Raw genomic sequence first — 72089 nt, forward strand, 5'->3', positions numbered from 1 at the left:
GTCATGTATCTGTGCAGTGTGTGAAAGTGACACTAAATCTAGGCCGCAAAAGCTAAGTGTGTGGGAAAGATATTATTTGTTAAAAGAGTCAAATGGTGGTGACTCTTAGGCTAGGTAAGCTAATGATATAAGGATTAAGCCCCAAGTCTAGCTCTAAGTAAAAAGGGATGAGCATAGGAGATCCCTTGATATGATCATGGTGTAAGTGTGTGAATGTGAATATGAATGCATGTTTATTACGGCCGCACCTCGATGTGAGGTTGCCTACGTATCCGTTAGGAATCAGGCCGCACGTAGCTCTAGCCGAACCTCGCACAAGTGTGTGTATACCTCAAAAAGGTCTTTTAAGGGTTGTAACGCGGTTAGGCTAAAGGTTATAGAAGAAAGGGATAAAGGCTCAAGACCCTAGATAAGCCCCCAAGGTGTGAAACCTCGCTTTTGAATCTTTGTATTTTCATGCTTGAGGTTTTCTACTCTTTTTTAGCTCTCTTTTATCTTTTGCTTTAGCATCTGTTTCATTTTTATAAGTGTGGGCAATTCCGATCATGCGGTTTATCACTCACTTGGCATTCATGTTTCTCAGGCACGGTACCGAGCACTCGATAAGAGACGCAAACTGAGACGTGTTCTTATCGAAGATATTTTCATATCAAAGACATTGGAACACTTACCCTTTTGTACACTCGTTTTCATTTTTTATTTTTGCTTATTTTTTACTATTGCGTTCTTTTGAATTTGCTCAAGATTTCTTTATAATTTCATAAGTTGCACACTGTCCCATCCCAAGATTAGATAGATGTAGGTTGAAAAAATAAAGGTCTATCGTTAGACGAGGCTCAAAGTGGTTTATGAAGAAAGGATTGCATACTTGAAAGGTGAAAGGAGATATGACGTGGCTACATGGGGTGCCTCAAATCATTGGTATACCTTGTGCTTAATTCGACATGGATTTTTATTTATTTTTTTTTTTTTTATATTTAATACAATATAATGAAATGATCATAGATAAGGAAATAAATGCTCATTTTATTAAAAAAGGGAAAAAGAAAAAAAACCACAAAATTGATCTAAAGGAGAAGAAAAGGTGCCTATGCTAGACTTATTGAAAAAAGGAAAAAATGAAAAGGAAATAGAAAAATAGGTCATGAAATCTTGTCGTTGAAGCTTGCCTCTGCCTTGTGTTGTTTGCTCCGACATCATCCAGTCTTCTCGCTAGCTAGAGGCAATGGGATCTTATTTGCCCCTATGAGATCTTGAATGAGGTTTTGAAACCTGTAGCATTCATCAGTAGTATGACCGCGCCCTCGATGGTACTTGCAATAGGAATCTGATTCCATCTCGAAGATCGATTTTCTGGTGTTGGATCCTTGGTAGGGCCAATAGGTTTGATTAATCCTCGATCATAGAGACGATCGAAAGCAGCATCGTAGGTCATTCCAATGGGTGTGAACTCTCGCCTGGATTTCCTTTTAGATCCTTGATTGTCCATGGCTAAGACACCATTATGGTCAAAGGTACTAACATTATTACTAGAGTGGGCGTTTTCGGAAGAAGAAGGATTGTCGATCTTCCTTCCTTTCCAGCCACCATGGTTACTATTGTTAGTAGCTTTTTGCTTTGCGAGGTCGTCTTCGATTTCAATTCTGATGTCATAAACGGCCTTGAAAGTATTCAAGTTATGTTGATATTTTAAGTGCTTTGAATACTTTTCTTGGAGATTCTTGATAAACATCCTCACAGACTCCTTTTCGGTGGGGACCTCAATCATTTTGGCGGAAATTTCCCTCCATTTATTAAAGAAAGAAGTAAAGCCTTCATTCTCTTTTTGTCTTAGCATCTCAAGTTGTCTATGGTCGGTTTCAACTTGGATATTGCACTTGTACCTATCAACAAAAGCGTTCACTATCGATTCCCATGTAGAGATTTTCTCCTTGTCAAGGGAGAAGAACCATTGTTGGCAAACGGTTTCAAGAGATAGTGGGAACAGAGAGGGGAAAACCTTCTTATCAATACCGACCCTTAATGTTCATTATAGTTTCGAAAGCTCTTAGGTGAAAATAAGGGTTATTAGTTGCCTTGAATTTAGGGATGTCAGTGGCGTTGAACTTATGCGGAAGAAGTTCCTTGTCCAGCGAGACCCCTTGTGAACTCATGCCCTGAAATTTGTAGTCACTAGATAGCTTGCTCAAGCTTTCTTGCATGAGGTTCATTTGTTGTTGCTTCACGGGATCATCAACCTTGAGGGTGAGTAGCTTCAGTGTTTCAGTCATGGTAACCAATTGGTTCCTAAGCTCATTGACTTCCTCTTGAGTTGCCATTATCTTCTTAGCCTTCCTCTTTTGACGAATCTGTTTATCAAAAAGTAAGACTTGAACAAAGAGATTGTCCTTGATTAATCGCCCTTCTCTCCTCGACCAAATACTGTGGAAAAGGAAATTGGGGATATTTATTGTTAATTATTTGACTCAAACTCTATTCAACATGCAATGGATGTAGGAAGTTAAGAAAGATGGAATAGAATGTGAAGAAAAATGATGTAGATGGAGGGATATGAAGAACTAGGAGTAAAATGTACCCCCCAACACAAATGACGGAAAAGACCGACTCATGCATGAACCTAAGACATGGTCATGGTGTGAAAAGATTATGTACAAAGTGTGTGCTAAGACTAGTAAGTGTAGGTGACATGTTAAGACTCGTGTCATGACCATGTGGCTAGACTATGTGACTAGACTCAAGCAAAGACTAAGTTAAGACCTCACGCATATGCATTAAACTGGATAGGCTGTGGTATTTTAGTCATTACTTTTGATCTGTGACTCTTATTTAGATGAAACCAACGCCAAATTAAAGATAAAACTCGGGGCTACAGATCCATAGGTTGTATGACTCGTAGTTATTTCTAGAACTCCAGCTATGACCAAAACAAGTTGACGCTTGTACAGTATACGGGAATAAAAATCCGGGTTGACTTAAAGGAACTATGACTCGATTTTAGGTATATTTATTAGCTCTGATTAATTAATTAATTAATAAAATAAAGTCCTTTAGTCATTAATTAGTTTATTTAGGCTTAATCACAAGTCAAACAAATAGTTAGGAAAAACACATAGAGTGTGCACAACAAATAATGGACAATTAGTCAAGTAGGCACAATATGATGCAATGAGTTTGCAACCTAACCATGGCTCTAGTTCTCTAAAGTTTGGGATATGGTTTAGTCAAAGAGGGTCCATGGTTAATTTTCCGGATGCACCGCGCGGAAGCCTAACCTTGAAGGGTTGGCGCGAGTGGATAGGACACCGCGAGTTTTAGAAAAAAAAACTCGCTTCCATGGTTTGGTGAATTTAACATTCTCGGATGTACCCTTTGTTGCACGGAGCGTTCAATCAGGTAGATGGAGCATGAATTCCCAGAGGGTTATGTCCATATGTAGAACACATATGGGTTTCAGAAAAGTGAGAAAAAATTCAATCAGGAAGTAGGATCGAGCAAACAATACGAAAAACCAGTCGAAATTAGAACGCATATTTCTGGCTCGGTATTGGGGGAGGTTGGCGCCAACAAATAGAGACTGGCGCCAGCTTTTAGCTGTAGCGCCTGACGCCAATGCTGGCGTCTGGCGCTACGGTTAAAATGCTGGCGCCAATGCTCTGGCCCCTGGCGCTACTTCCCACATGCCTCAGCAGCTTTCTGTGCTCGATAAAATTTTCCAGTTTCGCGCGGTGTTATTTCGGTCCTAGTTGTGAAAGATATTTCTCAAATTTCCTACGTGTAAAATCCTATGTTTTTAACTCATTACGGATGGTCTTTCCAATGAGATCTTTTTTATGCATATGACAATAATGTTAATCAAAATTACGCACATGAAATACTTAGAACTTTTCGAGTCTCATCCACTCATTCTAAATAATTGCCGAAACAAATTCAGGAATTAAAATAGAAATCCTCCCCAGTGGATTCGCCAAAAACTGTAGGGAATAAATTTCAAGCGTTAATCCCTAGCTTGAACCCCACTGTGATCATACACTAAAGTACGGTGGCGTCCAAAAGGGAAGAAGATAGAGCAAAAAGAGTCGCCAACAAGTTTTAGGAACTTGTAAACCATTCACGAGGTGAAGGTTACACCCCTTAACGATCCAAGAGATCGTCAACTCCATAAGGTCTAGAACCAAATAAGGGTTCGGGGATGAAGGTACAAATCCAACCTAAAAGAGATTGAACCTGCCCTAATAATAAGCCTCTACTTTATTCAGATTGTATTCATGTGCGCTTTCTGACTAACATGCAATCAATAGGATTAACCTAAACCTGTTTAATCTATGTTGGTTGAATATTAATGCACAAACAAAACTATTATTGGCGATCACTTGAATTATAATCATATTAACCCTATACAAGATTATTAATTATCTTATTAAGCGTGATTACAAGTACCAATTCCCTTTAAACATGCATAAAAGGTGTGATCAAGCAATAACAAAATAAGTATCAAGCAACATGATAATAATAATAATAATAATAATAATAATAATAATAATAATAATAATAATAATAATAATAATAATAATATCATCATAAATAAAATAATCATCATCAAAATAATAATAATAATAATAATAATATTCATAATCATCATAAATTATAACAATTATAATCATAATCATGTTCATGTTAATATTAAAGCGTAATAATAATAGCAAGATCCTAGGCATGATACTAACAAGATTAATAACAAACCCTAGCATGTCACTAAACAATTAAAATCAAATCTTTAAGCCTAACATGATACTAACAATCATAAGTATTAGGAAGAGAATAGGAAGCATCGCAAGAATCATAATAAGCATATTTGATATTATAACATTTTCCCTAAACATGATACTAGGAATATCATAATAACAATATAAACATGATTTCTACATCATAATATCAATTAAAACCATAAAAGCACTTACTTTGATGCTTCGTACCTCTTTCTAATAACAAAATACACACGTTAGTAACTTCAAGGAAAATAATAAACAATTAAATTAAATAATTGAAAGAGAGATTTGGGACCAAACCCTCAGAAATTAAACCTTTCACGTCTAGGGCGAAGGCAACTTCGAATATGGCTAGGTGTTTCTAGATCTAATGAATGCGGAATTTTGTATGTAAAAAGCAATTTTTAGAAAAAGAGAGAGAGATGAAATAATCAAGAAAACTTGATGAGAATTAGCGAATGATTAAAGAGAATGAGAGAGAATTGGAAACTGATTGTAGGTGAATATAATTGAAAAGCTGGTTATTGATGATTGAAAACGGAGTTTTTACGACGTTATTTATAGAGAAAATCAGCCAAAAAGATAAAATAAACAAAGCAGAGTCTGGCGCACGCAAAACGAGATTGGTGCCAGCCATTGGCCATTGGCGCCAGGCGCCAACGTCAGCGCCAGGCGCCAATGCCTGGCGTGTGACGCCAATCCTGTTTTTGACGTGTTTTCCAAAATCAGATAAATTTTGCCGTACAGGAGGATAAAATCGTATCTTTTCCTCAAAAATGCTCTTTGGTTCTAATTAAAACTCTGAAAAGTCAATTTATCAATGCTAATTGAATTAGGAATGAAAAGAACCTTCTAGACGAATCTAGAAAACTAACATCATTCCTAATTGCATTAGGAATGATAAATCATATTAGGCCCTCCCCTAGATCATTGGGCCGCATACTAGGCTCAAACCGGGCCCAGTTTAGTAAATTAGCCATAATTTCCTCAATATTCATCGGAATTGGGCTTATAATATATCGTTGGAAAGCTCTTGTCAAGCCCCATCCAACTACACTACTATTGGATCCATATCATGGACCAACCAAACTGGATTGGCTATTTTCTTTAAAATAAGTTTTCAAAAACAGAGAGAAGAGAAAAGAAATTAAAACTATCCGCAACACTAGACTTTTCACACTTTCACTTCATTCGATTATGATTCGATGTGAAAGGTACTCATCACCGGGTTTGGTTTTGGGGAGACACAAATGGGTGTCTACATTAACTAAAATATACTTTGTATTAATTTGCACTTTATACATATATATATTTTTGAAAAAAAAAAAAAAATTGGTTTAGATAGTATTTTCTTTTTCAAAAATAAAATAAAAATTACTCCTTTTTTATGACTCATGAGAGTTATGGCGCAAGCTTAAATATCTTATATTTAAAAATATATATATATATTAACAATATCATTTATTATTGAGCAAGTGTTACTTCAATTGTGATTTTGACTTGCCAAATTTTTGTTTCTAAATATATTCAAAATAACATATAAATGTGATTATTATTATGTACATATGTTAATGGATTAGTCAATGAATATGTTCATAATAATTGCTTCAAAAAAATTGTTCATAATAATAATTTCTATGTTATTTACTTATAAATTTAACATATATTAATGGTCAGAACTGTGTATTGGCATGTATTGGCATATGTGGCTGTTCAAAGTGATATGATATTATGATGCACTTAAAGAATGAAGAGAGTTGTGTTGTTATATGTTATATGTTATTTTAACTAATTAAAAAAATTATGCATGGCACGGGACCTAAACTAGTAGTCTCATAAATAGCAACCGCTTTATGTTGAATAATAAAGACCTTGAATTAAATTACTTATATACCTATTACATGAAAACACAAACTATATACACCACATGTCCTCCTTTCCTTCACCATTTGAATTTATTTTATTATAATTTTTTCATGAGAGAGCTTTTATAATTTATTTTGCCTTTACACCCTATCGTTCCTATTACTCTAATATTTGGATCCCTTTAACATTCTTCATCAACTGTATTATTTATTTCTCTACTCAATATGCAAAAATTGCAACATTATTTAAAAATATTCATTGATTTTCCAATGGACAAAAATTAAATTTGCTACGACTTTTCTTTTTTAAGTTTCCTATACATAACCCGTGCATGGCATGGGCCAAACGACTAGTCTACAATTATGGTTGAGTTAAGTAAAAATGGCGATTTTCTTCAACAAAAAAAAAAAAAAAAAAAAAAAAAAAAAAAAAAAAAAGGTAAAAATGGCAATAATAGTCATTTTAGGCAAATTATAATTTAGACATAATAAAATATTGAAGTTGACTTATTTAAAAAAAAAAAAAAACTCTTTGTCTAGAAAAAAAAATCTCATTTCTCTCAAAAACTTTGTCTCACAATAAAATATTTATTTCATCTGTAGTAATTACTTTATTTATTTTTAATCTATTAAACTCTACTATTTTACCATTCACATATTTTGAATCAACAAAATTCACTATTTTTTTTTAAACAAAATTTACTACTCCCTCCGTCCCCGATTGATAGTCACTTTTGCCATTTTTGGTGACTCAAAATGTTAGTCACATTTGCTTTTTTCAAGTACTATTAATATTATTTTTTTTACCAAAATTCTCTAACATTTGCAAAAATATTTGTGCAAATTTAAATTTTTCATGTAAATTTTACTTTCCCATGTACTTTAATTACTTTCTCTCTCTACTTTTTTGCATATCTAATGTTAATTTACTTTTTCAATGTACTTTCTTTAATTCTCCTTAATTCCCGTGATTTTTCTTCAAAAGTGACTATCAATCAGGGATGGAGGGAGTATGTTTCTTACGAGTATTATATATTACTCCCTCTGTTTCATAATGTTAGTCTCATATGGAATCAATCATATAAAATAAGAAAAAAATATATATATTTGGAATCTAACATTAAAATACAACAAAATTCATAATTACTTTACCTTATTTAACTTTTTTAATTTTTTATTAGAAAAGTACAAGTCATAATTGCATAATTTAAGGTAAATATTTTCTTACTTAGAGTCATATCATTAATACACAACCAATAAATTAGAAAAAAAAAAAAATTCAAGCTATAAATGAAATATATTCAATATGGATAAATCTTTTTAAAACGCCTAAAATAGTATATGAGACTAATATTATAAAACGGTGGAAGTAACATTTTATCAATCAAACTCTACTATCTTACTTTATACATCTAGCTAGTTGCAAAATGTGTGTAAAAGATAGAGGATTCAGGATTGTAATCAATTAAATATATACAGTATAGTTCATTATGTTGTATGATGTAAGCCATGTAACTTCTGGTTCATATATTTTTTGACAGAATCAAATTACAACCAGAAAGGTGATTAAACAAGTGAACAAATTTTCCTACTAAAAAAAAACAACTGAACAAATGAATTAAAAAATCCCATAAAATATGGAAAAAGGGTAACTTGGGATCTTTCCGCGCTGCAAAACGGCCTCCTACTTGCTTTCATATTTTGACTTCAATTGAAAAGGTTTTGAATTATGCATGTCTATTTTTTTGCCCCTTTTTTTCAGGGATTCTGTACAAGTCTGTTTCAAAGCATTACCAAATAATTTGGGTGTTTCCTAAATTAATGATTTTTGTTGTTACAATTGAATGAATTGTATATAAGAATTTTAGCTTGAACTAAACAAGTTCTAAGTGTGAAACGGGCGTGGGTTGTCCACACGTCCGTTCCAACCAGCTTCCTCGTACAATACTTGTGCATAATGCACGCGTCACTAATCTCAAATGCACCATAAAATGGTAGAGATGTCATGGACTCGCTTGTTTTTCTGTTGGCCTTTTGTTGTTTTTTTATGTTTCTGTTGGGGTTGGTAGTGTTACATTCCAGCTATATTTTGTACTAAAGCTAACAATTGCACCTCAAAATCTGGAAACAAGAAAGTAGAAGACAAATTGTAATCCACTTAGGTATAAACTAACATCAACTTTTTCTTCTTTATACAGAAAATATGGCATGGCCAGGAAATAAACAAGATTAAGAAAAATTAATAAATAAAAATTATTAACCCACTAAATGAGACATGTAATTAAGCTAAGTAGCTAACCAACAAATGCAATGACCAAGTTCTAGTCGAAAATGTCGAATGTATATCCCTTTTTTTACTTAACTCAAGTTGCTCAACCTAGGACTAGAGGATGAGTAAAGCAATGAGGATGCAGAAAAGCTTGTGTTACTGCTTTCTGGGTAGAAGTTTTCTACATCAGTTAACCTTGATGTTGATGTTCCGACTCTTAATTCGCTAGTTCGAGGGCTCTTATTTCCTTGATCATTTCTTGTTGTAGGTGATCCCTTAAGCAACATATCAACTTTAGCATATTCTTCCTTTTCATCCTTTATCTCCTTGAGCATTGCAGCCACGTCTTTCATTGTCGGTCTCTCATCTGGTGAGGAGTTTACACATAGTAACGCGATACCTAATGCTTGCACCATCTCTTCAATCTCGGTTTCAGGTCTAGACAATAAGCTCGGATCAAGGACTTCAATCCCTCCCCTCTTCTGCCTCACCCAATCTACAACGTGCATCCCTCCGGGGATTGTGGGATCCACGGGCTGCTTTCCTGTTAGAACTTCCAACATTACTACTCCGTAGCTATACACATCACTCTTCTCCGTTATTTTCATCATGAAACCATATTCTGCAACAAAAAAAATTAGCATTTAGAATTCATCAACCTTTAAATAGAACAAATTGTAGGATATGAAAATGTCATAATTATACTAACCAGGAGCTATATATCCGTAAGAGCCAGCAACTGTGTTGGAGGAACGATTGAAATCGCCATCATCAACAAGTTTTGCTAAGCCAAAATCTGCAATATAAGGCTCAAACTCAAGGCCAATGAGGATATTGTTTGCCTTGATGTCTCGATGAAATATCGGTGGAGTACAATCATGATGTAAATACGCAAGACCTTGAGCACCACCAAGTAGGATTCGGTACCTAAGGCCCCATTCCAAGGCATTTCCTGAACTCTCGTGCAAGAGACTCCCCAAGCTCCCATTCGGCATGTAATCATACATAAGCAACCTTGTATTTCGGTTCCAACAGCACCCTAGGAATCGGACAATGTTCTTGTGGCGAATTGACCCAAGGGTCTTAACCTCAGCAGAGAACGAGTCTCGTACACCACCCTTTTCCTCCTCACCCTTTGATGCAGGGCTTGCAGTTGGCCAAAGCTTTTTTACAGCAATGACCTCGCCATTAGCCATATCAGCTCGATAAACCATTCCTGAACAACCTTTACCAATGATATTTGAATCCACGAGACATTTAAGCACTTGATCAACTGAGAAATTAAGCTTCTGGAAAGGAGTGAAATGCCAAGGCCATGAATCACCCAACTCTGAATCCTGCTCATCTTTCACAGTTTTTCGTGCTCGAAGCATAGCAACAACCCCCATTATAACCATTGCAATTGTCAGGATAATAAGGAAAGCAATGGATATTTTGAGGATCCTAGCTTTTTTTACATCATCCTTGGAACCTGATGCATTGAGGTGGCTCGAGAAGCACGAGTCTTTTCCAACAGAACACAGCTCTTCATTTCCCTCCAAAGATTCTGAAGGAAGCTGCCGGAAGAGCTTGTTATCAGGGAGGAAACCACTGAAGTTGTTGTACGAAATATTAAGGGAAACAAGGTTATCGAGCCCAACAAGTGGACTTAAAACTCCACTGAGCTTGTTATGTGAAAGGTCTAATATTGAGAGCTTGTTTAATGATGATAGCTGAGATGGGATTGGACCAGAAAGCATGTTTTTACTCAGATTGAGAGCGATTCCAAGAGACTCAATATCGCACAATTCACTTGGAATCTCTCCATAAAGCTTATTGCTGCCAAGATCAAGCAACTGAAGACTCGAACATAGGCCTAAAGATGATGGAATTAATCCAGTGATCATATTTTTGTTCAAAACCAGCTTATTCAGTGACACAAGACGGCCAAAACTAGCTGGGATTTCACCCGTAAATCCATTGGATGAAACATCCAATACTTGGAGAGAAGAGAGGGATGACAATGTAGAAGGTAGCGAACCCCTCAAGTTGTTACCGCTAAGGTCTAGCATTTGCAACTCACTACAACTCCCAATCTCAACAGGAACAACTCCAGAAAAGTGGTTACTAGAGAAATCAAGGAAGTTTAACATTGTAAGACCCCCAATTTCTCGAGGGATTTCCCCAGCTATCCGGTTATGTCCAAGTCGAAGCCTAATTAATGAGGTGCAATTACCAATCTCCGGAGGGAGGGTACCAGATATCTCATTAGAAAGAAGCAGAAGTTTAGTGAGATTTTTTATCTGAAACAACCCTGGAGGAATGCTACCAGTGAGAGAGTTATGAGACAGATCAAGAGATTCGAGGTTACTACAACTAGCCAAACTCGAAGGAATGCTACCTTCAAGCTGGTTAGCCCAAGCAAAGAACACAGTCAGCTTCGAAAGTGAGCCGAGTTGTGGTGGGATCAGACCAGACATCTGATTAGTATCCAACTGTAACTGAACCAAATTACTACAGTTTGATAAAACAGCAGGAATTGAACCAGTCACATTGTTATTACTAAGCATTAATTCCTCAAGATTAGACAAACCCCCAATTGACAATGGAATCAAACCCGAAATCGAGTTCAAAGAAACATCAATACTCCTCAAACTAGTACAATTCCCAATCTCACTTGGGATAGAACCCACAAGAGAATTCTGCCAAAGTAGCAATTTCTCAAGCTTTTTCAACTTCCCAATTTCAGGTGGGATTGACCCAGATAAACTATTCTCATACAAATAAATATTAACAAGCTCAGAACAATTACCCAAATCAGCAGGAATTACACCAGAAATAGAAGTTGTATAAATAGAAAGTGTTTCAAGCTTTGAAAGCTTACCCAAATTAGAAGGTAATGACCCAGAAATTCCAGTATCAGCAAGACCAAGAACAGTAAGATTACTCAAATCACCAAAATTTTCAGGAATTTTACCTTCAATGTCTTTATTACCCCCAATTCTCATCACCTCAAGACTGCTAATTTCCCCTAATTCAGAGGGTAAAATACCTCCAATCTGATTATCAAACAACAACAAATTCTTCAAACTCGAGCAATTACCAAGTTGAGGTGGGATTGACCCAGTAAGTTGATTTGAGTTCAAGATTAAATCTTGCAGATTTTCAAGCATTCCAACAGAATCTGGGATTGACCCAGATAATGAATTTGAACTAACATCAATGGAGATTAAAGAAGAAATTTTTCCAACCTCATTTGGAATAGACCCAGTTAAATTACACCCAGAAATAGTAAGTTTTTGCAAAGATTTAAAAGAGGAGAAATTAGAAGGAAAAGGAAGTTGAAGAGGAAGTGACTGAATATTAATTTGAGTAACAAAGTTTTGTGATGAACATTTTATTGAACTCCATTTGCATGGAGTGGGGTCCACTAAATTCCAATGAGAAAGCTCCACCGGCGGCGGTTGGTCACCACCGTGGAGCCATGAATATAATACGGCGGCTTCATTAGAAGCCGCCGCGGCGGTGGCAATAGAAGGAGATATACAGAAAAGATGTAAATGAAACAGGAAAAGGAGAAAATGAAATGAGAATGAAAAATGGAGGTGTTTTTGGCTTGAATTAAACATTATAGTTAAAAACATTTGCCTCAAATTCCAAACTTTTTCTTCATTGGGTTGTGTTTAGCTTAAAAAAATTTAATCTTTGGGTTTCTAATTTTCTTTCCTCTGTTTCTGTGTTTTGTGTGTCTTGCTTGGTATGAACTCAAAAACCTCAAAAACCCAACCAAAAACAGAGTAGAAATAAATTTTTTTAAGAAAGAATTGAAATTAAAATAAAAATTAACAAAAGGAAATAAAAAAGAAAAAGAAAAACAAGTGGGTGAAGGAAGGAATACCTAGAAATTAGCAAGGTTTGCACATTGAATGCCTCTGTGGCTCTGTTTCTGTGAAATGGGAGTGGGGAAGTGTATATTTTAAAGCAGAGGAAGTGAAGAGTGAAGGCAGGGAAGAAGACAACTACATTTGTTTTTTCAGTTTTTTTAATTTTAAATTATTACAGTAATATTTTTTTATTTAATTTTGAATTTAATTAAATAATTATATTAGGACATAGAGATGACCTTAAAGGCTTAAAGTCATTAATAAATTTTATTAGTAGTAGTGTAGTTGGACTTTGGCTCGTTATTCAATTCTATGGTTTTTTTTACGTCATCTTTCTTAAATTTTGAATTTTACACAAAATTTATATTTACAAAATTCTACAGTACGTAAATTCTGTCACAAAATTATATTTCTTGTTTTCCTTTTTTCATACTACCTGTTATAACAACTTGTCAGCTTAGCAAGAGAGCTTCCCAAAAAAAAAAAAAAAAACCTAGCAAGAGAGCTTCCAAAAAGAGGAAAAAAAAAAACCTTGCAAGAGAGCTTAAATGACTTTTTGATTTTTTTTTTTTTTTTTTTTTTTTTTTTTTTTTTTTTTTTTTTAAGCGAGCAAGCCTACTGCGTAATTGTGTAAATGTACGGAATATCAAATTATTGGTGTAAGTTCTTTTTCTTCTTAACCATTTGTTGATGTTATGTACTTATGTTTTAAGTTTGAGTGATAGAATTTGTCAATTTGAGGATTATAGTTTAGTATGATTTGATAGGGTCTTGAAGAAAATTTTGTGACCCAAATTTGAAAATTTTAGTACGGATTACATTTGTTTGATTAAATGATATTACGTGGAATTTAATGTAAAATAAAACTTCAACTATAAAAACTGTTAATTTTACTCCGTAATAATGATTTTTTGCTGAATTTATTTATACATCATTTGAATGGTATTGTTTAAGAAATTTGGTTATGAATGACTATTTTTTAAAATTTTGTAATTTTCCAACATATGTTGCACTTGTATATATCTTGCTAACCCAATCCAATCAACTTGACCTAATCACTTAGGAATAACTTCGTCTAAACAATTAAGTAAAAATTAAACAATTATTTTCTCATGATAAGATATAATGGGTTTGTGAATTTATTATTATAATTTACCATCATATAATTAAATTCTCATCAGGTCCGCCCCCAAGGGGTAGGCCTCGAGTGCGACCGCCAGGGCCGACGTCATAAAGGGGCCCAAAATAAATAAATAAAAACAAAATCAATTTGCATAGTTGTAGAATTTTACTCTATAGTTTTTACTCATTGAAAAAAGCTACTTTTTAAAAAGATAATTATTGCATTTAGTTAGCAATTAACATTAAATTACTTAGATGTCAATTAGGTGGAGATAAAAATGCAATCTAACCTCTTCACTTCTTCTAATCTTCCGGTTTTTATGAGCACCTGTTTCAAAATATTAATCTTTTCAATTACACCGTTTCATATTTATTCAATTAACGAAATATTATGCAAAGTTATTACTCCAGTATTGTATATGGAGACTTATTATTCAAATAATATAAGCTATTTTCATTGTTTTATACTCCGTATTTAAAACTATTTTCATTGTCTTATATTTAAGGAAATTGCTATACATAGCCTTTAGGGCTACATATAAGCATTAAAATACTCTTGAAAATTGTTTAAATTTAGAAAATCATGACAAATTCATACTAATTACACTGATATACGCGTGTTTTTTTTTTCATGAATTCCTAATTTTATACAATTTCCAAAAGTGTTTTTAATGTTTATATATAGCCCTAAGGGCTATGTATAGCATTACCCTTATTTAAAACTATTGTGTGTAAAAAATTTTGTTTACGTAAGAGGCCCTTTTCTTACATTATGTCTAGGGCCCATTAATTTCCAGGAACGGGGCTGATTCTCATAGTTGGTTTTGGAGCTTAGGTTTCCTTTCTTCCTTCCCTCCCCTCCCCTCGCCATTGAGTATATGGGAGACTAGGATGATATCAAGCCACCATCAAAGTTATAACATTTGATTTTGAGTTGATCAATCTTTTTGAGCTCAAATATTATTATTTGATTTATTATTCACTACACAAAAATAAATTTCACTCACAATTTAGTAAGTTACGGCCTTAGTAAATTTGGACTTATGCAATTTAAATTTTTTTTAACAAAGCAAATAGGTTTAGATATAAAATTTACTTGTTTTATAGTATACATCTCAAAATTAAAACCGCCGCTTTATATCTGAGACCTGAAAGAGTTGTAAACCCTTATTATGGTACAACTAATGTAATACATACATACCGTACTTGTTATTAAACCATTGTAATACTCCATACCTCTATTAATGCTTATACGCAACTTTGAAAATTTTTATATCTCATAAATAATACCCCAAAATTGCAGATAACCATTAACGGAGGTATTACAATGGTTTAATAACAAGCATGGTATGTATTACATTGGTTGTATTCAGAGGATAATATTATCATAGTTATAATATCTATCAATACTGATGTACTTGTATTATCGACTTATCAGGTAAAAAAATAATAAATAAAAAAAAATATAGGTAAACACTACTAATGATTGTGCATGTTGCATGTGTATGGCTTTCAAACTATACCAAAATTTTCTGTTCTTCAGACTACATTGAAGACTGAAGAAGATAATCTTTATAAGGCTACAAAAAAAATGATGAAGGATTGAAAAAGCCGCTAACTTGTGTTAATCACAAAATACTTCATGCCTCCAACAAGCGTGATATATAAGTATATAAACATACATAAACGTACATTAACTATTACTCCCTCCGTCCTTGATTGATAGTCACTTTTGAAGAAAAATCACGGGAACTAACGAGAATTAAAGAAAGTACATTGAAAAAGTAAATTAACATTGGGTATGCAAAAAAAGTAGAGAGAGAAAGTAATTAAAGTACATGGGAAAGTAAAATTTACATGAAAAATTTAAATTTGCACAAATATTTTTGCAAATGTTAGAGAATTTTGGTAAAAAAAAAATAATATTAATAGTACTTGAAAAAAGCAAATGTGACTAACATTTTGAGTCACAAAAAATGACAAAAGTGACTATCAATCGGGGACGGAGGGAGTAGTAAATATAGTAATGCTACATTATGTATTAATCGCGTGATATTCGATGCATAACTAAGGTTAATAGAGCATACATTATGTCCTAAAATGTTTTTCAACTGACAGAGCACAAGAGCATCCATTGAAGTTAGCAAATTTGTACGAGATCCAATGTTATTTCTGCATATACTTTTTCTTAACTCTAACTATTCTACTGCTACTGCTACAACATTATTATTATAAATAAGTATTAATATAAGGTTTAAGTTAACTACTAGTTATGCTACACACCTACTTAAGAAAAAAAGGAAAAGAGAAAAGAAATAGAGTTGTAATGAGTTAGTCACACTACTTCTGAATACTTTGAAAAGGAATCAAAATGAGCTGCAAATTTCGTATTGTTTTTCATTTTCTATGCATAATACACCTTTTGTTCCTACCTAACCTCGTCTTAGTGTAATAGTCTATCGTGGCAAATATATATATTATGGTACAAAACCCTAAGTTGAGTTGAGTTTAAAAATAATTAAAACCAAAAAGAGAAAAATAAAAAGTAAAGTTTTTTTAATTAATATTTATCTCCATTTTTCTATTTTATCACATTAGTGAATTGTCAATATTGCCGTATATGTTCACATAGCACTATACTCTGTGTTTGTGTTTATAGAGAACGTAATAGAGTAGCAGACTATGTTGCTTCTCTAGGCTATTTTATGCAAGCTCGCCAAGATAATATTTAAGTTATTTTATTTATTCTGATAAGTTAGGGTATAGTATTGATAGGAGACTATCCTAACTTCTTGTTTCCTTAAAAAAAAAAAAAAAAAAAAAAAATCTTGTTTTCCTTTCCTTATAATAAAAATAAAATTAAAAATTTAAAAAAGGCTCTACTCTCTCCATTTTGTACCGATCATAACACATCACATTATAGGGTGAGGACCAAACAAAATTTTATAACATAAAGTACATAGTTAGACTCAGTTCTTTTGAGCTTCTGGGCAATCAGCGCATATTTCAGCAGATTAGTGCAAGTGTTAGCAGAGCAAAGCAGATTGAATCAGCAGATTTCAGAAGAGTAAAGTAGAGCAGAACATAGCAAAGCAGAGCTGGACCTATTTGAGGAATGAGGAATGAGGAATGAGGATGCATAATAATAATAATAATAATAATAATAATAATAATAATAATAATAATAATAATAATAATAATAATAATAGGTTGCTAAGCTCGATGATCCCCAGTGTGAGCTGTTGTTGCTTATGGCAGTATCGGAGTTTCTAAACTCTACTTTGCTTTGCGTACTTGTCCTCCTAGTACTTTTGAGGTAGCTCAGCGCACTTTCGACGAGGCTCTTCGTTCTTCCTTCGAGCGTATCGTTACTGCTTCGGGGCCTGGGTTTGGCGATTGGTAGTGGCAGCTTGCCACCTTACCATTTGCGTTTGACGGACTTGGTATTTATTCTGCAGGTGATGTTCGTCATTATGCTTTTCTTGCCTCTCGATTACATTCTGCTGGTGTAGACACCCATTTGTGTCTTCCCAAAACCAAACTCAGTGATGAATACCTTTCGCGTCGAATCATAATCGAATGAAGTGAAATTGTGAAAAGTCTAATGTTGCGTTTAGTTTTTATTAAAAATCTTTCTTTTTGTTTTCAAAAACCTGCTCTATTTTATGAAAATAGCCAATCCAGTTTAGTTTGGTCCATGACAAGGGTCCAATAATGGTGTAGTTGGATAGGTCTCAAAAAGTGTTTTCCAACGATATATTATAAGCCCAATTCCGATGAATTATGAGGAAGTTATGGCCAAAATACTAAACTAGGCCCGATTTGGTTCTTACATACGACCCAATGATCTAGAGGAGGGCCTATTATGAATTATCATACCTAAAGCTACTAGGATTGATTATTGTCTTCTAGAATACTCTAGAAGGTTCTCTTAAATCCTAATGGAGTTAGGATTGATAATTATGTTTCAAAGAGTTTGAAATTGAACAAAACTACTCCTTTTGAGAATCCTTGTTTTGTACGCAATGGAATATATTTAGATATTATTTTCGTTCCTCATAATATTTATCCAAATTTTATATGGTTGGATAGTTCAAGAAATTATCTTTCAAATGATATATTATAATATTAAATCTAACTTATAACGAAAAAGATATGAATGAGATATGAAACTCTATCCAAAACTGATACCGTCTTACTATTTCGGCTATATCTTTTTATCTACAAAATATTTTAATATGATTTTAATTGGGTTGGAAAGTAGACTTCAAGAAATTTCCAACGGCATATTTTATGCCTTATTTGGACTTCTGGATCAAAAGATATGATAAAAACAAAATCCAAAAAAACTGCTGTCCATCGAGTTTTATTTCGATTCGAATTCGGATTCTTTTCTTTATTTTTCGACTCTCTTTTTTCCTATAAATAGAGGTCATATCTCCCCTTTTTCAATCACCAACTCTCATCAGGAAATTCTTAATTCCCTCTTTTTTTTTAAGCCAACCCTTTTACAAACACAATTCCTCATACATTAGCACTAGACACACCTAGCATAATTCGAAGTTGCCTTCGCCCTAGACGTGAAAGATTTAATATTTCTGAGGGTTTGGTCCCAAATCTATATTTCAATTATTTAATTTAATTGTTTGTTTTATATTTTCCTTGAAGTTACTAACGTGTGTATTTTGTTATTAGAAAGAGGTACGAGGCATCCAAGTAAGTGCTTTAATTGATTTTATTGATATTATGATATAGAAATCATGTCTAGGTTGTTATTATGTTTCCTAGTGTCATGTTAGGGCGTTTTGATCTTCCTAGTATCATGTTTAGGGTAACAACTATAATTTCTAATATCAAATATCCTTATTATGATTCCTGCGATGCTTCCTATATTCTTTCCTAATAGCATGTTAGTATCATGTTAGGGCTAAAGCTTTAATCTTTATTGTTTTGTGACATGCTAGGGTTTGTTATTAATCTTGTTAGTATCATGCCTAGGATCTTGCTATTATTATTTTAATCATGGTTATTATGATTTATTATTATGTTGCTTGATTTATTGTTATTGCTTGATCACGCCTTTTATGCATGTTTAAAGGGAATTGGTACTTGTAATCACGCTTAATAAGATAATTAATAATCTTGTTTAGGGTTAATATGATTATAATTCAAGTTATCGCCAATAATAGTTTTATTTGTGCATTAAATTCAACCAACATAGATAAACAGGTTTAGGGTAAACCTATTGATTGCATGTTAGTCAGAAAGCGCACATGAATACGATCAGAATAAAGAAGAGGCCTATTATTAGGGCATGTTCAATCTCTTTTAGGTTGGATTTGTACCTTCATCCCCGAACTACCAGTCATGGTTCCAGATCTATTAGAGTTGACGAACTCCTGGGTCGTTAAGGGGTGTAACCTTCACCTCGTGAACGGTTTACAAGTTCCTAAAACTTGTTGACGACTCTTTTGCTCTATCTTCTTTCCCTTTAGACGTCGCCGTACTTTAGTGTATGATCACAGTGGGGTTCAAGCTAGGGATAATGCTTGAAATATTCCCTACAGTTTTTGGCGGCTCCACTGGGGAGGATTTCTATTTTAATTCCTGAAATTTATTTCGGCAATGATTTAGAATGAGTGGTTGAGACTCGAAAAGTTCTAAGTATTTCATGTGCGTAATTTTGATTAACATTATTGTCATATGCATAAACAAGATCTCATTGGAAAGACCATCCGTAATGAGTTGGAACATAGGATTTTTACACGTAGGAAATTTGAGGAATATCTTTCACAACTAGGATCGAAATAATGCTGCGCGAAACTGGAAAATTTTATCGAGCACAGAAAGCTACTGAGGCATGTAGGAACTAGCGTCAGCGAACAAAGACTAGCGCCAACCTTTTGACGTTAGCGCCAGGCGACAGATTCTGTCGCCAGGCGCTAAAGTCAAAAGGTGGCGCTGGACTCTGTTTGCTGGCACCAAGTTCTTCCAATACCGAGCCAGAAATATGCATTCTAATTTTGACCAGTTTTTAGCACTGTTTGCTCGATCCTACTTCCTTATTGAGTTTTCTCACTTTTCTGAAACCCATATGTGTTCTACATATGGACATAACCCTCTGGGAATTCATGCTCCATCTACCTAATTGAACGCTCTGAGCAACAAATGGTACATCCGAGAATGTTGAATTCACCAAACCATGGAAGCGAGTTTTTCTTAACTCACGGTGTCCCATCCACTCGCGCCAACCCTTCACGGTTAGGCTTCCGCGCGGTGCATCCGAAAAATTAACCATGGACCTTCTATTGACTAACCCATATCCCGAACTTTAGAGAACTAGAGTCATGGTTAGGTTGCAAACTCATTGCATCATGATTGTGCCTACTTGACTAATTGTGCATTATTGGTTGTGCATACTCTATGTGTTTTTTCCTAACCATTTGTTTGACTTGTGTTAAGATTAAATAAACTGATTTATGACTAAAGGAATTTGCTTAATTAATTAATTAATTGGAGCTAATAAATATGTCTAAAATCGAGTCATAGTCCCTTTAAGTCAACCCGGATTTTTATTCCCGTATACTGCACAAACGTCAACTTGTTTTTATTATAGCCGGAGTTCTAGGAAGAACTACGAGTCTTACAACCTATGGATCTGTAGCCCCGAGTTTTATCTTTAATTTGGAGTTGGTTTCATCCCAATAAAAGTCACAGATAAAAAGTTATGACTAAAATACCACAGCCTGTCCAGTTTAATGCATATACTTGAGGTCTTAACTTAGTCTTTGTTCGAGTCTAATCACATAGTCTGGCCACATAGTCATGACACGAGTCTTAATATGTCACTTTCACTCACAATAAAGCACCCACTAATATGTATATACACCATGACCATGTCTTAGGTTCATGCATGAGTCGGTTTTTTCCGTCATTTGAGTTGGGGGTACATTCTATTCCTAATTCTTTATATCTCTCCATCTACATGCTGTCTCCATATCACAACCTTCATTATTCCTACCTTCTTCCATCTTTAAATGTTGAATAGAGTTTAAGTCAAATAATTAATAACGAATATCCCTAATTTCCCTTTCTATAGTACTTGGTCAAGGAGAGAAGGGCGATTAATCAAGGACAACACCTTTATTCAAGTTCAACTTTTTGATAAACCGATTTGTCAAAAGAGGAAAGCTAAGAAGATAATGGCAACTCAAGAAGAATTCAATAAACTTAGGAATCAATTGACTGATGTGACTGAGGCATTGAAGATTTTAACCCTCAAAATCAATGACCCTATGAAGCAACAACAGATGGACCTCATGCAAGAGAGCTTGAGCAAGCTATCTAGTGACTACAAATTTCAAGGCATTAGTTTACAAGGGGTCTCGGTGGACAAGGAGCTTCTTCCGCAAAAGTTCAATGCCAACGACATCCCGAAATTCAAGGCGACTGACAACCCTTATTTTCATCTAAGAGCTTTTGAAACAATAATGAGTATTAAGGGTATTGATAAGAAAGTGTTTCCCTCTATATTTTCTCTATCTCTTGAAACCGTTTACCAACAATGGTTCTTCTCCCTTGACAAAGAGAGAACCTCTACTTGGGAGTCAATAGTGAACGCTTTCATTGATAGGTACAAGTGCAATATTCAAGTTGAAACCGATTATAGACAACTTGAGATGCTAAGACAAAAAGAGAATGAAGGCTTTACTTCTTTCTTTAATAAATGGAGGGAAACTTCCGCTAAGATGATTGAGGTGCCCTCCAAAAAAGAATATGTGAGGATGTTTATCAAGAATCTCCAAGAGAAGTATTCGAAGCATTTAAAATACCAACATAATTTGAATACTTTCAAAGCCGTTTATGACATCGGAATTGAAATCAAAGATGACCTCGCAAAGCAAAAAGCTACTAACTATAGTAACCACGGTGGCTGGAAAGGAAAGAAGAACGACAATCCTTCTTCTTCTGAAAACACCCACTCTAGTAATAATGTTAGTACCTTTGACCATAACGGTGTCTTAGCCATGGAAAATCAAGGATATAAAAAGAAACCTAGGAGAGAACTCACACCCATTGGAATGACCTACGATGCTGCTTTCGACCGTCTCTAGGATCGAGGATTAATCAAACCTATTGGCCCTACCGAGGATCCAACGCCATAAAATCGATCTTCGAGATGGAATCCCAACTCCTATTGCAAGTACCATCGAGAAAACGGTCATACCACTGATGAATGCTACAGGTTTCAAAATCTTATTCAAGATCTCATAGAAGCAAACAAGATCCCATCGCCTCTAGCTAGCGAGAAGACTGGGTGATGATGAAGCAAACAACACAAGACAAGAGGCGAGCTTCAACGACAAGATTTCATGACCTCTTTTTCCTTTCCTTTTTCTTTTTCTTTTTTTTCCCTCCCCAATAAGTCTAGCATAGGCACCTTTCTTTTCCCTTGAATTTAATTTTGTAGATTTTTTTCTTTTTCCCCTTTTAATAAAATGAGCATTTATTTCCTTGCATATGATCATTACATTGCATTGCATTAAAAAAAAAAACATTGTCAAACTAAGCACAAAGTATACCAATGATTTGAGGCACCCCTTGTAGCCACATCATATCACCTTTCACCCTTCAAATATGCAATCCTTTGTTGGCAAACCACTTTGAGCCTCGTCTAACGATAGATCTTTCAATTTTCAACCTACATCTACCTAACTTTGGGATGGGATGGTGTGCAACTTATGCAATTTTCAATTTCATAAAAAGCTTGAGTGACTTCAAAAGATTAAAATAGCAAAAATAGAAAAATAAATAAATAAAAGTGTACAAAAGGGTAAGTGTTCCAATGTCTTTGATATGAAAATGTCTTTGATACGAACACGTCTCAGATTGCGTCTCTTATCGAGTGCTCGGTACCGTGCCTGAGAAACATGAATGCCAAGTGAGTGATAGACCGCATGATCGGGATTGCCCACACTTATAAAAAAATGCAAAAACAAAAAAAAGAGCTAAAAAAGAGTAGAAAGCCTCAAGCATAAAAATATAAAGATTCAAAAGCAAGGTTGAACACCTTGGGGGCTTATCTAGGGTCTTGAGCCTTTAATCCCCTTCTTCTTCAACCTTTAGCCTAACCACGTTACAACCCTTAAAAAGACCTTTTTGAGGTATACACACACTTGTGCGAGGTTCGACTAGAGCTACGTTCGGCCTGATTCCTAACGGATACGTAGGCAACCTCACATCGAGGTGCAGCCGTAATAAACATGCATTCATATTCACACACTCACACCATGATCATATCAAGGGATCTCCAATGCTCATTCCTATCTACTTAGAGCTAGACTTGGGGGCTTGATCCTTACATCATTAGCTTACCTAGCCTAAAGAGTCACCATCATTTGACTCTTCTTGAAATAATATTTTCCCACACACTTAGCCCTTGCAGCCTAAATTTAGTATCACTTTCACACACTGCACAGATACATGACCAAATATGCTTTCCCTTAGGGACCCTTTGTCATGAAATCTTAACATAACACTGAAGCATGCCTTGTCATGTCAAAATCGCTCATCACTCATCATTGCATCACAAAGTACGAAGTGCTTAGCCTCCGTGCCTAAGTTACCCAAATACTTTCATCATGGAGTCAACAATTGAGATAGCCTAGGATGATTTAATCCTTGCACAACATTTGACTAAGCTCATTCAACATACACCTTCAAAAACTTTGCTTCTTTCTTTTTCTCGTCTTTCTTTTTCGGGAGAAAGTTGGTACCCTCCACAAAAATGGCGGAAAATTTTTGCTTTTTTTCATTTTCGAGTCGCAGGATCACAATACAATGCACACACGGGTCATGAGTCACACGTGTCATTTCACTTTGAGTAGAGTCAACCTCGAATCAATCAATCACAGCAAGTCAAGTTTATACCTTGAGTCGTGTCAAGTCAATGAGTCAAGCGACATTAAACTTAGGTCAAACCTAAAATAATTAAAGAGATAAGCAAAGTCCTATAGTCAAAGATATAAATGCAGGTGCATCCCAGGAAGCGAGGACATTCCCGGGTTTTTTTTCCGAAAAAAACCACGAATATGACACAGGAGATTCCTCCAAGATAAGAGGAGTTACATAGATCAGTAAATTAGAGATGAAGAGATTTAATTTACAAAAGATTTGAGCGGATTTGGTTGAAAGGAAACGACCAAGCTCAAAGTTCGGAGCAAAACCAAGTAACAGCGGCAGCAAGAGCAGAATAGGGAAGACCCGACTCCAACACCAGACGACAAGGCTGTCGTCTGGCAACAACATCTGGCGTCTGGCAACTGATGAGTGTCATTTATGGCACTCATAGGGTAGCCTTTTAGGATGATTTCATCTTCATTTTTATGCTTTCTTATCTTATTTTTGGTCCTTTTTCTTTTAATCCCTTTCTTTCTTTCTTTCCTTGTGTTTTTCGTGTTTTCCTCGTGTTTCCCTTTTTATTTGGTTCTTTTTCCCTTTTATTCCTTTTCGTTGTTTGTTTTTGTAGGTACATAGGATTTGTCTCTGTAAGGAAATCAAGATGGGCTATATTGACTAAGCAAGGAGGAAATAATCAGCTCGGAGAGGGGTTAGAGAGGGCATCAAGCCCTGCCAGTCTGCCACGGGCGCGGGTATGAAGGCCACGAGCGCGGGCTCTTTTGCACCAAATTGGCAGATTTCGACCAGGAACTCTCCGCGGTCAGGCCGCAAGCTTGCCGCGGGCGCGGGTAGTTTGGAGAGCCCGCTCGTACCAGAGAGACCGCGACCCTGTGATCACCCTTTGGGAGCAGGTGATTCGCCGCGCTTTTGCCGCGGGCGCGGGTGTTGCCCAGAAAGCCCGCGAAGTTTTTAATGGGTTCCATACCCATTTTTCCGCGGGCGCGGGGTTTATTGGAGAGGGCGCGGGAATCCCTTTTTTCTTCTTTGCCTATAAATAGACTTGTAATTCCTTTTTGAAGAGAACTTTTAGATAATTTTTCATTAGCTTAATTTTAGAGAGAGAAGTTAGAGAGAAGTTCTTGGTATTGGATTTGTATTTCAACATTAGATCAATTGTGCTTGGATTTCTTCATTTTCAATCATTAATGTTAGTAAGATTTTCTTCTTCTAGTTCATCTCTTACTTGATTGATTTAGTTTCATCTTTGATTGTTTGTATTACTTGGATTTGAATTAGATATTGTAGTTGATATTTCTTTCTCTTGATTTTGATTTAGAATGATGATCAATGCTAGTTCTAGTGATTTGTTCTTGAGTTACACTGTGATTAGTGAGTAGATTAGTTGCTAGGGAGAAGAGGAAGCATGCTTGATTGATAATTTGTGCTAGTTGATGATCTTTGATTGATTGAATTGTTGCAATTAAATTGGTTGACATAGTTTTGCATGTGATTAATTAGATTAGGAATGATCAACCTATAAGATTAATCTAGATTGCATTGCATTTCTTAATGACATGACCCATCAATTTGAGAATTGCTTTAATTGATTGAGTTTGATTGTGAATTTCCTTGATTAGCCACTCATAGTGACCCCTAGTTTGGCCCCTAGGAGATAGCTCTTGAACTCTCTTGATTGCTACTATTGTTTGTCCTTTGCAATGCTTGAATCAAACGAAGAAATTGTCAATTAGCACGATTATTGAATTAGCATGTGGAACCAATATCCCTAGCATTTAGCTTATTAAATTACTTGATTAGTCTAATTTTGCTATCATAACACCAACCATTTTCTTACTTCAATCTCCGAAATGGCTTGATTTATGCTAAAGATAACACCAACTAACTCCTTTGGGTTCGACCCTATACTTACCTATACTTGTTTTAGGTTGGTTTAGGATTTTATAAATAGTGTTTGATTTTGGGATAGGCAATTAACACCTAGTTTATTCCTCTATCAAAATGGCGCCGTTACAGGGGAGTGAAATTGGTGCTTAGCTTTAGTTGTTGAGTCTATTTCATTTTAATTGAAAAAAAAATACAAAAAGATTTTGTTTCTTAAGGGCTACATTTGTAGCCGTGCTATTAATATTTTCATTGAAGTTTTGCATGCATAGAGCTCGTGATCGATCCATTGTGCCTTTTGACCCGAAAATCGAAAGGACTCTTTCAAGGAGAAGAATTGTTAGTCGGTCCTTTGAATTTAGTTCTTTAAGCGAAGAAGGATTTGTAGAGGAACTAGGCATGGGAGATCAACCAAGAGTTGCTTTGAAAGAATTGGGAATTCCCGGTGCGTACAAGTTTGAGAGTGGAATTGCTCCACCTACAACACCGGCGGATGACTTTGAAATTAGGCCGGCTATGATCGCTTTGATCGAAAGGAAACAATATAGCAGAGCTAATAAGAATGAGAGTCCGTTGAACCATCTCAAGGAGTTCGAAAAGTATTGCAACACTATCAAAGTGAACGGAGTTTCTCAAGAATTCATCCGGCTAAAGTTGTTTCCATTTTCTCTCATAGGCCGAGCCTTGGAGTGGTTGGATAAGGAGGTAAATCCAAATTCCCTTCGAACATGGGACGAAGTCACCAAGGAATTCTTGTCCCGATTTTACCCACAAAAGAAAACGGTGGAGGCTAGAGCTTTGATTCGAGGGTTCAAGCAAAGACCTAATGAAAGCCTCTACGAAGCATGGGAGAGGTATAAAGAGTATCAAAGGGAATGTCCCCACCACGGAATTCCAACTTATCAAGTCATTCAAATTTTCTATGGTGGCCTAATTCCTCAAGGCAAATCATGCCTCGATGGGGGTGCCAGAGGTCCCATAATGAATCGGACGGAAGAGGAAGTGGTGGAAATTATAGAGGACGTGGTTAAGTACTATAGAGATTGGCAAGATGGTGAGAGGGATTCAACTAGCAAGAGTGGCTCTTCGGTGTACTCTATAGACCATCTAAATGCGATCAACAACTTATCCTCACAAATGACAAACTTGGGGAAAGAAATGACCGCAATCAAGGCCAAGTTGGAAGGTTCCTTTTCTTCTCAAGCTTCGAATTCTCCCTCCCAATTTAAGGGGAGAGGTACCTTTTCTAACTCTCAACCCCTTCCCTCTTCAAATAATATGCCTAGTGGTTGCTTGTTTTGTGATGCATGTGGATCTTATGATCATGACTCTTGTAATTGCCCTCATGCTTCTCCGGAATGTGGTGATGATTTTGATAATAGTGAGAGTGAGCATGTAAATTATGTGTCAAATAATAATGTGCAAAGGTTTGATAATCAAAGAGGTCAATGGAATAGGAATTACCAAAACCAAGGAAATTTTGACAACTATAACCAAGGTGGTGGTTATAGGAACCAAGGGAACCAAAGTTCTCGTGGCAACTATAACAATCAAGGTTATAGTAGTCAAAATCAAAACCAAAATTATGGTAATCAAAACCAAAGTTATGGAAATCATAACCAAGGTAGTGGAAACCATAACCAAGGTAGTGGAAACCATAATCAAGGTTATGGTCTAAATCAAAATAGGGGTAATTGGAACAATCAAGGTAGGGGAAATTTTCAAAATAATTCCCAAAGAGGTCCCCCACCCGGGTTTGTTCCAAAGACTCAAGGTGAAAATTCCTATTCACAATCTACTTCTAGGACCAATTTGGAGGAAATAATCGAAAATCAAACCAAGTTGTTGAACACATATATGGCCGTTAGTGACAAGAAGTTCAATGAAATGATGACCCACAACAAAATGCTCGAAAACCAAATTTCTCAACTTGCTAGTGCTTTGAAAGACCAAGCAAGCCCTTCTTCTTTTCCTTCCCAAGGCCTAGATCCCAAGAAACCCGTGAATGCTATTGTTACAAGGAGTGGTAAGGTTCTTGAGGAGAGATTGCATAGGAGAAGTGATAACAAGGAGGTCCCCAAGGAAGTTTTGGTTGAGAATGAGGGAAGTAGAGCATCTTTAGATGAGGTTGTGGTTGAGACACCAAGAGAGGTGAGAGTAGAGAAAGAGATTATGAAACCCAAGCTCCCTTATCCCCAAAAATTCATGAGACACAAGTTGGATGAGCAATTTGGGAGATTTATTGATATGCTCAAACAACTTCACCTTTCTCTACCTTTCACCGATGTGATCAACCAAATGCCTAATTATGCCAAATTCCTCAAAGACATTTTGAGCGGGAAGAGGACTTGTGATGTTGTGGAGACAATCAATTTGACTGAAAATTGTAGTGTGATCATCATAAACAAAATGCCACCCAAGTTAAAAGACCCCGGAAACTTTTCCATACCTTGTGCTATTAACAAGATGCAATTTGATAATGCCTTATGTGACTTAGGAGCTAGTGTAAGCTTAATGCCATATTCGGTTTATCAAAGACTTGATCTAGGAGATAGCTCTTGAACTCTCTTGATTGCTACTATTGTTTGTCCTTTGCAATGCTTGAATCAAACGAAGAAATTGTCGATTAGCACGATTATTGAATTAGCATGTGGAACCAATATCCCTAGCATTTAGCTTATTGAATTACTTGATTAGTCTAATTTTGCTATCATAACACCAATCATTTTCTCACTTCAATCTCCAAAATAGCTTGATTTAGGCTAAAGATAACACCAACTAACTCCTTTGGGTTCGACCCTATACTTACCTATACTTGTTTTAGGTTGGTTTAGGATTTTATAAATAGTGTTTGATTTTGGGATAGGCAATTAACGACTAGTTTATTCCTCTATCAAAATGGCGCCGTTGCCGGGGAACTCTTACCTTATAACATTACCTTGCAACTAGCCGATAGGTCAATCAAGTTTCCAAAAGGTAAAGTGGAAGATGTTCCATTGAGGGTTGGGAAGTTTGTGTTCCCGGTGGATTTTGTTGTCTTAGAAATGGATGAAGATGCTACCATTCCAATTATTCTAGGTAGACCCTTTCTTGCTACCTCGGGTGCTATGATAGATGTAAAGTGTGCAAAGATTTCCCTTAAGGTAGGAGATGAGGTCATAGAATTCGATTTGAATGAAAGCATGAAATATCCAAGTTCTTCTCTTGAAAATTGCATGATGATTGACTCTCTTAATCATGTTGTGTCTTCCATGCATGAGCACTTTCTCACCTCTAACGATGCTCTTGAGAATGTTTTTTTGAACAAAGACAAGCTAGGTGTACCATGAAAGGAGGTAGCATTGTATGAGGAATTGCTTAATGGAAGCATGGAGGAAGTGGATGAACAATTGTGCTTGAAGATATCAAGCCATGAAGCTTTGCAAGTGGCCGCAACAAAAGAAGGTAAAGGTGTGCCTATGGTAGAGCTCAAACCTCTACCATCACACCTTAGGTATGAATTCTTAGGCCTAAATTCCACTTACCCCGTAATTGTTAGTGCATCCTTGAGCGAGAGCCAAGCTCAAGCGTTATGTTGTGTCTTGAGAAAGCACCAAGGTGCTTTGGGCTATACTATCGATGATATTAAAGGTATAAGCCCCGCTTTGTGTACGCACCACATAACGCTTGAGGAAGGCACCCTCCCTTATATTGAACGACAAAGAAAGCTACACCCTCAAATGGGAGAGGTGGTGAAAAAAGAGATCACCAAGCTCTTGGATGCGGGAATCATATTCCCCATCTCAAGCTCTAGGTGGGTTTCTCCCGTTCATGTCGTTCCTAAGAAGGGGGGGTATGACCGTAGTCAAGAATGAGAGTGGTGAGCTCATTCAAACTAGGACGGTCACCGGTTGGAGGATGTGTATAGACTATAAAAGTCTAAATACATCCACCAAAAAGGATCACTTTCCCCTTCCATTCATTGATCAAATGTTAGAGAGACTAACAAGGCACAAGTTCTATTGCTTCCTTGATGGCTATTCGGGATTTTTCCAAATTCCAATCCATCCCGAAGATCAAGAGAAGACAACATTTACATGCCCCTATGGGACCTTTGCCTATAGGATAATGCCCTTTGGCCTTTGTAATGCCCCCGCAACTTTCCAAAGATGCATGATGAGAATTTTTGGAGACATGTTGGAGGAAGAAATGGAGGTATTTATGGATGATTTCTCTGTAGGTGGGGTTTCATTTGAAGAGTGCCTAGTTAATCTTGAGAAATGTTTAGCTCGGTGTGTAAAGGTTAATCTTGTCTTGAATTGGGAGAAATGCCATTTCATGGTGGAGGAAGGGATAGTGCTTGGGTATAAGATCTCTCATAAAGGAATAGAGGTGGATAAGGCCAAAATTGAAGTTATTGAGAAGCTTCCACCTCTAGTGAATGTCAAGGGAGTGAGATCATTTTTGGGTCATGCGGGTTTTTATAGAAGATTTATCAAGGATTTCTCACTCATTTCCAAGCCCCTTAATGATCTTCTTCAAAAAGATGTTGAGTTCGTTTTTGATGATAAATGCTTGGAAGCATTTAATAGATTGAAGAAGGCCCTAATCTCTATCCCCACTGTTCAAGCCCCAAGATGGGATCTACCCTTTGAATTGATGTGTGATGCTAGTGATTGGGCAATTGGAGGTGTTTTGGGACAACGTGTGGACAAGAAGCTTTATGTCATTTACTATATGTCCAAGACACTAAATGGGGCCCAAAATAATTACACAACAACGGAAAAAGAATTCTTGGCCATTGTTCACTCTTTCGAGAAATTCCGGTGTTATTTGTTGGGTTCCAAGACCATTGTCTTTACGGATCATGCGGCTCTCAAGTATCTCTTTGCCAAGAAAGAGTCCAAGCCAAGGTTGATTCGTTGGGTGCTTGAATTACAAACTTTTGAAATAGAGATTAGGGATAAGAAGGGTACGGAAAATGTTGTGGCGGACCATCTTTCTCGCCTTGAGGGTGATCAAATTCATGATGATGGTCTACCAATTGAAGATAGAATGCTTGATGATGTCTTGTATGCCATTAAGGTTAAGGATCTCCCATGGTATGCCGACTTGGTGAACTTTCTAGCATGTGGGGATTTTCCACCTTATTTCTCCAAGAACCAAAAGAAGAAGCTCAAGAGGGAGGCAAGACATTACTTGTGGGATGAACCAATCTTGTATAAACGCGGGGTGGATGGCTTGCTTCGGCGTTGTGTCCCGAATGAAGAGGTGCCAAGTGTTCAAAAGATGTGTCATTCGGATCCAAGTGGCGGTCATATGGGCGTTTCAAAAACCGCCACTAAGGTTCTTCAATGTGGTTTGTGGTGGCCGCATCTCTTCAAAGATTCATGGGGCTTTGTAAAGTCATGCGACCGATGTGAAAGGGTTGGAAATATCTCCAAGAGGAATGAGATGCCTCAACAGCCCATTCTTGAGTTAGAGGTGTTTGATGTTTGGGGGATTGACTTCATGGGACCATTCCCATCTTCATATGGTAATCAATTCATACTTATGGTTGTGGACTATGTTTCCAAATGGGTTGAGGACATTGCCTCCCCTACTAATGACCACAAAGTAGTGTTGAAGTTGTTCAACATAATCATCTTCCCAAGATTTGGCGTGCCTAAGGCTGTGATAAGCGATAACGGTTCTTATTTTGTTCACAACGCCTTCCAAAAGATGTTGAGGAAACATGCAGTGCATCAATGGTTCGACCTTCCATATCATCCTCAATCGAGTGGCCAAGTCGAGGTCTCCAATCGTCAAATAAAGCTCATTCTTGAGAAGACGGTTGCAAGGAATAGAAAGGATTGGTCGGACAAGTTAGATGATGCTCTTTGGGCTTATAGGACGGCTTTCAAGACGCCCATTGGTACCACTTCATATCGCCTTGTCTATGGCAAGTCTTGCCATCTCCCGGTGGAGCTTGAACACCGTGCTTTATGGGCAATCAAAAAGATAAACTTTGATTTAGAAAGTGCGGGGGAGAAAAGGTGGTTGGATCTTCATGAGCTAGAGGAGCTTAGACTTGATGCTTATGACTGTGCTAGCACCTACAAAGCTCGTTCCAAAGAAGCTCATGATATGCTTATTGAGAAGAAGGAGTTTTGTGTGGGTGATAAAGTCCTCCTCTACCACTCGAGAATGAAGTTATTTCCCGGAAAGCTCATGTCAAAATGGAGTAGTCCTTTCTTGGTGAAAGATGTTTTTGCTAATGGCACCGTGGAGATTTCTCCTTTGGATTCCTCATCTTCTTTCAAGGTTAACGGTCATCGGCTTAAGAAATATTTTGATGGAGTGTTTGTTGGTCTTATTCATAAAATGATTCTTTTCAAACCACCTTGAGTGGGGTGGTAACGTCGAGCTAACGACGTTAAACAAAAGCGCTTACGGGAGGCAACCCGGATTCTCACCTTTACTCTCTTTTCCTTTATTTCTTTTATTTTTGGTTTTTGTTGATTTTTGCTCTTACCCTTTCTTGTGTTTTTGGTTTGTTTTGTAGGGTGCCTTCATTCATCATATATGGACTAAATGTATTTGTTGAGGGTGATAAGAGGTTTTAGAGTGCAGGGGAGAGGGCACCCCGCGGGCTTAGAGAGGCCTCGGGTGCCCTTGCTTTCAATAGTGGAAATCGGATCAGTAGCTCTCCACGGTCTCTCCGCGGGCGCGGGTGCAACAGAGAGAGCGCGGGGTAAATTCAAAGAGGGCGCGGCTCATTTTCTCAAATTTGGATCAGGAACTCTCCGCGGGCGCGGCAATTTTGGAGCGGGCGCGGGCAAATTAGAGTGGGCGCGGCCATGGTCAGGTATGAAATTTCAGGATTTTTCCAGAAACTCTCCGCGGTTGCCCCGCAGTCTCTCCGCGGGCGCGGAAGTAATGGAGCAGGCGCGACTTTGTCGAGAGAGGGCGCGGGGATCTGGGTTTTTAATAGACCCGGTTCCTCTCTCTTTCTCTCTCCTCTCTTATTTTCCCTTTCACTCTTAATTTTCCCCATTCTCTCTCTTCCTCCTCTCAAACCCTAACTCCCAAATCATCTCTTTCACTCAATTTTACTCACATTCACCCTTATTTTCTCTAAAATTTCCATCCAAACTTCCTTCATACTCCATTTTCATCAAGTTTGCTCTTCTTTCTCGTGGTTTTCTTCAGGAATTTTGAGTCTACTCGGTTTTGTGCTTGATTTGAGTCTTTAATCTTGGTATACTTCTCACCTTTGTTTTATTTTTGTCAATTTCAATTGATTTTTATGCATTGGTTGTGAGTGGCCTTGATTAAGCTTGAGTATGATGTTTTTGGTTGTTTGTATGGTGGTTTTGGAATTATTTTGGATGTTTTTGTGCTTCTTTTTTGTGATAGATTGTTAATACTATTGGTTGTTGTTGGATTTTTGGTTGTTTGATGCTTGTAACAGGTACTTTGTAGTTTGTGGTGGTTTTGGGTGGTCTTGTGAACGGAGGTTTGTTCACGTTGGTGGTAGTGTTGAATTTGGGTGTTCTTTGTGATTCTTTGTATTGGTTGAGCTTGAAACTATGGATTTGTTGAGGAGAGTTAAGAGTAGCAAGAGAAGTTCAAACCAATCCCCCGGCCAATCCTCTCGTGGCCAACCTTCAAACACCGAACCCCCTCAAAACCAATCTACTCAAGATGATGCCCCACCTCCTCCTTTACCCGCTCTCAAATTTCATAACCGGGCTAAACACACCCCTATCTATAATAAAAAAAATAAATCCCGAAAATTTAGACCGTCCCGCAACTATTTTCCCGAGGATATGGAAAAATTGGGTATTACTGCCGATCTTAACATTTTGCTCCGTAATCTTGGTTTGGATGAGTTTGTAAAGTCATCCCCCCGAACTTATTTGGAACCATGCATTGAATTTTTCTCCACCTTTGAGTTTAATATGACGGGGGATACCGACTATATCATCTCTTTTCAACTTTTCAATTCCAAGCATACCATGAACCTTGCGGAATTCAACAAAGCCCTTGGTTTCAACCCCAATACCGACATCTTTGAGCCCTTGGTTGCCCTTCACAAGACCGAATACAATGAGGTTGCTTGGTGGAGAGCCATATCTAGGAAGAAGTCGTTTGACTCTAAGGAATTGCTTGCTAGCGAGATCATTCATCCGGCTCTTCGTATTCTCCATCGGATTCTTGGGTATACAGTGTTTGGTAAGCAAGATCTTGGGAAGCTTTCGAGGGAGGAGATCTTGGTGCTTTGGATGGCTACAAGGCCGGATTTGGGGCCAAGGTTGAATTTTGGGTATCTTTTCGTGAATTGTTGTAAGTTGATCGCCACTGGGAAGAAGACGGGTGAGATTCATTGTGGTGGTATGATTACTAGATTGGTGTATTATTTCAAGCAAGAGAGTTTCTTGAGGTCTTGCACTCCGATAAGAAAGAGTGAAGACATGTATTTGGATATGAAGCAACTTAACACCTTGCGCTTCATTTCTAAGACTAAGGGAAACAGTGGGTACTCTTGGCTAGTGCGAAATGTGCACCATTGTATGCTCCCAAACCCAGCTGCCACCTCAATCACTCGAGAGGCTAGGATTGTTTGGAAGATTCCCGAGGATGACGGAAGGGTTGAGAATATTATGGAGGAGGATGATGGTGATGAGGATGATGATGATGATGATGGGCATGATGGTGAGGGTGGAGAAGGAGAAGGTGGTGAAGAAGAGGAAGATGAAGAATAACAACAACAATGGCAATTTCAGCATGAACAACAACAACAACCGCAACAAAGAGGAAGAAGAAGACAACAACATCACCAACAAGACAACCAAGGGGATGCATATCTCCGTGAGATGGAGGCTATGCATGAGCATATGGAGCGCATGCAATTGAGCATGCAAGGTATGTATTCGAACCATCAAACTTTGCCTTTTCAAACTAGCGCCCTATATGACGCTAGTGTGCGTAGGGGGGAGGTCACTCCTCCGGTGAACTACCCTTATGTGCCGCCCCAACAAGGGCCGGTGCCATCTACCTCCCCACGTACCCATATTGGCCCGGGGTTGAGAACCCCGATGAGCCAAGGCGTTACTTCCCAGATGAGTCCGGTCATTATGACTACCGGGTCTTGGGGGGGAGTGATTATCGGGGTGACCCCGACTACTACTATGTTCACCTTACTCACCCCGAGCTCTGTATGCAACCGGAGCCTTTTGACCAATTATCCACATCTCAACTTGACCTTTTTAAGGGTCGCTATGGGTTCCCTCCCGGTTATACCGGAGGTTGGGATGTGGGTGATGGAGGTGCCGACCCTAGTGGCCAATAGGTTCCCCCTTGGTTGTTTGATTCGCTTTTTGTTTCCTCCCTTTTAGCTTTGCATGTTTTTAAGCATCGCGGTCGATGCCCTTATTTTGTACGGGGGGAATCAACTAGGATGTTTTAGGGTAGGTTTTTGGGGAGGCACCTTGGACTCTTGGGGATGTGTTTGAAAGGGATTTGATGGATTTCTTTTGCTTCGCTCTTGGTAGTCTCGTTGGTATGTTGTTTATCTTGTTGTCTTGGTTTTTGATGATGATGTTTTGTGGTCCCTTCTATTGATGATGATGATGATGGTTTCTCTGGTTCTTTGTACATAGTTTTCGCGTAAGTTTACTTTTGTTTGCTTTTGTTTAGAAGTTACTAACAATTTCATTTTGTATATAGTCCTTTTCTTTTCTTTTTCTCACCTTGCTCATAGCCAGTGCTTTGGTCATCGAAGCTTCTTAGAGGAGGTCGTTCTTGCTCCTTTATTATTGCAGCATAGCTTGGACGCTTGGTGAGGCCTTTCTTGTTTTATCTCTTTACTTTTCTTCCTTTACTTTTCTTGGTTGCTTAGATTAGGATTAGTTTTAGGAGAGTTGAACGGTTCGAGGATGTATGATTATAACACCTAGTGTGTTTGGGGTCTTTGGCGATGTGGCCATTTGACCGCTTGTTTGTCGATTGGGAAATACGTGTTATGATTGCATCTTTGTCCTTTTCTTTGTTCTCCTACTTTTCCTTTATCTTGGTTTTCCATATTTTATTTTCTTTTCTTTTCTCTTCTTTTTGTTCTTGGTTTTGTACATAGCTTTTTGAGGCTTTATTTTTCACTCTTTCATTTTTTTTTGACTTGGATTTGTAAACAATGGACTCTTTCTTTTGGATAATAACCTTACTAGGTGGTCATGGTATGCACGGTTTGAGAATACGTTTGGTTGATTATAGGATAAAGCATTCTAGGGTAGTTGTCTAGAACTAGGGGGATCATGAAGCCGGATTCTACTTGTTTGTGGCATGTTGGTAGTTGCTCCCTATCTTTGATTTGACAACCTTAGTGAGTTTTTGCTACAACCATGTGAGATTCATCCTTTTTCAAGCTTTCATCATATTCTTGCATGAGCGGCATGGATCCTTGACTTTCGCAAACTTAATCTTGAATCTTAACGTATGATTCCTAAGACCGAGACCGAACCACCTAGGGAGGACAAAGGCATCTTTTCGGGGAGGTATTTTTCCTTTTTCTAGGATAGTTTCTTTTTTTTTTTACTTTTGGGTTTGGGATACATTTGCCTACTTGCTAGACCTTTGAACTTTTTTCCCTTCTTTTCAAGCCACATATTTAGAATTCTTGAGCCTTTTGTTTCATTTTCCTTTTCTCTTGGTTTTTGTGAAGCAATGGTCAATGTTGGACGATTGTGGTGTATAAGTTTGGATTTTGGTTCGAATTGGTGAACAAGGTTGAGTTGTTTATATTTGGAAATTAATGGCAAATGATTAAGTAAAAGCCATCCCAAATAAAAAGGCAAGGACTAATGCTTTGATAAAGTAAGAGAAAAATTCCAAAAAAAAAAAAAAAAAAAAACATAAAAATTCAAGTGTCTTTCTCCCTTTTATGCATTGAGGACAATGCTCCTTTTAGCTTGGGGGGAAAGCGTTTGCACTTTTTGTTCTTATGATTGTAGATTGTTGCTTTGAATAAGCTTGGGGGTGTTAATATGTTTTTGTTTGGTGATAACTCGATTTTGGTGTTAAGATTTGGCCAATCTTTGCTTCACAATTTAGGTTAACCACCAAATTTTAAATTTAGCCTACCTTAACCCTTTTTGCCTTACGTTACAACCTTTGGGAAGACCTTTTGACCTAGGGGTTGAGTCATTCATCGGTGGAGGGAATCATGGGTTATAGCCTAAGGAAAGGGGATGCGAAGTCAAGATGTCGAGTAAGCCAAAAATTCGATCTTTTTCCGGTTCCTTCGTGGAATCTATGAGACGCTCACTAAGGGGAGATATGAGATTAGTAGGGGGAACGCGGTAAGATCGTTTGGGATGAAAGTGGAGTGTGACAACTAGTTCCTATGCTTAGCATATTTATGTTTCAATCAACCTTAGGTATCTTATAACGTGCATACCATTACTTACTTTAGCAAGGTTGTTATTCATTTAAACTATAGTCACTTTGTAAAGTCCATTTCGCAAAGATTTTTATTTTTATTTTGTTTTTCATTATTTGCTCTTTATTCTTGTATTTTGCCTCATTTTTCCTTCTTTTGTTTGTTTAATAAGAGTTATAGGTTATCTCTAGGAAACCTTTACGAGAGCATCACTCGTCTTCTAGAGCGATCTAGGGGTTTAAATGGCTTGTCTTTTGTTGCTAAAATTGACCGTGATTCCTACGAAAGTGAGTTAGTGTATATTCTCACCTCTTTCTTTTTCTTTTCTTATTTTGAATAAGCCCTTCTTTTTCCTTTTTATCCTTTGTTTTGCTCGGGACGAGCAAAATTCTAGCTTGGGGGAATTTGATGAGTGTCATTAATGGCACTCATAGGGTAGCCTTTTAGGATGATTTCATCTTCCTTTTTATGCTTTCTTATCTTATTTTTGGTCCTTTTTCCTTTAATCCCTTTCTTTATTTCTTTCCTTGTGTTTTTCGTGTTTTCCTCGTGTTTCCCTTTTTATTTGGTTCTTTTTCCCTTTTATTCCTTTTCATTGTTTGTTTTTGTAGGTACATAGGATTATTTGTCTCTGCAAGGGAATCAAGATGGGCTATATTGACTAAGCAAGGAGGAAATAATCGGCTCGGAGAGGGCTCAGAGAGAGCATGGAGAGGGCATCAAGCCCTGCCAGTCTGCCGCGGGCGCGGGTATGAAGGCCGCGGGCGCGGGCTCTTATGCACCAAATTGGCAGATTTCGACCAGGAACTCTCCACGGTCTGGCCGCGGGCTTACCGCGGGCGCGGGTAATTTGGAGAGCCCGCTCATACCAGAGAGACCGCGGCCCTCTGATCACCCTTTGGGAGCAGGGGATTCGCCGCGCTTTTGCCGCTGGCGCGGGTGCTTTTGTCGCGGGCGCGGATGTTGCCCAGAAAGCCTGCGGAGTTTTTAATGGGTTCCGTACCCATTTTTCCGCGGGCGCGGGGTTTATTGGAGAGGGCGCGGGAATCCCGTTTTTCTTCTTTGCCTATAAATAGACTTGTAATTCCTTTTTGAAGAGAACTTTTAGATAATTTTTCATTAGCTTAATTTTAGAGAGAGAAGTTAGAGAGAAGTTCTTGGTATTGGATTTGTATTTCAACATTGGATCAATTGTGCTTGGATTTTTTCATTTTCAATCATTAATGTTAGTAAGATTTTCTTCTTCTAGTTCATCTCTTACTTGATTGATTTAGTTTCATCTTTGATTGTTTGTATTGCTTGGATTTGAATTGGATATTGTAGTTGATATTGCTTTCTCTTGATTTTGATTTAGAATGATGATCAATGCTAATTCTAGTGATTTGTTCTTGAGTTACACCATGATTAGTGAGTAGATTAGTTGCTAGGGAGAAGGGGAAGCATGCTTGATTGATAATTTGTGCTAGTTGATGATCTTTGATTGATTGAATTGTTGCAATTAAATTGGTTGACATAGTTTTGCATGTGGTTAATTAGATTAGGAATGATCAACCTATAAGATTAATCTAGATTGCATTGCAGTTCTTAATGACATGACCCATCAATTTGAGAATTGCTTTAATTGATTGAGTTTGATTGTGAATTTCCTTGATTAGCCACTCATAGTGACCCCTAGTTTGGCCTCTAGGAGATAGCTCTTGAACTCTCTTGATTGCTACTATTGTTTGTCCTTTGCAATGCTTGAATCAAACGAAGAAATTGTCGATTAGCACGATTATTGAATTAGCATGTGGAACCAATATCCCTAGCATTTAGCTTATTGAATTACTTGATTAGTCTAATTTTGCTATCATAACACCAACCATTTTCTCACTTCAATCTCCGAAATAGCTTGATTTAGGCTAAAGATAACACCAACTAACTCCTTTGGGTTCGACCCTATACTTACCTATACTTGTTTTAGGTTGGTTTAGGATTTTATAAATAGTATTTGATTTTGGGATAGGCAATTAACGACTAGTTTATTCCTCTATCAGCAACAGAGTTCAGCGCCTGACTCTAGATCCCAACGTCTGGCGACAAAGCCAATTCTTGACGCCAGAGATATTTCAGCAGCGACAGAGCTCGAAGCCTCTCAGAATGGTTATTTCGACCTCATACATCAATTTTGGGTTCCTTGGTACGCCAGTTAGCCCCTATAAGCAATTTGACATGATTGAGTAGTCGACTTGATTACAATCGTAAATAAGTGATCGACCTAACGAAAGATCATCTCACTTAGCTTAAAGCGCCTAAACATTGGCTCATCACAAAGGCACCGAAATACTGGTTCAGAAGCACCGACGTTATGGTTCACAGCACCGACATACTGGTTTACAAGCAGCAGAATCGCCGACGTATTGGCTAAAGTAAAGTTCAAGCGAGCTTTAAAGATCGACAAGCGTTAGTCTTCGGTGATTTTCTTCGGAATATTATCGCAACAACTGAGGATGACTTCAAGTAAAGTTATTTTCGACAGCATGCGCTAAGATTGTGGAAGTTGCCACCCAAGATTTGAGAAGATAGCACGAGATGGGCGGTCTTCAACGGCATTAGCTAAGATTGTGGAAGTTGTCACCAAGATTTGAGAAGATAGCACGAGATGGGCGGTCTTCGACCACATTTGCTAAGATTATGGAGGTTGTCACCGAGATTTGAGAAGATAGCACGAGATGGGCGGTCTTCGACGACATTCGCTAAGATTGTGGAGGTTGTCACCGAGATTTGAGAATATAGCACGAGATGGGCGGTCTTTGACGACATTTGCTAAGATTGTGGAGGTTGTCACCGAGATTTGAGAAGGACAGTTCGTGATGAGGCGGTCTTCAGTGACTTTTGCTATGATTGGGAAGGTTGTCACTATGATTTAAGAAAAAGAAGATCTTTATTCAGAGACGCGTGAACATATGCAAAAAATCTCTATTGTTCGGAGACGAGTGAACATCAAAACAACAAGATGGCGTTCCGTTAGATTATGGAAAGTTGTCACAACAGCAAACAGCAACAAATCGGTTACCCTTAAGAGACGTGTGCTCGACGGTGCAAGATACGCGTTTCTTAACTCTTTTATCTGTTTAACTAACGCTAGTTTGTAGGTATCGGCGTTACAAGAATGGTTTAGGATCGCCGAACGTTCTGAATCATTCTCCATCCCTATCGCTACTTTGACTTTCGTTTTCGAAACTTGCGTTTCTCCAAACTCAGTCAAAGTGGGGGCTTCTATAGACACCCAAATGTGTCTCCTCAAAACCAAACCCAGAGATGAATACCTTTCATGTCATTTAATTATCGAACAAAGCGAAAGTGTGAAAAGTCTAGTGATGAGGATGTTTTTATTAAAATATCTCTTCTTTCTGTTTTTTGAAAATATTTCTTTTCTTACCCTATTTTTGAAAAATGTGCATTCCAGTTTAGTTTGGTCCATGATATGGGTCCAATAATGGTGTAGTTGGATGGGGATTGAAAAGACCTTTCCAACGATATATTATAAGCCCAATTCCGATGAATAATGAGGAAGTTATGGCCAAAATACTAAACTGGGCTCGAACCAGATCTTACCTACGGCCCAATGATCATGTGGAGGGTCCAAAGGTTTAATCCTTTTCCTAAACTAATTAGGATTAATTAGAATCTTCTATAAGTTTCTTAAAGATCTTAATTATCCTTTTTGAAAAGATAAGATTAAAGAATTTGAGTTAAATAAAAACTTTCCTTTTTCTTAAATCCTAATTCTATTCGAATTTAAAGATGTTCAAAGACAGTCAGATTTTATTTTTGTGCCTCATAATCGTTATCCAAATTTTATATTTTTGGATAGATCAAGAAATTATCTTTCCAATGATATATTATAATATTAAATCCGAGTTATAACGAAAAAGATATGAATGAGATATGAAACTCTATCCAAAAAAGACTGTCTTACTATTTCGGCCATATCTTCTTATCTACAAAATATTTTAATATGATTTCAATTGGTTTGATAAAAAGACTTCAAGTTCTTTCCAACTACATATTATATGCCTTATTTGGACTTCTGGATCAAAAGATATGATAAAAACAAAATCCGAAAAAACTATTGTCCATTGAGTTTTATTTCGATTTGAATTCGGATTCTTTTCTTTATTTTTCGACTCTCTTTTTTCCTATAAATAGAGGTCATATCTCCCCTTTTTCAATCACCAACTCTAATCAAGAAATTCTTAATTCTCTCTCTCTTTTTAAGCCAACCCTTTTACAAACACAATTCCTCATACATTAGCACTAGACACACCTAGCATAATTCGAAGTTGCCTTCGCCCTAGACGTGAAAGGTTTAATATTTCTGAGGGTTTGGTCCCAAATATCTATTTTAATTATTTAATTTAATTGTTTGTTTTATATTTTCCTTGAAGTTACTAACGTGTGTATTTTGTTATTAGAAAGAGGTACGAGGCATCCAAGTAAGTGCTTTAATTGATTTTATTGATATTATGATATAGAAATCATAACTAGGTTGTTATTATGATTCCTAGTGTCATGTTAGGGCGTTTTGATCTTCCTAGTATCATGTTTAGGGTAAAAACTATAATTTCTAATATCAAATATGCTTATTATGATTCCTGTGATGCTTCCTATATTCTTTCCTAATAGCATGTTAGTACCACGTTAGGGCTAAAACTTTAATCTTTATTGTTTTGTGACATGCTAGGGTTTGTTATTAATCTTGTTAGTATCATGCCTAGGATCTTGCTATTATTATTTTAATCATGGTTATTATGATTTATTATTATGTTGCTTGATTTATTGTTATTGCTTGATCACGCCTTTTATGCATGTTTAAAGGGAATTGGTACTTGTAATCACGCTTAATAAGATAATTAATAATCTTGTTTAGGGTTAATATGATTATAATTCAAGTTATCGCCAATAATAGTTTTATTTGTGCATTAAATTCAACCAACATAGATAAACAGGTTTAGGGTAAACCTATTGATTGCATGTTAGTCAGAAAGCGCACATGAATACGATCAGAATAAAGAAGAGGCCTATTATTAGGGCATGTTCAATCTCTTTTAGGTTGGATTTGTACCTTCATCCCCGAACTACCAGTCATGGTTCCAGATCTATTAGAGTTGACGAACTCCTGGGTCGTTAAGGGGTGTAACCTTCACCTCGTGAACGGTTTACAAGTTCCTAAAACTTGTTGACGACTCTTTTGCTCTATCTTCTTTCCCTTTAGACGTCGCCGTACTTTAGTGTATGATCACAGTGGGGTTCAAGCTAGGGATAATGCTTGAAATATTCCCTACAATGTGCATTTTTTGACTTCATATTTTTTTTCTCTTATCAAACCCTTTTTTTTTTATTATTAGAGTCGAGCCATAGATTTTTTTTTTTAATTTTTGAGTCACCCAGATTTTTATTCCCGTATACTGCACAAGAGTCAACTTATTTTGGTAATATATAGAGTTCTACAAAGAGTTACATGTCGTGCCACCTATGGATCTGTAGCCCCGAGTTTTATTTTTCATTTGCAATTGGTTTCGTCCCAATCAGAGTCACAGATCAAAAGTTATAACCGATATACTACAGCATGTCCAGTTTAGGTGTCTTTTTAGCGTTTTTTTTTTATTTTTTTAAATTTGTGTCAAGCTAGTCTTAGACAAGTCATTTAATCCGTTTCAACTCAAATAACATAGGATTATAGATTTTTATTTATTTATTTTTTATACCCATGAGTCATAACTCTTCTTGAATTCTAGTCATATTCCTAGTTTCTTGTGATCAATTTTTGTGCTAACCTTAACATGTGTTCTTTGTCTTTGATTGTGGTTGATCTTATTTATGATTAACGATTTCCAATGGACTGTTTTCACCTAGTTAATAGCGTAAACATTAAAATTTGACAAAATTAATCAAGTTAGTTTGTCTTTTAGTCTTCCGTGCTATTTGGTCATTGGGTCCTTTGTTTTTCACAACGTCCTCATGTCTAGCCATGCGATCATACCACGAGTCTTAATAAACTCACCTAATCACACATGTTGAGTCGTTGCACACACTTTGTCTTCGAGTAATGCACTATATTGTTCATGATCGTATACTAGGACCATGCATGCATCGTTTTCCATCGTAATATGAATAGGTAGAGTATTCCCCATTGGTTTTCAAAATTCTTTCATACACTCTTCCTTTCCAATCCGAGTATTGAGTCAATGCATTAAGTAAGCTCATTTTGTTCCATAGTACTCGAGTTCAAGAATCACTAGGCAAGAGTTGGAAGAATAAGGGGAACGTCATTCCTTCCATCTTTTCTTCCAATCAAAGCATCAACAATAACAAACTTCTTGTTCCTCTTGGCGGTAACCAGTAATTCATAAGCAACCATGAAGACGAAGCACAAGACAAGTTTCCATACGAGATTTCATGCTTTTTTTTTCTTTCGTTTTAACCATTTTCCCCTAATAAGTCTAGCATAGGTTCTCCTTATCCTTATGTCTATATGCCATATTCCATCAATGATCATTTCTTTCCTTTGCATTCGATCATGTCATTCGCCAAAAAAAAAAAAAAAATCAATTACCGAACTAAACACAAGGTACACCAATGACTTGAGGCACCTTTGCAACCCTATCATACCCTGTTAACCGTTCAATCACATTCCATTTCTTCATCAACCACTTTGAGCCTCGTCTAACGTTTGGCCTTCATTTCTTCAACCCACATTCACTTAACCCTGGGATGGGAAGGTGTGTAATTTGTAAGCAAGTTCACAAAAAAAAAAAGAAAAAAAAAAAAGAAACAGTCTAAAGGCAAGTGTTCCAATGTCTTCGATATGAATACGTCTCAAATTGCGTCTTTCATCGAGTGCTTGGTACCGTGCCTGAGAAACATGAATGCTAAATGAGTGATGGATCACATGATCTGAGATTGCCTACATTGATTCAAAAGAATGAAAAAAAAGAAAAGAAATTCAAAACAAACAAATATATGAAAAATAAAACTTGCAAAGTCCAATACATAATTGCATATCTTGGGGGGGGGGGCTTCTCTCGGGTCTTGAGCCTTTCACCCGTTTCTTCCTTAAACCATCAACTTAACCACATTACCACCCTTGAAAGACCTCTTTGAGGTGTACACACACTTGTGCAAAGTTCGGCTAGAGCTACGTTGGCCTGATTCCTAACGGATACGTAGGAAACCTCACATCGAGGTGCGGCCACATTCATATCCACGTTTATATTAACATTCATATGCTTGATCGAGTCAAAGAATATCCAATGTTTACCCCTACCCATTTAGAGCTAGACTTGGGGGCTTGAACCCACATCATTAAGCCTACCCAGCCTAAAGAGTCATCATCTTTGAATCTTCTCACATATATTTCCATCACCATAACCCTTGCAGCCAGCCTTAGTATCACTTTCACACACGTCTTTCACACGTACATAGCCATATCAGCTTTCCCTTAGGAACCTTTTATCATGAAATCTTGTTTCCCTACCGCGCATGCTTCATCATTTTCAAGACAACATTCATTAGAAGAAACATTGTATACTTTCTTAGCTTCCTAACCTGAGCAATGTTCATTGTTTCATGCATCGCATAATGTGCTGAGAAACATTTATATATCAATGATTTGTAATCATACAAAGCATATTGTTCTTAGCTCCTTGACTTAAGCAATGTTCATTATGCAATAATCACTTCTTAGCTTCAAGACCTAAGTGACATTCAAGATCGTTTCTTTACACCATATATGATGCTTAGCTCCATACCTAAGTTCATCTATCGTGTCACATGATGTAATTGTCCTTAGCCTCCTGGCCTAAGAACATGCATCATGCATAAATTATTTTCAAGACAAGAAATTCAATCCATACGATTCATTTCGTCTTGCTTAAGGAGGAAGTTCAAAACTTCTTCCCTTTTTCATTATTTTCTTTTAGGGAAGTTCAAAAACTTTTTCAAAATTTTTATCGAGGGAAGTCAGTACCTTCATTTTTGCTTTTGCATTTTCTATTGCTTATGTGTGTACACACACTCAAACTATACACACACAACCACAAGCTATACACATGTCATGTCGTGTCAAGTCAAAGCTTGGTCAAGTCAATCATAGTCTATACGAGTCCCTTGGCAAATTTCATTTTGCAGGTCTCAATTACAGCCCACGTCCGGGGACAAGCGGACCATCTATAGCCCACGTCCAGGGACAAGCAGACCATTTACAGCCCACGTTCGAGGACAAGCGGACCATCTACAGCCCACGTTCGAGGACAAGCGAACCATTTATAGCCCACGTTCGGGGACAAGCGAACCATCTACAGCCCACGTCCGGGGACAAGCGGACCATCTACAGCCCACGTCCGGGGACAAGCGGACCATCTATGACCCATGTCCAGGGATAAGCGGACCATCTACAACCCACGTTCGGGGACAAGCGAACCAACTACAACCCACATTCGGGGACAGTCGAACCACCATCATTTCACGACGCAAGGTTCTCGATACACAGAGACTTGCAATCTCATCATCTGTCGACTTTCCTCAAGCATGGAAAGTGTTATCCCGTGGATTTCTTCAAGCATAGAAAACCGCCAAATTCCTTTGTCGGCTTTCCTCAAGCATGGAAAGCATTATTGGTGGATATCTTCAAGCATAGAAAAACGCCAAAATCATATGTTGACTTTCCTTAAGCATGGAAAGTATCATCCGGTAGGTTTCTTCAGGCTTAGAAAGCTACCAAACTTATCTATCGGCTTTCCTCAAGCATGGAAAGCATTTCAACAAAAGTCATCCGGTGGATTCCTTCAAGCATAGGAAGCTACCAAGCACATTTGCCACCGATACACTGGTGTCAGATACGCATTCTATCCCTTTACTCATTTATCTGTAGAACTAACATTTTTCTCCAGGTATCGGCGTATAAAGAGTGATTTAGGATCGCAGAACGTCTTAAATCATTCTCCGTCCCTATCGATTACTTTGACTATCGTTTTTAAAACTGAAGTTTCTACAAACTCAGTCAAAGTGGGGGCTTCTGAAGACACCTAAAAATGTCTCCCCAAAACCAAATCCGATGATGAACAACCTTTCACCGCCATTATTGATCGGGTTGAGTATTTAATCTTGGAGTGCTTAAATCCATATTTACATTTCATAAAACCAACCCAACTCCTATCCCATTTCCCCAAACCATAACTTATTTTCCTCTTTTCGTGCCTTTAAACCCAAAATAATTCATTTTGTGTCCTTTTTATAAAAACGTTTAGTCTAGTTTATTTTGGTCCATTATCTGGGTTCAATGATTAAATATTTGGATGAGTCTTTAAAAGATCTTTCCAACTATATACTATAAGCCCAAATCCGAGTTATAACGAATAAGTTATGGCCAAAATATTAAATTGAGCCCAAACCGAACCTAAGCTCACCTTACCTACGACCCAATGATCATATGGAGGGTCCAAATTATTTAATCCCATTCCTAAATCAATTAGGATTAATTAGAAGCTTCTATAAGTTTCTAAAAGATCTTAATTATCCTTTTTGAAAAGATAAGATTAAATAGTTTGAAATTGAATAAAACTCCACTTTTTGAAAGTCCTAATTCTATTCGAATTGAAAGACGTTCAAAGATAGTCAGATATTATTTTCTTGCCTCATATTTTTAATCCAAATTTTATATGGTTGGATAACCCTTGAAATTATATTTCCAATGATATATTATTATATCAATTCCGAGCTATAACGGAAAAGATATGAATAAAATGTCAAACTCCATCCAAAACTGACACCGTCTGATCACTATTTCGGCCATATCTTTTATTTTACAAAGTATTTTAAACTGATTTTAATTGGGTTAGAAAGTAGACTTCAAGAGATTTCCAACTATATCTTATTTATCTTATTTTGATTTGTGGATCAAAAGATATGATAAAAACAAAAACCGCAATCCGATTTAATTCGAATCTTATCTTGTTTTTTCAACCCTTCTTTTTTCTCTATAAATAGAGGTCATATCTCCCCTTTTTTCAATCATTAACAAGCTTGATCATCAAATAATTCTCTTCTCCCTCTTTAGCCTAAATACTAGCCATCCTATTCTCTCAAAATACTTCCCTTAAGCACTCTAAGGAGTTCATACTTAACCCGAGGTTCCGTCCTTAAACCAAGGCGTGAAAGGTATAATTAACTGAGGGTTTGGACCAAATTAACTCTACTTTTATTTAGTTTAATTGTTTCAATTTGATTTATATTTTTATTGAAGTTACTAACAGTTTATTCATGATGTAGCAATTCAAGGAAACGCGGAAAGTGATTAATTAACTCACTTAATTACTCTTATTTTTATATTGCTAGTATCATGATTAGGGTTATTATTATTATTTGATTTGAATAATGATATTATTGTTGAATTGCTTCCAATATTAATCTTTATTCTATTATTATTTATTGATCACCATATTGTATGTTTAAAGGGAATATATAATTGAAAATCACGCCTAATAAGATAATTTGGACAACCGGTTTAGGTTCCTTTTTTATCTTGTTGTTTAATTCAAGTGATCACAAATATTTTAGAATTATATGGTGCATTAATATTCAACCAATTTAGCTTAATAATAGTTTGGAGCAAATTGAATCTTTGTTTGTATGCCTTGGAGATCGCAGGAATCACTTTTCACTATAAGATTCGAGTAGAGGCCAATACGGGCGGATGTGACTCCATGACTCACTTCGTACCATCATCCCCGATCCTCCTTTCATGGTTCCGAACCATATGAAGTTAGTAATCTCATGGATTATGAATGGGGTGTAACCTTCACGGTTCAATCGTTGTTGCCTTTCGTTGTCCCATAATCGTGGTTGCCTTTTATGATCCGTGAACGATTTACAAGTTCCTTAAAAACTTTTTGGCGGCTCCCTAGTTTCCTTGTCCCTAATCGTATATGTCAATTCCCACTTCCTATGAGTGCCAAGCATATTCACACATGCTCAACGTAGGCGCACTTCGAACGACGCCTACAACACCCCAAGGACTCATAGCCCCTACGTATAGTTTTAAGAAATTGGTAGGACTTCCTGTACCATTAAATCTTGTGAGATTAGGCATCTTAAACCCAGGTGGCAGTCTTTCTTTCAGAAATAAGGTGAGACCGTGAATATCCAACCAAGGTTCCGCTTTGGTCATGCCCTTCAGTACTTCCTTGAGCCTAAGAATATCTTCCTCAATTTTTGTAGGAGTTTCTCTATCACCATTTCCATCATCTAAATGCAATGGTGAAGCTACCTCTGAATCATGGTGAGGAGGAGAAGCACTTGCACTTTGTCTTAACAAAATCTATATTGTTGTTCCATAGTATCTTGACGATCAAGGATAGCTGTTGAAACTTATAGGTTATGAGATGATGAACTTAAACTAAAGCAAACTCAACTAAAGGTTTACAAGTGTTTGATTAGTACAGGAGAAGTTGACCTTGGTGGTGGAAGAGTATCTTGCACTATGAAGACTTGAAGAAACCTTAGTAAAAAGTTAATCAATAGAAGAAGAGTTCTCTAACAAGAACTAAACTCCTTAACAGGTTTGTTCCCTAACAGGAACTTGAAGGTTATAAGCTGAAGACAGTAAGTTACATAAGGAACTTAGGCTGCGAAGTTCCAGTTGAGGACTGGAGATCAAGTGACAGCAGGAACTTGTTTTTGGTCTGCGTGAAGCCCAAGTAATTCGAGTTTACAGAAGCGCGACATTGCAATAGTAATTTAGTTAAGATTTTATTTTCTAGATTTATTGTGAAATATGTTAAAAAGATATGCATGAAATCTATTAGAGACGTGACAAGATAAATTGGCAAATTTGATAAAATCGGAAAATATAAAAAGATAGAATTTGGAAAAAGATTTTGTTTTAATTTGTTTCTTAAATTCAGTTTTGTTAAAAAGATATTATTCTTTTTAATTATATCTTTTTTCGTTTTCCGTAAAGGATTTTCTTCAATAAAAAGATTTACCTAAACCGTGTTTTGAGATAAGGCAAGTTGACCACTTTATCTTTTAGAAAACCTACTTGCTATACGAGTTGCACTTGTATAAATAGTAGAGATCAAATTACTTTAGGTTTTTGAAAGTTTATGCGTGAAGAAATCTTGAGAGCTTAATTAGTGAAAGTTTGCCAAGCTTTTATCTTGTCATATTAGTTTTGGATTTTATGCATTGTTTGCCTAACATATTCTAGGTGTTGAGTTTTCTGTAATTGAATGGGTTATTGGGTGTGAGTGTATGAAATTTACAATTGCATACAGGTGAGACAGCTTTGTGTGTAAAGGTTGTGTTTGTACTGTGAGAGTAGGAGTGAGTTCAAGTCAGGGGACTTGAATTGGGTAGGATAGAGTCCTACTGTGCAGCAAGTTCTAGTTGGAACTTGTGAGCAAAGGTCTGTGTTATAATAGGTCTGTAACTTTGCGTTTGCCCTATTATAGTGGATTGGTTTTGTGTTGAAATCCCTTAGAAGGGTCGAGGTTTTACTTCCAGTTGGGCCCTGGAAGGTTTCCTCGTAAAATCTTGTGTGCACTGCTAAGTTCCTTTTATGTTTCGTTTATAATTTGCAAAAGTAGTCACTAGGAACTTAACTACAATTCACCCCCCTCTTGTAGTGTTCGTTTCAACTAACAATAGCTCACATCATTCCTCGAAGATCATTAGATGGATCAGGGTTTAGCGAACTTTCATGGCCAGGAATCTCAGACATTTCGCTTGGTGGTGGAGAATGAATTTCCCTGGCGTCGAATGACCTGGTGAAAAGGCTAATGAATTAGATTGTAAACTGTGAGAAGAGGTTTGCTAGAAAAGCCTAGATCCTGTGCGGGTTCAGGTAGATTTCCTGGGGTAAAAAGGGAACATTATAAAAAACTTCATCGACAAGCTAAAAAAGTAAATAAAAGGTTTTTTAAAAGAAATGAACACCCCTTTTTTAAAAAAAATGACTTGGACCCTATTACGAAGATTCCTTGTGTATTGAACACACCATTGGTTCTCGGCTTATAAAAAACTAAAACTTGAACAAGGATTATTCACCCAAACTTCTTCTCTCTCTAAAATCTCAAGTGTTTTCTTTTGAGATTTTGCTCGCTTTGCTTAAATTTGAGTTATGGATCTTAATGCCTCACGCGTTAGAGATTTAATTCACTTCTTCTCTGACACTTCGCGCTCCTCCCTCTAAGAATTACAAGAGAGAGAACGCAATGAGATTCTTAGTTCAATACGGCCAGAAGATCATCCATCTCAATTTTCTATGGAAAACCTCTCTCTCCCTTAAGATCAAAATTCTACAGCTATCCCACCTTCAGTTCCTCTAGTGAAACTTGCACTAGTGACTGGTCCACCCCAGGTATTCGAGATAAATAGCTCTCCAGAGTCACTTTCCTTATTTGTCGCAGATACAATGGTGCTAGCTATGTCTCTATTACTACGTTTCTCTAGAGACTCGTTTTACCCTATCATAGCTACTATAAGCCAACAAAACCTCCCTTTTGTTAGCCAACTCGTAGAGAGTCCGAACCTACCATCACATTTCCCTTTTAATCTTCCTATGTACTCGTTTCTCAGGTTACTATTTTGGGATACTCGCGAGTACTGTACAAGTCAAATATTACATAATATGTCCATATTTCACAAAACTATATTCCTACTTGTTTGGTCCTACTCATCTCTAATTTTTCAATCGGCAAGGAGGTCTCTACAAACATAAACATAACAAAGTCTTGTATTCTTGCAGGGCATAATTCTCTCCCATCAACTCTATTCCTATGGAGTGACACATGTTTCTTTTCACTCACTCGATTGTCTGAAGGATCAATAGCCATATCGGCTTACAATACCCCTCGTAGAATTTACTCTGGGAATTCCTCACACCAAGGGAGAGGCCCGCCCTAAAGCTCAGTGAATCATCCTTGGTTGGGTATATCAGATTTCATAACCTATAATCACTTAACAATGATGATGGGTGTTCCTTCAAACTATCGAGAATCTAAGGAGAATTTTCTTCAAAAACTACCTCCACGTCATAGGCGTTACGTATCTCGTCTCCCCGAGACTTTATGGTCAATAGGTCAAAGGAGTCTCTTCATAATAATAAATAGATTAACTAGGGCATTGTCGACTACTCCTTGGTCACAAGAAGATCCTCATAATCTATATCTAGCAGCCTTATCGGATGGCTCAGATGGATGTAGAGGTGGGTATATATTGCGAGAACCCGGGCATGTTTGGAAGTTTGGTTTTGGTTCAAGGCTTAGAGGACCTAGCTTTTCCTTTTTCTCGCTTTGTTTACTGCAAAATGGGTTGCAAAAGGCTGGCTCTCTAGAGGTGAAACAATTAGAAGTAGTGATGGACGTTAACCGCTTCATCTCATCTCTGACTAGGCTTGATGTCTACCCAGGAAATATTGAGCAAAAGTTATGTGACATACTACTCCTAATGCGCACTCGTGGTTGGGAAGTTAGTATTCGACATTCCCCTCAAGACATGCTTCAAGGAGTCTGCCTTATGGTTGATCATTGCCAAGGGTTTACTTGGGGTCAAACAGAGGTGTTCGAAGCTCCACCGTCTCCTGAGATTTAATTTGGGCCTTTTTGACTTTTGCATTATGTATTTTTTTAATTCACTGTTATGGTTGTATCACTATGTAAATATGAATTAATGTTTTTTCCGTCTATTTTCCACCTCGTGATGAAGAAAAGCAAAATAAATAAATAAATAAATAAATAAATAAATAAGTGAAACCTACAACAATAACAAACTGTTAGTGGCCGGGCCCGAAGGTTGCCTACGTATTCCTGATTCCGGAAATGTGCTGAGTGTAATGTGATTCAGGAAATCAAGCCTATCGTAGTTCGACACAATAAGGAACCAATTTTTTAATTTTTGCGACTGCATTCAAAGCGAGCTGCCTACGTACCCTGTTACAAGATTTTTTTTCTTTTTTTTTTCTGGGATAATTTTGCTCGTAGTTCACAAAAAAAAAACTTTTACAAAGATAACTTTAACTACCATGCATCTATTTCTCCGGTTAAAAGTCGCTTCTCCCAAGCAGCTTTCCGTTTAGCAACATATAAAGGGTTATCTTCTTTGTCCAAGATCTATGGTGCCCATGCTTTACATACTACTGTGCACGATTCCGTTGTAAAAAGGTTGATGTTGTCGAGGAAGATTTAGGTTTCCATGATTTCTCGACGAGATGCCACTTTATTCGTAGATGTTTCAACCCCCTCACAAGGAACTGCTATATCTTGGTCGTAAAGCCAATTAAACCTTATTCGGATATTATCGGCCATTGCCTTATTGGGAATCCAATATGGCTTGTCCTGTTCATTCTCCGGAATAGGAAAATATATTGTTCTTTTTGCAAAGGGTGGGCACCTTATTTCAACAGCTTCATTATTTTCTATGCAATGACCCGCTATGCTTACGGTGTTTATCCAACCACCATACTGCGACGAGCTTTCTCCTTTATAGGCTTCCCTGCTATAGTCACCACATATAGTGATGATGCCCCATGATGCTCTCATTCTCAATTTTTGATGTAAGCTAGACGAGACTGCTTTACACCCGTGCAGCCAAGGTCTCCCTAGTAATAAGTTGCATGAGAGTCGAAAATCCACTACCATAAACTCTATGCTGAACAGAGCATTCTCATGTACCAAAGGTAATACTATAGACCTTGTCACTTCCTTAGGCAATTGGTCAAAACCTCTGAGAAGAATGGAGTGGTAAGTGATATGTAGATCATTCTACCCTAGCTATCACAGGTATTCTCGGGAACATAGATTAACATCAGATCCGGTGTCAACCAATATGTGATTAATATAATTTGAACTGTGTCGAAGAGTGATATGCAGTGGTTCATTATGATAGTGATTAGGGGGTAAATCTCTATCTGTAAAGGTGAGCCTTGGATCAACATCGTGATGTTTGACGTTTTTCCCTTTTCGTGAGGAAGAGTGAAAAACGTCTAAGGTTTTGAATACATTTTGAGAATACATTGATTTATGGATAGGCACATCATATAATAATTTGGGGCTAGTTTGACGAGAATAAGGGGCAGTGTTTTCTTGGCGAGAGGCCTTGGATCATTTTATAGTGGGAACCTTTGTATGAGGGCTTTTATCATTTGGAGATTCAGGTCGTAAAGTTAAACTCGTAGAGCCATCGTGGAAGGTTAAGGATTCACGAAGTTGTACCGACGTCTTTTGGGATTGAACTAACATGAGGGGATGAAATTGGTAAATCCACGGCTGACTAAGTTTGATATCATAGGGAACTGGTATATCACAAATTATGAAAATTATGGTGAAACTTACATCTTTGTATTTAACAATTGCATCAATTTTACCGCATACATTTTCATATACATCGTTGTTACAAAAATCATCTATTGTTACAGGTCTAAGTTCTTCCTCCTCGAATTCCCAATCAACAAATGTATGGTACGGGCACATATTAATGGAAGACTCTTCATCAATGTGAACATGATGATACTTGATGTTTTGACATATCATTGCATGATCCAGTGAGTCATTTATGAAACCCTTTCTAATCAAATCGTCTTTGACCTGGTGCGGATCAAGTTTGAAGATTTCCCTCAAATTTCTAAAAGGGGTTGAGGCGTTTATGATTGTTCTTTTGAGATAATCACTAAAAGTCTCACGATACATTGAGGAATTTGATAGTAAGTCCCATAATGATCTTTCACAATTCTCCTTATTTGGTCTCGAAGTCGAACCTTCCTCAAAGCTCACCATATTACACATCGTGGTTTCCATGTGCGGTAAGACTGCATCCCCATGAATGGTTGTCACACCGCCCGGGGTTGAAAATCTGACTTTCTGATGGAGTGCAGAGGCAATTGCCCGTATGTGTTGTAACCATGATTTTACCAGGGTAAAGGTGAGGCTTTCCGGGTCATCGGTTACTTGGAACTCAGCATTACAAACCCAATCATGATATCCTAATGGTAAGGTGATTTCCCCAATTGCCCGCATTAGAGTGCGATCTCTTGTTCTAACCACCTTTTTTGAGGGTCTTAAAGGAGCGTCTTCACACCCTAATTTCTTGAGAATGGTTTTGCTACAGATGTTGAATGTGGACTCTGTGTTTACCAAAATTCCTAAGACCTTGTAACCATCCGATACCAAGGTAATGGACAAGGGCCTGTCATTACTGTAGTCCTTCGGCAAATATGCATCGGTAAATTGTAAAGTAGGTGGAGTCCACGATCTTGGAATTGGAATTTTCCCATCATTAATGAGCTGCTGGACTGCATGTCTCAAATCACTACAAACATTTGTATTGTGTCCGTAGTCATGACAATAGTTACAATACTTTCCCATATCAGCCCTAGGAGACGGCATAGTGTAGTTATTGTGTTTTGACTTGAGGAAAACTTGTAACTTTAACCGATGATATATAGCACTTAGTGATTCACACCTCCTAGAGTAAATCTGGCGAATAGAACCCCAACGGCTTCCTCTACTACACATTTGTGCTCCTGTATCCATATCTCGGTCTCTAAACAACAAGTGAACTGCAATATTCAAGATCATGGTTAAGCAAACCTTCAAGGTATTGAGGGGTGTAAGACTTTCCTTTGAAAAGAAAATTAATTCATATATTAACCTATCGATAATGATTAAACCATTCTTTAAGTTGAAAAGATTTTAAAGGGAGATTTTGGCATTGCTTAAAATGCACCACATGTGGTGTTTGTTAGTCTTAGAAAGTTAAACTTTCTTGAGATCCTATGAAGGAAGGTCTAAGGATAACTCTTAGTTAATTATTGGGTCCATAAATAAGCTTTCTGAAAAAAGTTTCACTTAAAACAAGTTTTTGTTGAAAAAAAAAACTTTCATGACAACACGAATGAATCATTAACACAAATGACTGTGGAGACTCCATGCATGTATTGATGCACATGTTTCTTAATCTAAAGGTCAATCCATTTTGAGGAAATTATTAACCAAGTGGCCTCGTATCACTTCCAACTGTGAACACCGAGGGTGGACGTTCCTAATAGAGTCGATTGCAATAGCGCACGGATGTAGGTTTACGCCCTTAATTCATTAATTTTGCTGTCTAAATCCGACCTTACCAATAGGCAGAGGTGTCGGCTTAAAAAAGAGAAAGAAAAAAAAAAGAATGCTCATGCTCATGACAGTTGATGAATGACCACATTAACAACGCAAATTCAGGTTTAAACCACTACACATTTTATATAAAAAGAAATTCCCCAGTGGAGTCGCCAGACTGTGGTACCTGGTTTTTAGTGGACAGAAATTTGTCTATAAAGGTTCCACCTAGGTGTCTGATAAGACTTATAATTAAAAACTTAGAGTCGCCACCTTATTTTTATCCGAATAAGGACGGATTTTAAAACAGTCAATCTTAAGAAATAAATCTTAATAAAAAAAATCAACTGCTAACTCCATAAAAAGAAATAAGGCACAGGGTTCGAGGTTTAGGTTAAGAGAATCGAACGTCTGGAACTCGTCTTCCTTTCTGTTCTAAGGAACGGGCTCTTACTATTGCGTTGTTAAAAATCAAGTTTTAAAACATGTAAACCACATAAAAAAATAATTAATATAAGGTAGGTTTGAGCACCAAAGTTGCACTACATACTGATCTTAGTGAGATTTTGAATTCATTCACGGATCAAAACCTTCATAGTTCGGACAGATGTCATGTTTTAAATAACCAATTCCATTGGGTTTTTAATTTGGGTTGTTGACATAAATGTCATTTTTGTAAGTGGGATTTTAGTGATCTTTGACGGATTCACTAATAAAAGTAAAATGAACCACCTTGGTTGAGGAAAATCACCCCGATTAGTGATCACCAAAAATGTCTTTTGAATAAGACAATTCAACAAATGCGTCCCGATTGACGACTTTTAAGTGGATCAAGGTATTTTTTGGAATGAAAATGTAAGGGTTCACTATATAATCTCACTTTGGGCTTAAAATCACTTAAGGGTAATTTTGTAAGGTTTTAAGGGTTATGTGTTTAGGCTTAATGGAATTGACCAAGTAAAACACGACACCTGTCAAGGCCTTACTTCCAAATAAAAGGGAACAATAAACTATTTAATCATATCCGATTGTCAATTAATCCATCGGGTAATTATGATGGGATATAAGCTTATTTTTATGGAGATGGATAATTGTTACAACCTTATACAACTAAATAATTAATCTTAACCTCATGTTTGGAAATGAGGCCATAACCTTATATTAACTATCATTAATTATAAGGAATAAAAAAAAAGTTGTGATTCATTCTTGTATCAAAAAAAGGGTTTGAAATAAAAAGGTTCAAGAAATTATAAAAGAAAATAATGTTTGTTAAAACTTTATTTCTAAAGTCATCTTAAAATAAAATAAAAGTCCTTAAGACATCATTTATTTCAAAAGTCATCTTAAAATAAGATTAAAGATTCTTAAAATAACACTTAGAATTAAGGCTTGTTAAAACTCTTATTTTTAAAGTCATTTTTAAAATAAGATTAAAGACATTTTAATTAAAACTCCATAAGTTAAGAAGTATATATATAATATAGTGTAATATAGGTTTCATACCACCATTAGTTTCTTACAATTTTGAAAAGCAATTAAGAGAAAAACGTGCATATTTCGTCTCTTTGATAGCTTGGACTAAAAACATCATTAAAAATCATAGAAAAATCGAAAAAATTATTGTGAGATATGGTTCGAAAGATCTTGAAAAGTTGTATCACTTGAGCTAAATAAATGGAACTGATTCTGGTCATAAGGGTTTCTTCAAAGGCCATCTTAGGGACGTGGTAAATAATTCTTTACTCTTGAACAACCTTTGCTTAAACTCTTAATTCCTTATGTCTTTAAGATCACTTTAAGAAATAAAATATTCCTTAACAATATACATTATTCAGTCACATGAATGTATTAACCTTTCATATTTAAAATGCATTAGAAAGAGATGCAATGCGAAATGCAATTAGCCCCCCTCTTTGTAACCTATCACCTCACCAATAGGCTTTGCTTTCTAATTTGGAGTAATGAAAGATTTAGGGCTAATTTAGCTCCTAATATCGTCATTACCCATATTGGTAACACCACATGAAAACAAACACATTAGTTAGCATAATAATAATAATTAAGGAAATTAAGAAAGGAATACTTAAGCAATTAAACTAATATTTTTTTTGACAAGGGTAATAAAGAAAAATAATGCTTGAACTTGAAATATTTTTGTGTTTTTTTATAGGAACTAAAGATAATAACAATACTTAAATAAAAATAAAAATAACAACTTAATCATAAGATGCTTTTAATAAGCTAATAACTTAAAAATAAAGCTAAATTAGAGAGATTTTAACTAAAGCAAAGAGATTATAGTAGAAAATTTTTAGAGTTAGAGAGATAGTTTGTAGGAATTTTGGTGTCTTTAAAACTTGAGAATTAGGGGGTATTTATAGAAAATAAAGGGGTTAATTTGTAAATAAAAAAAAAGTAAATAAATTAAAATTCAAGGATTATTTTGGTAAATATCAAGATTTTGGTAATAATGAGAATCTTGATATTAAATTTTTTTCGTTTTATATGTAACAAATTTACTTAATCTGTTTTGCAACACTTAAACTGATAAAAATAAAGAAAACCGTAATAAAATCAACTCTAATATTCTTATAAAAAGGTTCTAAACTGCCATGGTAAAAAAAAAATTATATGACCAAGTCATTTCACAACTCAAAAAAATAAATAAATAATACTCACATGGTATACAATATCAGAGTGCCTAAATTTATTTAGTGACTATTATACTCACCAAGGTACTAAAACAACACTTATAAAATAAATATCAGCTCTGAAAGTTACACAAATACATTAGGTTATAATATATTTCAGAGTTTATATAAAAAAAGTAAAAAAAAAAAAAATAACCCCTGCCCTTATTAGATAGTACATACATACGACAAAACCTTATAAATATGAGCATTTCAAATAATAACCCTTACTAAAAGTATAAACTAAAGTAAATCATATAAAATCATAAGATTGACATGGTCAACGTGAAAATACATCATACAATATTAAGTCATACGACATAAATTTAAGGTAGTCAAGAGTAAAATATATTCCCTTGACCGAATGACCTTAAAAAAAAGGTGAACTCTTATCTTGCTTTACTCTACTAAAACACAAATTTATACTTATCATAGTCGTAAAAAAAGATAAAAGATACAAAACTAGATCAAAACAACAGGAAAACAAATAAAACAGAAGACCAAATTCTCGTCGGCAAAGCAAATTAACGTAACGGAAATTACTATTTGGAATAGTGTCAAATAGTGTTTGCATAGTGTCAAAAAGTGTTTTGAATAGTGAAATGCAATATATGACGCGTATGAAATCCAGCTGTCCCAATTAGCGTCAGATAAATATTGATACAATTGATCCAAATTGAAATTTATTGGATACAATATTAACCGCGGGGGATAAAAAAAAAAGGTAACGTTAATTCACTATTGACGATTGTGCATCAAAGTTGACAAAAGAATACACTAACTAGACTGAATAAGCAAAACAGAATGATTGAAAAATAAAATAAAAAAGAAATAAAGAAAAAGGGAATGTCAGAGCCATTATGTATGTTGAGAACGAACAGAGGGAAGCTACCAAAAGTGAAGATAACATGCAACATCATTGCATATATTAACAGAAACTCAATACACGATACGAATTTCAAGCTACCTTTACTATTCATACATACTTATTACTACGCATTGTATTCACAAGTATTTCCTGTTTACTCTCGTCCATACAATACTTAATTATCCTTAGATAAATATCGATGGGTTTGGTCCGAACTTATATTTATCAGATCAAGTATTAATTGCGGGACAAAAAGACAAAGACAATATAACAAGCGTACATAAAAGGAGGTCCCTTTAGCACTACAACATATAGTACCCATTTAGGTGTGGGGATGTTTGTCATTTTCCTATATTGGTTGGGCATGAGTCTTTAGAGTAGTGGACTTTATAGCTTAGGTAAACTGGCCATATAATATAGTAGTGCAAAATTGCAAAAAATCACTAGATAAAATAAAAAGAATAAAACTTACTCTAGCGGTCTATACGAATATACTTATTATACTCTAAAGGAGTAAACAGTGCTTGTTTATAAAGAAAATGACATATTCCCCTGGCGAGACAAAAATATTGTACTTTTTACTATACGATTATTATACATATACGTATAAAAATATGGTCTAAAATACCTAATTTTTACTATAAAAAGAAATTACCCTTATCCAAAATCTCCACTCACCACTTAATTCTTATCTTCTTCCATCTTCCTCCTTACCCGAAAAAACCAAAAAAAAATAACCATTAAAACTCGGCCACCATGTTTCAAGAAAACCAGGAAGATCAGCCTGTCTTCACCTTTGAGGAAGACATGAAGATGATAAAGGTGTACTTCATGTACATTGTGGGGCTAGTGGTCCTCCTAATGGTTGTATTAATTTACTTGGTAATCACAAGTAAAGCCCAAAAATAACTTTGGTGGAGCAAGGTAAAAATACATGTAGTGTTAGCTGTACTTCAATATTTTGTAATGTAGTAGTTTAGAAGTACAAATTGTAAAATGTATTTTGGAAATTATAAATAAAATTCATTATTATTACTTGTTTTCTTCGTTTTAAATAATAAAACAGACGTCATTAAGTTAAAAAAATTTAGCAAAATAATAATAACTATTTGCAAAAAACGATAACTATAATAATAAAAGATAATTAATAGTGACAATTACAAAAGTAGGATCAAAAGTTGGTGTCTACAATAATTGTATAATTTAATCATAAGGAACGTTATTAAGATAATTGTAAACAACTGCTTGATTTATTAGTTTAGCATCATACAAATTTTTTTCATACTATCAAATCGTATCAAACTTAGGAAGTTTATCATAATATCCTTAATTTATACAATAAGATATTCACTTACATATGGCAAATAAATATCCTTGCCTAACAACATGATATTCACTAAGATACTTTATTGTATTTTCCTAATAGACATATTATATTATATATGAAATAACGGAAGAGTAAAGTGCTAAAAAATTGTTACCTTTGTGTATTGGATGTAATAACTAATAAATTATAAAAAAATTATTAGGAGATACTAAAAAATCGTTAACTTTGTGTATGCTATGAATGAGATAACTAATGAATAGAAAACAACGTATCCAAACCAATTAAAAAAGGTCAATATAAATTATGTTTTCATTATTAATTTAATGAAATGTAATTCTATTCAATAGAAACTGACCATTTTTTAATGGCCACAAATAATCGAATGACATCACAACTATATCAATTACAAAGAGAGTCGTACAAAATTAATGAATTTTGGATTGTATGAACACAAAGTACAGCTTTTTCTCATCGAATCACTGCAACGAGATTCCCTAAAGGGCTAAAGTGAACAACTCACCTTACCCATGTATTGAGGACAATTAAAACAAATTTTGTCATACTTCAATCAATTAAATTTGTTTGTCATACATTGATATTTAGACAGTAGTACTACTAGGTTACACATCAAAGGGGGAAAACTCACAAGTAATTAAATTCCAACGCACATGTTAAACAAATAAGAAAAAAAGCATAGCATGTCAATAATATAATATGCCAGATTCCCACAGCACAATGTAAGCAAATAATTTCATAAAATATTTTGGATTACTTATACAATCTTAAGTGTAAAAAAAAAAATTAATGAGCAGATGTAATAATGATTGTACGTAACATTTTCAATAATATCAGTTAATCATGTACTGGTAAAAATTTAGTGGCGGTGTCTACAATAAATAATTATTACAAAATTAGAGTAATTATAACAAGTAGGATTAAATATTATATTTTTAATAATTCATTTACTGTATGTAATGTAGAATATTTGATTAGAATTAACCATGTATGCTGAGCTTGTAACAAGGAAAAGAAAAAAATTATGAAAATGTGTAATGTCTAGGGAAATGATATAGCCTATGAAGTAGATGATAGCAAGCTATGACTTCATATGTAAAAAGCAACTTGATGTGATTCATGAAAGTAATAATGGTGTGTATGATATCCATCGGTCAATAACCAACCCTTTCCAAGGATGGACATCCGCAAAATAAGGGCACGCTTACCCTGCATTAGAAAAATACATTACACCAAATAATCAACGATCACCACATCCAAAACAAGGACTCCCTGCAGTTTAAATTACATAAGATAAGAAATAAGTCGTGGAGTCAATATTTTGTCAAGCGCATATAATCGTTTTTGGTTATTAATCAAATTTTAAAAAAAATAAAATTATACACTAATCCTTTGTCAAAAAATGGAATTTATAAGGAATTAGTTTAATCCTCCCATTGTATATGCTAATAGACAATAACTTAAGCCATATTAAAACTCAATTAAGGATGTTATATCAATTAAATTAGGAATAATAAATATATAAGTCTTTGCTAAATTTTATTGTTTACATAAATTAGGAATAATAAATATATAAGTCAAACTAGTTTATGTCACTTTTTACAAGGATCAATTCAATGAAATTACATATAGTATAATAGAAATTTACTGATAAGAGTTTATGTCACTTTTTAAGAGGATCAATAAAATGAAGAGTAAGTCAATCAAGTGTTGGACCAATCACATAAATATATGATTTAATTAATCCATTAGATTATATTTAGTATGACATTAGTGAAATGAGAATTTGTAAACAAATTATTAATAAATTTGACACTTATTATTAATAAATTTGACACATATATGCAATAAAGTTTAATCCAATACTCTGAAAGTCAATCTAATTTTTGTTTAAAACTAATACATATATAATTACATAATTATGAACTAACATATATATAATTAGTTAATGAATGATCAACATTTTTTTCAAATTATATTCAGTCACATGTAATTAGGTGTGGCTACCCCTATATAAGACCTGGCTTTTCACTTGTGTAATTCAACAAGTTCAAACCATAACAGCACTAAAACAAACCTCACTTTATGGCAACCCTCAAAACTCCAATCCCAGAGATGGAGACGACCAACGCGAAGGGGGTCGTCGCCATCCTGGTATCCCTCAACTAAGACCCAAAAAGGAACTATCTAAAATGAAGCGTCAACGTGCCTTGGTAGCCAAGATACTTGAGAGTATTCCATTTCGTGTTGAGCATCCACCACTTCTTGCTTCAGTGGGTGTTGGAACAAGTGGTGCCATTACTGGGGTGCCCACGATGGAGGAAATGCTAGCTCCACCCCCCCTCCCCTCCCCTCGTGAGCCTAAGAAGACTCGGCTCGAAAATTCAAGCATCACACCTACGATGGTGGCGCTTGTGCCTAAAGCTGAACCCACTATTGAGGTTCCAAACAACCCATCTGTCCCAATTATGTCGGATAACATTGCTACACCCCTCCTCTGTCAATTCCAGTTGTGAAGGAGGATGAGGTTCTAGATGTAGACCTTAACAAGACCAAACCTACTGAAAATGGCCAAGATGTGGTCCTTTTCATCATTGTGAGGAGCTACACACTTGGTAATGTTGGTGTGATGTACAACATTCAAAGTGACGAGAGTTTCAATGATATATACAAGGATTACGCCTCTTGCATTGACGTGGCATCTCAACAAATCAAGCTGTATCATGGAAGAACCTACGTTCAATCCACTGCGTATCCCGAGGCAGCCGGTGTTGAAACTAGGAGTGTACTCTATGTCCAAGGAATGGTAACCCCTTCTCTCATTGTGCTCCTATTTGTCTCAATTTTTGCCATATATTTAATGGTTCTTACTACAATCTTAAATTAATATCTGAATCATGATTTTCCTTATCTCTCACATGTATGATTTGCAACATTTGAATGTCTTACGCATGGATTACTTTAGTAGTCATACTGTGCACAGCTTTGAGTTATTTGTGTGCATTACAAATATTGGTATATGTTTGTAGGTAAATAGGCAGTGAAGAAATAGTAGCATTTTATAAGAATTATATATAACTGGGTTGCAATATTGTATGGTTAAATGTTGTGCATAATGTTGAAGTTGTGTTTGAATTAGGAATAGTATGTTATTAGCCTCATATTAATGAACATTTTGATTTAAAATTTTTAACGTAAATACCAAATAACTAGACTGAAGGTGATCGGAAAAACTCTTTTTCCATTAGTACTAGTTTACAATAACACGCCCATGATGATATATTGTCCACTTGACAATTAAAATTGATTGAAGAAATGCGAAGTTCTTTTGTTGACTAAATAAGTTGTCTAAATGATTTACTTATAAGTTTTCTATATTGGATTAATAATAAATTAATAAATGTACTTTAACATTGTACTAATTAGAGTTAGATGTCTCGTAAGTGATCATATGTATTTGCTGTTAATTCATGTTGCCTTGTATATGCAGCCTGGGGTGGTGAACAGCTACACTAGGACCAAGAGGTTTTACCTAAGGAACACTGGACATCGCAACAAGAAGAAGCTAAGAGTTCAAGGAAAGTTGGAATCCCCTCTTTGTTGCCTTTTCCACATCTGGGGGGACAAGTTCGACGTTGATCCCACTGATTTGGTGTTCTACCATGAGGACAACATGGTGTGCACTCTTGAAACCATAAGGGACGTTGGAATCAGGATGGAGACAAGGTGTATGTAGCTCCACACAAGCTCCAGTGATGTTCATGGCTTTGGTACAAATGTGCTTTTGGATGGAAGTATGTGGAGTAACAACAACAAAATTTGGTTATTGATTTCCATAATTGAGACCACATCTTTTGTTTGTAATATATTAATGAACAGTTGGGATTGTATTGTTGTGGTTATCAGTGGTTGGACAATTTGCTTTTGGATGGAAGTATGTGGAGTAACAACAACAAAATTTAGTTATTGATTTCCATAATTGAGACCGCATCTTTTGTTTGTAATATATTAATGAACAGTTAGGATTGTATTGTTGTGGTTATCAGTGGTTGGACAATTTGCACACCTTGTATGGTATTGTGGTTGCATTTTGCTATCAAACTTGTAGTTGCCTTAATTAGTATTTTGGTAAACAATCAGGATGAAGCTTGCATGGCAATGTTGATTAAATTTATTGTCATGTGATTATGTGGTTGTAATTAGTGATGTGATAGAGTATCATATTGAACATCTTAATGTTAGGGAATTAAGATCATGTTTGCTGGTTTATGTGTTGTGTGACTTAACTAGTACTTGTCATAGTTAATTCTCATAGCTTTCATATTTATGTCATTCAATGAATGTGGTGAACTAGTACTTCTCATTCTCATAGTACCAAATGCGATTTTAAAGCAAGTAATCAAAATCAAATTTTATTCTTAGTAAAACTTTGTGGTCTTACTTATAAAGAAATGTATTCCATATAATTACAAGTGTATGTGATGAATTCTAGCCATATATGGATTATTAACTTGAATGTATGAAGACATTTTTAATAAACTTGGTGTTACCAAATTAAAATTATACAATTTTCAAAAAAAACTATGATTTTAATTTGGTGTGATTATCGCTACCTGGCCTTAAAATTATCGTAACATTTTTAATTAACTGATCAAAATTGTTCCCAAATAAATACAAGATGAAATTAAAATTCAACAATTTTTTACATAAATATGATAACCATGGCTAGATTATCCTCTAAGACACTAGTTAAATTTGATTTGAGTACATGTGCAAAACATATTAAGGAAGCAAAGTCCAGCCGCATAGAAACTTGTGTTGTCTTTCATTCTCCCTCGTCATTTAAAATGTGTTTGTTTTGGGTATCAATAAATATTTCAAATGAAATTAATTGGCTACCAATAAATATTTCTAATGTGATTAAATTAACAATAAACAACTAATTAATTTGATAAATTTGATTGTTTTGCCTACCAATAATTAATATTACTATACACCTTCAACGACCTAATGAGAAAATGTACCCGATTTATTAGGTACACAAAAAATTAGATATTTTAATAAAATAAGGAGTATGTTGCAATATTATAGTACAATTGCTAATTAAAAACAAATTATTAAGGTGCTTTTTAATGGTTGATTATCAATGAGGGTTCGGGTTTAGGATTAAGTGGTTTACGAGCAGTTTAGGGATTTAATGGTTTGAAGGGTATGGAGGGGGTTTGGTTTAAAGGGTATTAAATTTAGGGTTTAGGCATTTAGGGTTTAGAGGGTTTTTAGGGTTAATTCACTGGAAAAGGATCTTTTAGTGGTGGTCCTCAATTTGTCTTTGATTTTTGTTGTCCTCCCAAAGTTATTTACAGAAGGATCTGTTACTGGTGGGACATTTGTCTTTGATATTTGTTGTCCTCCTAAAACCACTTACAGTCAAATTATAAGCCATACTTCCTCAAAGGCATATCTTATTGACAATGACAATTCAATACAATAGTACATGGGAAACAAGCATACTGTTTTATATATCCCTAGTACATGTGAAACAACTAAAGTAATTGATTCATATAAAAAAAAAACTAAAAATAAGTAAAATATTCAAAATATCTTAGGCGGTATATACCAATGGAAATTTTAATAAATACGAAAATACAAAGTAATTATGTTAGTCGAGGAAATAAGTAATAAACAAAATATTTTGGATTATCTTAACTTATAAGGTGTGTATATGTATAAAGTACAACGTAGTTATTAGGATTCTATTTTTATCAATACAAATTAAATAAACATGAATAGTAGGCAAAAAGTGACATGCATAAGGGCTTCTACTAGTATCTCAATATATTCTACTAAAACTATCAATACTCCTTCCACTAATTTGGAAATTGCTTTACCAAACTTAGATGTTGAGTCCATTAATGATAATCTTCAACTTATATCTGATTTTAAGCAAAAGAGTATAATTAATGATGAAGACCATCAATTGTCTGATGATAATCATTTCGGAGCTTGAAATGGATACATCGTCACCATCTCATAACGATTTTAGGTATTTAGTGAAAAGATAAGAGTTTTAAATTCGATCTTATGAAATAATATTTAATAATACTATTATATGTAATTTTTATCAAACTATATAAATCAATTTAATAATGTTCTACATGAATTCTATTATAATTAAAAAGTCAAATGTGAAGTTCTCAATAGTTGATAATTTTAATATCTTAATTTTTTTTTCTTTAATATCATCAATTTCGGGTTGATACTTTTTGGTGTAGAGTGCAATATTAGAAAGTGCTGATGGTGACAAATCTAAGGGAAAAGAACTTATGAAGCACAAACAAAATATTTTGGATTATCTTAACTTGTAATGTGATTCTTTAAATTAATTCTGGTACTTGAGCTTGTATATAATAAACAAAATATATTGAAATGTGTTGGTAAATTACAGAACTAACAAAGAACCATACAAGTTGTTACGAATTTTAAAATACATGTATAATTGATTCAATTATGTAAATAAATCACACTAATTTGCATTAACAAAGAATTAGAAAACATGATGCATGTAGGACAAAGGGGGATAATAAAAAAATATGGAGATCGTACTATTTGGCGTGTTCAACTTAGTAATGTGACTACACTGCATAAAGTTGGCTGAAGAGGTGCATAGGTTTAGAGCCTATGAACTTTTCTGTTTTTATAAGATCACAAACTAACAAACAAACACATTGAGAACATTTCCCTCATTTCTTCTATTCTCCCACCCTCTTTTCTCTATTGTTCACCCAGACCAGAACCCATTCCCTCGCCATGGAACCTACTCAATAAGTTCCTTACCGGTTCTTTGCTGCAACTGCGAGTGATAACGCAAAACACTGTTTCATGTACAACCAGAACCTTGAACAAGAGATGAACTTCAATGAATTTGTCTACTTTATTAGCAAAAATGGAAATTTGACTGAGAATGTGGTTGAGTACAATACTCTCCGTAAAATTGTCGCCAATCCTAAAGGCGAGCAACACCATCTAGATAAAATGATGATGGTGAATGAGGTTGGTGAGATATTTCCGGCGCACTTACCGAATATTGCTGATGTCGTTGGTAAGCCGGAGGTTCAAGATGCAATTCGTGAGTAGGAAAGGAATATTATGTAGAGTACGAGGGTACGACAAAAATCATTCCAAAATTATTGGTGGACAAGATGGATCCGAAGCCAAAAATCCCAGCGTCTGGCCCTATTTACTCCCTTGGAGTAGCAAGTTTCATTACCGAATTCTGAAGCTACACCGATGATGTAATTTTCCCGAAGGTATAATTTCAAACCACTACTCTAATTATACCGTCAATTGTTAAATTATTCCTTGAAGTATTAAACGTCTGCTTCAATTGGTATTATGCTGTTAATTGTAGTCTTATTACGTGGCCTAATGACGTGAGCTAATTTCAATGACATTGGATTTTGTTCAAAATTAACTAAAATGTGGTACTTACTTTTGTTCCAAGTTTTTGAATTTTATTTATGATTAATGTCCAAGTTAATTTTGTTCCAAGGTTTTCCAGTTTAAAGTAACACGAGGAGATCGAAACCTAAACAATTTATGCTTAAATTATGCAAAATTGAATTTCTAATAACAAGTTGTATTGATTTATAAAAGTGACGATTATATTGATTAATTTCTGCAAAGCGTTATTGTGATTATATTAAGGGCGTGATATAGTAATTTTCATATGAAATTACAATACTTATGAATCAATAACAATACGTGTGGGATTTTTTGGTAGTTGGAAACTTCTACTTCCCATTTATTTACTACGTCCTTTGATTTGATACATCCTTTCATTTGATATATTGTAATTGTAATATGTTGTTTTAACTATTTCATAAAGCAAAGGTAATGAACTAGAAAAATAAATATAGTTGAAAATAGGAAAATTTGTCAGGAACTACATGCTTAATAGGGGTATTTGGAAACAACTACCCACTATAAACTTTTATCAAAAAAACTACCCCCTAAATTTAAAAAGTTAGAGTAGCACTACCCATTTGCATTTTCCGGCGAGAATGTCCGGCGCATGGGCCCACTTTTTCAATTTTTCTCTGAAAAGATACGATGCAATGACAAATTGGACCTTAATTCGTAATCCTAAGATAACTAATTTGAATTAAAAGCAACAAATTCAAACAATTTCAAATTATCCCCAATTTCTAAGAACCCGAAATTTTCTAATCGTTACAGCCTAACATCAAAATTCATAATTAATGGATTAAAAGAAAAGTGTTACCTATGAATTGCATACCCTACTTGTTTTCACTTCTTCAATTAGGAATTTTTAGAAGAAAAATTTAAAAAGTGGGCCCCACACGCCGGACTTTCTCGCCGGATAATGCAAATGGGTAGGCTACTCTAACTTTTAAAATTTAAGGGGTAGTTTTTTTGATAAAATTTTTCAGTGGGTAGTTGTTTCCAACTACCCCTATTAAGCATGTAGTTCCTGACAATTTTTCCTTGAAAATATGAAACATTATAATTAAAAAAGGTAGTGAAGAAGTATGAAGAGTTCATTAGGAAAAACAAACTATCCTAACTCTCTACAAAGTTGCACATGTAGTGGCCGGAAGCAAATGACTTCATGGTGCACTATTCCTAATTACATGCTTTATTTCTACTTTCACTGCATTTGGTCTCCTATAAAAGGAAGAAACTTGGTTTTTTGTTTTATTTATCTTTTGATGCGATATCAAGAATATTACTAATACTAGTATGGTGCTTATTATGAGTCATAAAGTATCGTTTTAGATAATGTTTACTTGGTCTTAGGCTGCATTGTATTAGAATTGAACTAATATAAAATAATGTGAATTTTTAGACCTCAGGTGAAAAAGTTTTTAATTAAGATAACTAATTTTTGTGAAGGTAAGAAATGGTAAGGTAATGCTGATAATTAGGGTGTTGATAACTTAACTTCATGACGTTAATGACATGATCATCTAGCCAGAACATAATAGTCCTTGTCGCAAAATTGCAATTTTCAGGGTACCAATTACATAATTTCATCAAATTTTACGTAACATATTTGTAGGTGAGGTCTCCTATCACAAGGATCAATTTTTCGTTGTTTAGGGACTAGTTCATCGAAGACGACCTGACCACCCCTTATCAAGTTGTCCGCCTTCGCCCGGAGGTACAAGCTAACAAGAGACAAGGGGAGATTGGATATACTGTTGTGCTTTGCAATGGTCGTAGGATCACGCGGCCTTCTTTTGTCGAGCACTTTAACCAAATTGTTGCAACCCATAAGCTAATCATGATGATAGTCACAGAGGTTGGTGCAACATCCAACAACTGTGAAAGGATCCTAGCAAAACTAGGAACAACTAAGTCCTGGCGCTATGATGCGGGTGAAGGTATGCTTGGTGGAGCTGTTGTTTTCTGGGATCCTCGTAGGCTAGATTCAGTGATGTTCATAGCTGATGATGACTCAAATGATAATCATGTTATGGGCACCTTCACTGCAATTGAGGTTGAACACTGTCAATGTGATATCCTAATTAATAATACTTGGTTGGTTAATAAACTCAAGACTCATTGATTTCCCATGTTTACAGGTTTGTGAAGACTTGAACAAAGTGCATGAACATATGTCTTGTTGATGATGAAGGATGCTTTAACCTGTAACCTGTTAGTCTTTGTGTATTTGGTGGTTGTTTTAATCTCTGTAAAATAAACCCTCATTAGGAGGGTCGTATTATGTGTTAGGACTTTAGGTTATGGTTGTGGTGGCCAATTTCTTCAGTTTGTATTGTTTAGACTTGAAGTGTTTGCTTTATTAATTAGTATGTTTGATTTAAGTATTTTCTTTATTACTTTGCTTTATGTTGATTATAATTGAAAAAGACATTATGTGCCTTCATTAAACCAATTTTCAAAGTTATACCCCCAAACTTCTTCGGTTTCTAAGCTGTGCCCATGCTTTTTCAAACGTCTAAGTTGTGCCCTCAACCTCACTAGTTTTTATTAACAATAACCTTTAACGTTAACAATAACCTTTTTTATTATTTTATTTTCTGATTTTTTTAATTTTTTTTAAAGTGTTAAACCAATTAGAACGGGACATGTGTCAAATTAATAACGCCACAAACCATTGTTGATAAGATAACTTAACTTTCGTTAACGGATATGGATGTTAAAGGGTATTATTGATAAAATATTGTGAGGTGGAGGGAAAGCTTATAAATTTGAAAAAGCATGGGTACATCTTAGAAACCGAAGAACTTGGAGGGCATAGCTTAGAAAAACCCTAAGTTAATTGACATAAGTATATAAACCATAAGTTAATTGACATAAATAAATAAGACCAATCTTTGACATAAAGAAAATCTGGCCCCAGCTTAATAAAATTGGGCAACAATACTAAACAAGCCCAATAATTAAATAATGGAGAAAATATCATTGAGGTAGATCATTGGTAAAAAAAAACTCCCAGTTAAATGGTTGTTCTCTTTATCTTATTTTAGCTATTAAAATTTTATTAAAGCTTGTGAGTTGAAACTAGGGTTAGGCTCCCTTGTAGTAACCAAAAATAAAAAAAAAAATAGTAATTAAACAAATTTAAGAAGATATCTTGTCTTACTTCATACGTAGTATTAAATAGATTTGAAAATTCCCTAAAAAAAAAAGTTTAACTATAAAAAATTTAGCCCAAATCATAGAAAATAACTTTGATTATAATAATTGGACGCTGTTTAATTGGGCCCAATCACTAAATACTTATGCCAAATCACTACATAATGGGTTAATCACTAAATAATTGGGCAGTTTAATTGGGCCCAATCGCTAAATACTTGCGCCCAATCACTAAATAATGGGTTGATCTAACTCATTTCATCGAAGTGGGGAGTCCAACTCTGGAATCATCAAATTAGCCATGAGCCCAACATATAGGTAATGGGTTACTCTCAATGGTATTGGGCAATCCAACAAATGTTCATCAAATTCTGCCAATTCCAGAACACTGACGACTCCTAAAACAAGTGCTATAACAAACATGAAATAAAAATGGTTGTAATGTCCACACCACTAACTGCTAAAACAAGTCCACACCACTGAATCCGAATACAAGTCCACACACACACACACCACGGAATCCTAATACTCTGCTACTAATTATAAAAAGTCATATTGGTTCTAATGTTTAACATAATATAGCAAACACGAAATCAAAATGGTTTCTTTGCATTAGTTTGGTCATGCTTTGCCAATACTTGCAAGCTATTACAGTTTCTTCCGATACTAATGATAAGTAGAAGGCAGATGACCTCACAAAGCTTCAGATGGAGCTGACCAATCCACCCCATTTCTTTGCAAAATGTCATCAACCCCTCCTGCATCTGCAACATAATCATATGCTGCTACATCTGCAACATAATCATAGTAGTCCTCTAATGTGTTCTGGTTCTACATAGCTTGATTTTTTTCTTCTTTACCTGGCAATGTGTAACCAATCTTGTATTACCACAAATCCACAGAACAAAAAAAAACAACATGAATACTAACAAAAAAACACCAACATAGTGTATATTTCAGAAACATATTCTAAAAAACAAAACAACTGTAACAGGTAGCTACCGCTTCAAACATAATAAGGCAACATGAATCAATATGTAAAAAAAAAAAAAAAAAAAAAAAAAAAAAAAAAAAAAAAAAATTGAACTCAATAAATTTACTACTCAACTTACAGGTAGCTTAGTATCCAAATCAGAACCAGCTACAGTCTTCATGTTGTTCTCCCCTTTTTGTTTAACATTCTTCTTCTTGTACCCATTCTCTGCCAGGGATTTGGCCCTACCCTTGGGCCGTCCTTGAGGTTTCTTACGAGACACCGGATCCTTCACCTCTAAAGGCTTGGAAATAGAGTTGGGAGTTGGGCGTGACATGGGATTGTTTGATCCTATTTCTGATGGGGGT

The 72089-nt window shown here is 35.7% G+C and overlaps 1 protein-coding gene and 1 non-coding gene across 2 annotated transcripts; both read right to left on the bottom strand.

Annotated features, from left to right (window-relative positions):
• Nucleotides 1–8898: 8898 nt before the first annotated feature.
• Nucleotides 8899–12508, bottom strand: LOC145630827 (uncharacterized). Its single transcript, XM_081682975.1, has 2 exons — nucleotides 9610–12508; nucleotides 8899–9522 (listed from the first exon to the last, which is right to left on the bottom strand). Exons 1-2 carry the CDS (start codon nucleotides 12506–12508, stop codon nucleotides 8990–8992), a joined length of 3432 nt encoding a protein of 1143 aa, XP_081539101.1. The 3' UTR covers nucleotides 8899–8989.
• Nucleotides 12509–26474: 13966 nt separating this feature from the next.
• LOC145633515 (small nucleolar RNA R71) lies at nucleotides 26475–26580 on the bottom strand. The gene has a single exon (XR_014112836.1). It is a non-coding gene; the product is annotated as a small nucleolar RNA R71 (small nucleolar RNA).
• Between the last annotated feature and the right edge of the window lie 45509 nt (nucleotides 26581–72089).

This window comes from Chenopodium album, chromosome 5 (assembly GCF_948465745.1).
Source record: "Chenopodium album chromosome 5, dcCheAlbu1.1, whole genome shotgun sequence".
Lineage (NCBI taxonomy): Eukaryota > Viridiplantae > Streptophyta > Magnoliopsida > Caryophyllales > Amaranthaceae > Chenopodium > Chenopodium album.

Excerpts from the sequence above, each read along its gene's own strand:
- LOC145630827 (XM_081682975.1), bottom strand. The coding sequence starts at position 12,508 with ATGTTTAATTCAAGCCAAAAACACCTCCATTTTTCATTCTCATTTCAT. Across the intron at positions 9,523-9,609 it reads TTACGGATATATAGCTCCTG|AATATGGTTTCATGATGAAA; the intron begins GTTAGTATAATT and ends TTTTTGTTGCAG.